Source organism: Amblyomma maculatum, chromosome 1 (assembly GCF_055883805.1).
Source record: "Amblyomma maculatum isolate TAMU_Amacu chromosome 1, ASM5588380v1, whole genome shotgun sequence".
In the NCBI taxonomy this organism is placed as follows: Eukaryota; Metazoa; Arthropoda; class Arachnida; order Ixodida; family Ixodidae; genus Amblyomma; species Amblyomma maculatum.
The window spans coordinates 120998258-121070346 of record NC_139344.1 but is presented as its reverse complement, the minus strand read 5'-3'; positions in this window follow the sequence as shown (position 1 = coordinate 121070346).

Below are 72089 nucleotides of genomic sequence, written 5' to 3'. Positions count from 1 at the left end.
TGAACTTGTTTTATGATAAATATAAAATATGTCCTACCACTAAAGTTACCTTCTGCGACATACAGAAGCTGATCCATTACGGATTCTGATTGACATTCAACGATGTATTTGCATTATTAGTGGAGGCTTTGCCATCATGAAGTTTTTAGGGCATATTTTCACTGTGTTGCGAAGCTTGAGCTAAGTGTGCACCGTTAATATGTACTTTTATATAACATGAACGAGCGCGCAACTGCATGCTGCTCTTATATTTCCCTTTGCAGAATGTGGCCAATAGTTGATTACAAGTGAGACCAAAAATTCATAACGAAATTGTTACATCATGCTCTTATCATTTGTGCCTAAAACTACTTAAAAACATGGGTCAGCATGAACAGTACACGCTAATTGTTCGTGAACGTTGCAAACTGACAACAAAAAGCACATAGAAAAAATTGCACAAAAGGTCTATTGGGTAGAACACTATGAAAATTCTGTTGGCCCTGTAAAGATTGCATTCAGCTGGGGTTGAATGTCTATCGAAATTCAATAAATTCAAAAGGCGGTCAATAGTCCAACAATAGAGTTTCAAAACTCATTTTTGTAAGGGCTCATAGCAATGTTAAATAGAAAGGGAGACAAGACAGAACCTTGTGGCGTTCCCTTGCTACCCAAGGTGATTGTGGGTGATTTGGCGCTTTGAAAGCTCATGGTGACTTCTCTGTTAGTGAGAAAATCTTTGATATAGTTATAGGTTCTGATTCCAACCCCAACTTCTTGGAGACCTTCGAGCACTGCCTTATGCTTGACATTGTCGAAGGCTTTGGTTAGGTCAAGTCCGAGAATAGTCTTTGTATCTGAAGATTCATGTGTTATGATATCGTATCTAAGTCTGAGCATCACGTCCTGTGTGCTCAGCCCCGGCCTGAAGCCCACCATTTCATGAGGCCAGAGGTTTTCTTGCTCCATGTATTTGGCAAGTCTCGTCTGAATAACGCGTTCCATTAGTTTTCGCACGCACGAGGTCAGTGATATGGGTCTTAGGTTTTCTAGTTTTGGCGGCTTCCCCGGTTTGTGTATGAGGACTATACTGGCATTTTTCCATGCCTGCGGTAGTTGTCCAGTCTCCCATACCTTATTCATGTATTCTGTCAGGGCTGTGATTGACTCGTCGTCTAGATTTCTGATAATAGTGTTCGTGATACCGTCAGGTCCTGGGGCTGATCTTGTCTTTAATCCAATAATCTCAGCTCGGACTTCAGCCCTAGTGATAGGGGCATCTAAGACTAGGTTATGTTTCCCCTCATATGCTGGTAACGTTTCGGTTTCCGTTTGTCCGATGTAAATTTCGATTAATTTACTCATCAATTGTTCGTCCGAGCCTTCGAAGGCATGCTTAACTTTAGTTTGATTTACGTTGGCTTGTGCTTTAGATTTTTCCGGATCGAGCATGTGCCGTAGAATGTTCCATGTTTTGGAGAGGCTCATGCTTTGTTCCATTTCATCACATCTGCTACACCAGTTTTGTTCATTTAGTTTGATGGCGTATGTCTCCATCTCTTTATTATGTAGAGCTAGTGCTCTCCTAATATTACGGTTCCATCTTTGTGTTTTTAGGCTTTTCTCTAGGTCCTGTTTCTTGTTCCACATGTTTAAGAGTTTGCTATCGATACTCGGCGGTGCATCTTCGTCTTCTAGAGTGACTGTTGCTTCCTCCACGTGTTTCTTTAGCGTTTGTGACCACTCATCGATATCGTCGATTTTCTCAATTCCCTCGGTCTCTCGTATTTGCATAAATCTTTCCCATTCCGTGATTTTGGGTTGTTTGGGTTTTCTAATTTTGATTCCTTTTCCTAATGTGAGTGCAATAATGAAGTGGTCACTACCTAGGTTTTGCTCGGTGTTTTTCCAGTCCGCTGTACTTACATTCTTGCTTAAGGTCAGGTCGGGGGTGGTGTCCCTGCTGACGCTATTACCCGTGCGTGTGGGTGCATTTGGATCAGTGTGCAGGGTGAGTCCTAGTGTTTGCATGTCTTCCCATAATTGTCTGTCCTTAGGATCCTGCCGATTGTACCCCCATTCCTGATGGGCTGCATTAAAGTCACCGGCTATGATAAGCGGGTTATTTCCTGCGATCTTTAAGGCTTTTCGGAATAGGACTTGAAACCTAACTTTCCTTTGCTTCGGAGTGCTGTATATGTTCAAGAGAAAGATACTCTTTCGGTCTTTTCTTCCAGTGATGATTTCGGTTAAAACTGCTTCTATATCCCGAGATGTGATCTCGTGATTAGTAGCGGCTATGTTTCTCTGGATAAAAGTCGTGACTTTGGATTTTTCGCCCCTATCGCTGCTGTGGCTTTGATATCCAAACAATTTGGTTGGGTTTTTCCCAGTCTCCTGTATCATGATAGCTATGGGTTTGTCGGCAGTTTGTTTTATGTATTGTTGCAATAGCGCTCGCTTTCTCTGGTACCCTCGGCAGTTCCACTGCCAGATCGTGGAGTTGTCTTTCTGATTATGGCTTTTGTCCATGATTGTTACCCATTGTTTCTTCTAGTTGTGCGATTCTGTTACTGGATTCAGAGAAGGCCAGTGATGCTTCCTGCATTTGTTTAGTGAGATTTTGAATCTGCACTTGCATCTGTCCCTGAGCTCCTAGAAGTTGCTGGATTAGCATGTTAATATTCTCGAGTTGCTTATCAAATTTGTCATTACGTTGTTCAAATTTTCTATTAAGGGTTATAAACGGATCGTTCTCTCCCCCTTTACGCTTCTGGGGTGGCGGCCGGGTGAATTCCAAGTTTATACAGTTTGATTCCTCTGAAGTAGAATTAGTAGTAATTGAATTTGTGGTTTTTGGTACGTCATGTGATTGATTTGCAGGCGGGCTGTTAGCCCTGGGCTTTTCGGTGAATTTAGATTTAAGTTCCTGAATTTCGCGACTCATTTGTTTGATCATCTCTCTAAGTTCTGCGTTTTCCCCTCTGAGTTTTTCCATCTCTCTATTTTCAGTCTGGGAGGTTTTGCTAACGAAGCTTACCGTCTTGTTGTCTGCTGACTTGAGTTAGCCAAATGGATTCTTGGGATCTCTGGGAGGCAGGCCAGGTCCTCGTCCCTGGCTCGTGTCCCGGGATTTCGAGGTCTCTCTGGTTCTCGAGCTTGATCTTGATCTCAATCGGGTCCCCGACCGTGGGTCCGTGTTTGCCCGGTTCCTTCCTCGGGGTTTTCGTCCCCGGTGCTCTTGTTCCGAAGAGTAGAGGATGGATCCCTGGCTTCCTGAAGTTGATTGCAGTTGTTATTTTTCTAGCCTTTTCTCCCACATTTTCTTCTTTGAGAGGTAGGGCATCCTGTATATTTCGTGGCATTTGTTGTCTCCTAGGACACGGTCTTTACCTCAGAGTTGACACTTAGGTTCACATGTGTGTCCAGCGCCTGGATGTTCCAAGCCACAGCTGCGACACTTCACGTTGGTCGGGTCTGGGCATACATCGGCTCTGTGTCCCAGCCTGCCGCATGTTGTGCAGACTTCGTACTTCTTCTTATACAAGTATAGCACCTCATGTTGATTCCCTGGAAATTGAGGCATTTCGGCACAAACCAGTCTTCGAAAAGTATCAGAATAGTTTTGGATCCCGCTCCCAGTCTTCTAATACCGGAGATTTGCGGATTAGTCCCACTCCATTCTATCATTTCTTTAATTTCCTCCGCTGAATATTCGAGTGGTACGTCGTGAACGACGCCTTTACCTCCGTCTTCCGGCATGGCAATGTATGACACGATATATGACTTGGCTTCAATTATGTTGGGTCCAATCTTCAGAGCTTGAATTGCTGCGTACTTGTAAGTATTCTCTCGGTATCCGTGGTAGCGACCAGTATTGATTGCTGAGTAGAGTTTGGGGAGATGATGCCACCCTTCGTGGTCGTCAGATCCAGGCCGGCGGCTTGGATGATAACTCGAGACAAGTTCAATCTTCCTACAATGTTGATAATACTGTTAATTCCGCCTCTGGGGCGAATGATGATCTTGTTAGCGGTGCTGGGAATTCGCTCCTGCTGTCGCTCAATCGATTTTTCGGCCAGCTTCCTCCCTTGAGGGGGCTTGAACTTGGGTAGGCTCAGCGTTCCAACGTGGTCGGCTTGGGCGTTGTTGACTGCCACGTTTCGGTTTCTCTTTCTGATGAACCATTGTCCGTTCAAAATATCGCTGGCGGAAGCGTCTCTTCCCTCCACGGTTTCCATCATCTTGCTCTTCTCAAGTCGCGACGCTCTGGGGCCGCTCCCAGCCTCTTCGGGTAACGCCTAGCGCGCAGCGAGGCTTCGGAGTCGAGCTAGGCCTAGGCCTCGGTCAGAAATTTTTAGACTCATAAAATCCAGAAAATTGGGCCTACCGTCGAAAGTCCGGTGTCACCGTGGTGTTTCAAGGTTCAGGTGTCTGTTGGTAACACAGGATAGGAGGTGAGAAGTCAAATACCGCATTCGCAGATTGAACTTTTGCGGAGCGAAACAAAGCGGCGTCCGTCTCAGAAAGCGAACGCATGCCTGGAGGAAGGAAAGAACTTAGGAGAGGCCCTGATGTCACTTTTTCGAAGCCAGCGCGGCCGCGCATGACCTCCGAGATCACCCCCGCGCGCGTTTCTCTCCGGTCGTTCCAATCGGCGCGCGCCCCAGCCAAATGTTGTAAGTTCGTCGATTCTTCCAGGCGCCACCAGGCGGCAGTGCGCACCTATGCGTCGATGCATCGTCCAGCCCGCTCGCGGCGTATCTCCGCTGATGCGGTTCTCTCGTTTTTTGCGCGTATACATTGACGAAAACTTTGTTACGAACGTGTCATGCAGGCCTTCAATTTTAGCTGGTTTTCCAGCAAAGATTGACCGCAAGGTATGTCCGAATTGTTTAACAATTTGGGTGTTGTGTTTACTATCGAAGCGGAGTTTTGATGGTCTTGCCGTGTTTACAAAATGCGCTCCGTTCTACTTAGAATTTACGCATTGTGCTCGTGTAGATAGTTCTCTTTGCTTGTGAAACAGTTATTCGTCAAGACTACCTCGTGTAGGTAGTCTTTGAGTGCCTAACGGTTACTCGTGAAGCCGGCGATCAATCAGAGTCACGAGTGTATGCTCGAGTGGTCAGATGCATGCATATTTCTTAGCTACAAGGTCTTGTTGCAGTTTGGTGAACTGTGACATTCGTTTTTCATCCCATTTTTATTCCTGAGACTTCTGTGCTTGCTTGCTAATATAACAAATTTCAGTGGAGCATACATCGCTACATTCTACTGTACCGTACATGTCGCTAGCTTATGTTGCCTTACTTCGAAAGGTGCTCTTTTCTAGCTTGCGCAGCAAGGAAGGACCACGGCACTGACACAGCGAATATAATCATAGAAAAGTTGCTTAGGCCACAATTTGTCAATGCAGGAAAAATATTAATTGATCAAGCAGCTTACCAGAAAAAAAAAAAAAACTGCTGAGCAAGATAGGAGCTGCGTGTTTAGTCGGGCGAGTTTTACCTTTGCGAATGGAAAACTACGCAAGTAGTCATCATGTAGTGATTCAACTTTGCAGATAACGAAATGTTTGTGTGTACTTCTTGATTGTGCTTGCCCATATTGTTTTTCTCTTTGTTCACCTCATAAGTTTTTTAAATAAACATGTCTTTTTTAAATTGCTCATGGTGTTTGCCTCGTAATTTAGTTCAGAAAGTTGCTAGTATCATTCCAACCGGCGGAAGTTTAGTGCCAAAAATGTTTTTATAAGTTAATGAAAAATTGCTAACTAGTATGGCAGGCGTGTATGATAGTCGTATTCACCGCCCTGTGCCATTATAATATAGTCTAATCATAATTCGTTTGAATTAACCCTCTCGCTCGGCTTGGCCCTCTGCGTGTATGGGTACAGGAGTGAAAATTAAAAATAAAAGCACTGCACCCAGTCTGTAGCATATGCAAACAAGTGAAAAGAAGAAATAAGCTATAAATCCGTGATAATTGCGCAAAATTTATGTTATGATGGGCCGCGTAGTTTACAAACGAGGTAATAGCTTCTCCTCACTTTCTATCGTGTAAGCTGATGCGTTTTTAACGGGATCACTTCCTAAAACCTCGCATATGCTCATATGACGGCAGAGGTGCCTGTACGTGCCATGATTACCCTTTACCTTTATCGAACTTGCGTGCTTACGATCTTCTAAGGCTGCTTTAAAACCGTGCGAGAAAAAAATATAGCTATTGTCAGTTCAGTTCAGTCGTTCAGTCATGTCCGACTCTTCGTGACCCTATGGACCATGTCACGCCACGCTTTCCGGTCTCTCACTATCTTCCTAACATCACATAACTTCATCTGCAGTGCCTCGAGGATGCCATCTAACCATCGCGTTCGCTGCCTACCCCTTCTCCGGCGACCCTCAACCTTTCCCAACATCAAATCTTTCTCCAGCGACTCCTCTCTTCTCATCAGATGACCAAAGTAGCTGAGCTTTAACTTTAGAATTTGACCCTCCAATGAGCAGTCAGGGTTTATGGTCGACAATATCGACTGATTTGATCTTCTGGCAGTCCAAGGAACTCTCAAGAGTCTTCGCCAGCACCACAATTCAAACGCGTCAATTCTTCGGCGGTCAGCCCTTTTCACAGTCCAACTCTCGCATCCATACATCACAACTGGAAAGACCATAACTCGAGTTATACGGATTTTGGTTGGCAGACTAATGCATCCAAGTCACATGCATCCAAGTCAGCAATAATCTTGTGGCTAGTGGCGGAACCATTTATAGAATTGCATTCATGCTATGGATGTCGCTACCACACTCGTAAATACTGTGTTTAGCGAGTTGATGAACTGGCAAATGCAAGGCGTGTATATACACATTGACAAAAAAAAAAAAAAAAAAAAAAGACGCGGAACCGCTGCAGAGAGCGCTAGAACAGGCATTCATGCTTCGGCCAGCCATGCAACTTCGGGTAGTCGCGCTTAACTTTGCGCATGTGGGCCTCATATTATTACTACGTTAACAATCGCGAAATTGTTGGCTACCGTCTTGCCCGTGGCATTTTAAAGCTGGCAGTTCGACTGTGTTTCGAGCGCAAGCTGAGGAAACTCGTGTTTTATAGTTTGCGCCAAGCACCACGGAACACTTGATGCATAGGTGGCGAGCGTCGCGGTGCGGCGAAAGACGCTGCCACGCCTCTTTTCGAACTTACGCTCTCTCCGGCCGATTGGAAAGCCCGGAGAGAAACGTGCGCGCGGAGGTGATCTCGGAGGCCATGGGCGGCGCCGCGACCGGACGCTGCAACGTCTCTCCTTCTCTTTTGCCCTCCGAATTTTCTTTCTCCGCGACGTTCACCTACCTCGGGCCCCTAGCAACGCTGTTTTTAGTGGCCCGAATTTTCATATCAACAGCGATGCGGTTGCTAATGGCGCGACTTCGCTAACCATAAATTTTGGCGTCACTTCCACCACACTTACTCCAATGCATTGGGAATGGAAAGGGCCTCTCCTTAGCTGTTTCCTTCCTCCATGTTGCCGTCTTTCTTTCTTTGTTTCCACTGGCCAGTGTGAGAGCAGAGGCAGACTTTGGCAGCACTGTGACTTCGTGCACTATCTTTTCAGATCCATCCGCACCGATATCGCGACGTGTCAAGCAAGGCAACCTTCAAGTGCACTTTCGACCAGGACTGGACGAATCCGAAACATTGCGAGTTTGCAGCCTGGGGCTATATTTTCGACACACATGACCGCCGTTCGGCGCCATGTATTTTCTCTGATTGGTTGTTAGAAAAGTCTCATGTTTCAAATTTGTGACGCGAAATTGCGGTCTGTCGAAACGACTTTTTGCGGTGGCGTAAAAATGACGTAAACGTGAAAACTGATTTTAGCAGCGCTATTCATCATGTCTGGATAGTATTTATAAGTAATTGTGGAGGGAAAACAAAGGTATATATGATAGAAAGAGAAGCACTTACGCTTGTATTACGAATGGGCGGAAATGAACTGCCCACTGTCAAGAGCCGACTCCTGAAATCTGATTGGCTGACGTTGTGTGCCGAGAAATACGTAATGCGTAAACATTTAATGATGGCGTCAAAATTGTGGTAGACGTAGCCGGTATTACAAGCAAAACTGTTTATTTATACATCAGGTAATGGCGCCCGTTTTCGCTCTGCTTGGCGCGGTCGCCAATGCCCAGGTCTCCCGGCGGTCCGCCTGGTTAGCTTGCCGCTTGGGGCGCTGTCGTCAGTGAAGCCCACAACACCCCCCTTTCTTGAAAGGTTTGATCTCACAGGTCCAGGCGTTCTGGTCGCTTACAAACACGTCCACTTCTTGTGGTAATCGTGTCCTGCAACGGTTGCAGGTGTCTTGCTGTACGTCTTGCTTGTCCTCTGTCGGTTTGTACCATGTAGGACCTTGGTGCTGATGTTGGCTGTGTTACCACGCCGTGTGATGCTGCTCCAGCGAGGATGCGCACCGCTGTGCCTGGTGGTAAGCGCTCTCGGCTCCACACCTTGTGCCGGCCGGGTGTCGTATGATCGTTTTGCATGAGCTCTGTAGGCTTCATTATTTTGTCTGAATACGCTGTCGTCCCACTTCGGGGCTAGCAGCTTCGAAGTGGTTGGTACTGTGGTGTTCAGACGACGACCCATTAAGAGTTCTCCTGGTGAAAACCCTTCCACGCTGGGTGTGGCCCTGTAGGCAAGCGGCGCTTCGTGTATGTTGGAAGACATTCTCAAAAGCTGCTTTGCTGTCTGCACAGCCCTCTCAGCCATACCGTTGCTCTGCAGGTAGTAAGGGCTTGAGGTTGTGTGTGAGGCTCCCCAGTGATGCACTAGTTCTTTGAACTCTGTGGAAGTGAACTGCGGCCCGTTGTCTGTGCGTATTGTCCGTGGAACACCGTACCGTGCAAACATTGGCTCCAAGACAAGGGCTATGTTTTTTGTAGCTGTCCTCGGCAGCTGTTCTAGCTCGAAAAATCGGGAGTTGTAGTCTACTACTACAACATACTCTTTGCCCTCCAGCGTGAAGAGATCCATGCTGACTGTCTCCCAAGGGTGTGCTGGCAATGGGGTTAGAAGCAGGGGTTCTGTTTCTGGCTTTCTGTGCTCCCTGCAAGTTGGACACTTTTCCGCGTAGTCTTCAATGTGCTTGCATATGCCTGGCCACCATATGCATTCTCTTGCCCTCGCTCGGCACCTCGTTGTGCCCAAGTGGCCTGCATGGAGTTTTTCCGGAACCTCTACTCTGATGTCTGGCGGGATGATTATTCTGTCGCCTTTGAATAGCAGACCATCAACGAGCGAAATCTCACTAGCCACCTCAACGTACCTTTTCAGGTCAGGTGACAGCCCATGCACAGTTGGCCACGATGTAGTGCCGAAGATAGCCACCCTGGAAAGTGTTTCGTCTGACTGGATGCTTGCCCTGATTCTGTCCAGCATTTGGTTTGAAGCAGGGAGCTGTTCAAGTGCTAATTTTTCAAATTCGCGCACTGCACTCTCGAGAGTTCTTTCTCTGTCTGCTGGTTTCCCAGATGGCTTCCGGGACAGAAGGTCAGCTGTGTACAGCTTTTTGCCGGGAGTGTGGGACATGGTGTAGTCGTACTCCAAAATGCGCATCCTGAAATGTTGAAGGCGAGGACTCAGCTCGTCAAGTCGTTTAGTCGTCAGCAGCGGTATTAACGGCTTGTGGTCCGTTTCCACGTGAAAGGTTGATCCCAGCAGGTATTTGCGGAAATGTTCGCAAGCCCATGTGATTGCCAGTGCCTCCGTTTCGATTTGGGCATATCTTTGTTCTGTATCCGTAAGGGAGCGTGATGCATATGCCACAGGTAGGAGCTTTTCGTGCGACTGCTGTAGAAGTACAGCCCCAGGACCGTATGAGGAAGCATCCACAGACACTGTGTGAGGCGACTGAGCATCGTAGTGAGTGAGAATCGGCGTCCTGCTTAAAGCTTGCTTGAGTTTGTAAAAGCTCTGCTGCTGAACTGGACTCCAGTGCCAGTCAGCGTCTTAGCGGAGCAAGTCTCTGAGAGGCTTTGTAAAGTCTGCTAGCTCTGGAAGAAATTTCGCTAGGTGGTTTGCAGAGCCCAACAAAGACCTGACTTCTGACACATCACATGGTGGGTCGAGCTGGACTATAGCCCTGACCTTTTCCGGGTCGGCGCTGACTCCTGTTGAGTTTACGACTTGTCCTAAGAATGTTACTTCTGTTTGTCGAAAGGAGCACTTGTCGATGTTGAGGGTAACACCTGCATCTTCCAGCTTCCTCAGCACCAGCAGTAGGTTGGTGTCGTGTTCCTCAGTTGTCTTCCCTGAGACAATGATGTCATCTTGTAGACAACTCACACCATCTAGTTCTTCGAGCACACGGAGCATTTCTCGTTGGTAGAACTCTGGCGCTGTGGAGATTCCGAAGGGAAGCCTCAGGAACTGGAACCTGCCAACTGGTGCGATGAAGGTTGTGTATTCGCGAGAGTCCTTAGACAGTGGCACCTGCCAGTACCCTGCTCGTGCATCTAGGCGGCTGAAAACTGTTGCACCTGCTAATTTTGCAAGACACTCGTCCACCGTAGGCATGAGCACACGTTCGCGTATTATTTGTTGGTTGAGTTGACCATAGTCCACGCAGATGCGCTCATTGTTCTTTTTTCGTGCGACAACCATTGGAAAACACCACTCGGTTGCTCGCTCGATCTTCTGGATGACTCCCAAGTCTTCCATCCTTTCTAGTTCTTTCTTCACAAGTGGAAGCAGTGGAAGAGGCACGCGTCTAGGATAACTGACTGCGTATGGCTCAGCATTCTTTTTGACTTTGATGCGGTACTCAGTCTTCATGACTCCAAGCCCAGACGTTAGCTTTGGGTATGACGCCAAGAAGTTGGGGACATCAGTTGATTGTGCGAGGGTTTCGTCTAGCTCAAAAGGGCGCTGTAAAATCCCAAGTAATTCTATAGCTGGTCGACTGAGCAGCGGTTCTTTTAATCCTTTGATAATGAAGACAGCTTCTTGGAATTCAGTGTTGCGCCAGGTGACTGTTGCATCGATGTAGCCAACAGTGGCTATCGCTGTCTGGCCTGGGCCTATCAACAGCTGTTGCGTTGACTTGATGGGTCCCATGACGGTTCTGTCTGGTCGTGTGCGATTGCAATCACATCCGCGCCGGTGTCGACCTTGAAGGTAAAAGGCAAGTTGTTCACGGTAGCAGTAATCCTCCACGGCGTGTTCACTCCCACTTTGATTTCGCCTAGATATAGCTCTCCGAGATCTTTCGGTCGTTGTCGGATACTTGAGGTCTCGTCTTTCGGCTTAGACATGCAGACGCGGGCGTAGTGGCCTTTTTTCCCACACTGGTTGCACGTCTTGTCTATCGCGGGACACTGTGTCTTCGTGTGGTCACGCACACTACAACACGACTTGCAGCGTTCGTCTCCCGTCTTGTGTGTACGATGAGGGCGCGACTTGAAAGGCACCTTCGCTTCGTTCCGGCGAGTTTTGACGTTTGTCTGGCCGCGCACTTCTCCCACGTCGAGAGCTAGCTGTTCGATGGAGCGAATTTCCTTGTGTTGAAGTTTCACGCTCTCTGAATTGCGGACAGCTGTGATTGCTTTTTAGAGAGTGAGTTCTGCGTCAAGCTGCAGGCTCTCGCTGAGTTTTACGTCTCGCAAGCCGACCACGAGCCTGTCCCGAATCAGTTCGTCTTTGAGAGTTCCGTAATCGCATCTTTCGGCCATCTTGAACAGTTCAGTCGCAAATGCGTCGACGTTTTCATGCTGCTCTCGTTTCCGAGAGTTAAATAGCGCTCTCTCATATTGACATTCTTTCGAGGTAGGAAATGCTTTTCAAAAGCATTCACCACGGCGGAGTATGATGCCATCTGTTCGTCTGTCAGTTTCAAAGCAGCGAGCACGTCCTCCGCTCCTTCGCCCATGGCGTAGAGTAATGTGTTGATTTGCGTCGTCTCGTCCTGTCCCGTCAGACCGGAGATGAGTCGGTAGCGTTCCCACCTGCGGTGCCATCGTGTCCAATCTTCGGGCTTGCGGAAATCGAGCTTTGTCGACAGTTTCGCTGCGAGCGGGTTGAACGCAATTCTCGGAGTGCCGCTTGCGCGCTCTTTGTTCGCGCCGCGAGTGTCTGGCATGACGTTGCGGCCGCTTACGTTGGGCTCGCTGTCCTTCTGGGTGTCACGCTGCGTTGGTTATCCCGCCGCTGCCACCATGTGGTAGACGTAGCCGGTATAACAAGAAAAACTGTTTATTTATACATCAGGTAATTGCGCCCGTTTTCGTTCTGCTTGGAGCGGTCGCCCATGCCGGGGTCTCCCGGCGGTCCGCCTGGTTAGCTTGCCGCTTGGGGCGCTGTCGTCAGTGGCGCCCACAACAAAAATGACCTTTCATTGCGTAAAGGATGTTCTGCAATTGCCGTAAATGACCAAAGTTGGGCGCCGCATTTCGAACCACTTGAGGCGGCCGCGAAAACAATAATGCGAATTCGACGAGCAGTGGAGGCGGCTGTTAGTGCACCGCAGTTTGGTAGTTTTGTGGATGGTGAAGTAAGCTGACGCATCTTGCTGTAATTGCAGAAAGCACTGAAACGACGTCGTAAGGGAACTTTTCAGTTGCGTCCTTTTTTAGAGGATTAATATGAAGACGCAGATTTACAGCCGCACGAGGGTCGTTGCTGCCTTCCCGTTGTAAATGCTTTGTTCTCATAGAGATCATTGATCCGCGCCGTCGTTGCCAAGCGCAGCAATGCGGCTCGTAACTCAATGGGTACCTGCGCGAGACGAGGCATTTCAGAGAGCAATAGAAAGGAATGTTGGGCGAGTTGTAGGTTGTTTATGATGGTTTCGTGGGCGCTCTTTAAAACAGAGACAAAGAAGAGAAATCAAGGCGCCAGTCCCGTGTTTTCTTTTCTTTGTCTCTGTGTTAAACAGCACTCGCCAAACCCTCATGGATTTCAGAGAGCACCGCGATGTTTTCTAATTATCTGTCCGATCGGTTGCCTCATATTACCTGAGGGGTAATATGATTCGATGGCTGTGCAAAACCTTCGCGCCACAGGCAGCGAGGGATCACCAAAGACTGTCTTAAACGTCGGCCCTAAACACTGCCTTTTTTGCCTTGCACTATGCACCGACTGCAATGTTAATGAATTGAACAGCCTTTCCACTACGGTAAAAGCAAGCAAAGTACTCACTGCTTCTATTTTAATAAAGGAATGTATGTTCCATTTACATGGCACATGCTTGCTTGCCACATGTGATGTGTTTCATATATAAAGTTTTGTTTTAATATGCATGAGGGCTCACCATTTGCTTATTCATTTAGAAAAAAATAAGTACTCTGGAGCACGTTATGACGGTACGCTCTAATCACATAATGTAGTTCAGTGACATTTTATGTTGTTTGTTTTTTTAATACAGCCGCAAAAAATATTCTCCCTTTATTGATTTGCATTTTACCTTTTCGACAGTAAGGAATACGCGTGTGCGGCACCGCCCTAGCTTCATACCACGATTTCCTCAGTCATCTTTCGCTTTCTTTCCTCATTGTCCGTTTATCCCCTTCTGCACGTGTATTAGGCTGGGCATCTCCTAATTAACCTTCCTGCTAGTCCGTTCTTCTGTTTCTTTCTCTATCTCGTACATCTTTTGCGTTTCGCAAGAGCTTTTCACACGCCAGCGCATGGAAATTTAACCGACTATAGTGTAAGGCCCAGCGTATGCCTTCCACTTCGTGTGTGTGTGTGTGTGTGTGTGTGTGTGTGTGTGTGTGTGTGTGTGTGTGTGTGTGTGTGTGTGTGTGTGTGTGTGTGTGTGTGTGTGTGTGTGTGTGTGTGTGTGTGTGTGTGTGTGTGCGTGTGCGTGTGCGTGTGCGTGTGCGTGTGCGTGTGTGTGCGCGTGTGCGTGTGCTTGTGTGTGTGCGTGCGTGTGTGTGTGGGGGGGGGAAGACTGTCTCTCCCTCCATCTCTCTCTCTTCGCTGCTTTCCTCGCTCTACACAACTCAAGCCGACACAATAAAAAAGAAACCTAAGCTAACTTAGTGACCTGACGGTAGCGGGTCATAACGGGGCTTTTTGAAAACGGTGGGTGGCACAGCCAGTACCTAACAGTAATTTATACTTTGAGACTGCGAGCTTTGTCTTCCGACATGGACCATGCCGGCTGCGCCGGGGCCTCTTCGTTAGTGCTGGAGTTACTTTGGAAATCTTTCGATTCCTTCTGGTTACGACGAAGTCCTTAAACGTTTTACTTCCTGCATTTAAATCCGCTGCTAAGTGAACGTGAGAGGTCATCGGCGCTTATGAACAGCAATGCTACTTTCCGCTCCCATTTTGCATCAACCCACTGCAATTATGCCGTCGCCGTTCTTGCTCTTCAGCTGAAACTCGCGCAACCTTTCCTTGCGTAGCTGAAACCAAATGTTCGACCCGAAGTATGTCATGACACACTGATACCGCAATGCCACAACATGCTTCACTCGCCTCACTGCAATCCGAGGATTCCGAATCACGTACGGAATGCACCGCAGCGTATCGGTTCCTGCAGGAACATCGCCGTTTTTCGTACTTGGCGCCAATATATAGTAGCAGACGACAGCGCGCTTTTTTCTGTCACTTAACGTTTTTTTTCTTCAGAATGCGTAACCCGATTGTGCGCTTACGTAACCTGGCACAGTCCTACTGCACACGTTGCGTACGCCACAATTTGAACAAAATGGCGAATTGTCGAAAATAGGACCCCTTGATTAGGCCCGTCGAAAGCTGTGATGGCTAAATTGCCTGTGCCGGAACTTGGGATGCGGGTTGCGTGGGGATCCGGGAACCATCGACCTCTTCACAATTTTGCCTGCTCGTGTCGCCTTTTGTCCGAAAACCGGATACGAAGAAGGGTCGCTGAACAACACGCTGGAATGCGGGGACGACGTGCTAATGACGACTACACATGCGCTGTTTCGAGGATGGGGAGGGTTTCTGGAACGGGAAGAAATAATCCGAGGTCACAAGGAAAGCAGCAGAAGGACGGTGGGGCAGGGAGGAACGAGAGACGCGCTAGAGCAGGTCGACCCAGCTTCGTCTCCTGAGGGACGACTGCCTGGAAATACGAAGAACGCTCGCTGGTCCTGGCGGCGCGTATATTGAGCTCGCCGTGTAAACCGTCATCATCAGCTCTGCCTGCAACTATGGCCATCATCTCCCACATCAAGCACCGGATCATCGCAGTGGCATCCAGACGCAACCTCAAGACCGCCGGGTGAGCGGAGGCATCCAGCTCTGATTAAATCTGTTACTGGCCCTATTTCGTGTGTAATTCCTGTTCTCCACCCCGAAAAGAGCCCTGTAACCGGGACATCACAATGATGGCAACGTTATGTTCGGGTCTGGCTTTGCTCTTAATCAGATCCCTTTGCCACGGAGAGTAGGAGCTAGGAATACACGGAATCCGGCCAACTGGCTTGACTGTCATTGAAGTGAACGCGAAAGTTGAAGATGCGGTCATGACGCATGGGTCGAATGTACTAGCGTTTAGACATTTAATCCCTATGTTTGATGGTACCGAACTTGTTAGCGAATTTTTGAATACCGTAGAGCAAGTTGTCAGCATCGCTTCTTGCGCCGATAGTCATGTGCTGTCTCTCTGTTAATGTAAGATGGCAGGCGCTGTCAAAGAGTTTGTGTGGCATGATGCAGCGGCCAGGGAGGCGACAACATTTTACAAGTTCAAAGAGGTCATGATCGCGAGGTTTGACACGGAGCCGTTGAGATTGCGCATGCAGCGGTTTATGGGTGCCCGACAGGTGCCTAGCGAAGACGTCCGATCTTTCGCAACGCGAGTACAGAAGCTATAGCGCAGGCAACAACGGCCGATGAACTTGAAGCAAAGGACGAGAAAAGCAAACTCAAGAAAGAATTGCTGCATGATCAAATGCGATCGCAGTTTGTGAATGGGCTGAGGGACAGTAAGCGGCGGTTTGTCAGGTCACGTGATTCGTCGACGTTTGACGATGCTGTCGCCTGCGCTGTCAACGAGGAAGCGAATGAACTTCTCAGCGGCGGCATGTCTGAGATATTAGTCGTCGACAGGGAAGAAAACTCGTCTCGCAAAGAGATAGAGGAAATTAAACAACGATTAGAGAACATTGAGAGGCTGCTCAGTGCACCACAGTCGTCTAGTGCTCCATATGGGCGGCGTTATTCAGTTAGGGCATGCTTCGTGTGCTGCCGGACTAGTCACTTTTCTTGTAACTGTGCTGAGCACGTACATACACTCCAAGAAACAGTCCATTCCAAAAAACGAGTAGGTCGCCCCTCTGACTGCGGGTTGGAAGGGGCTAAAGAAAAGAAACGGGCGGTTTCGGTCAGTAGATCCGCTGTAGACGGGAAGACAGAGAGTGTACAAAACAAGGGTACAGCGGTCTTTGGAGATCCTGTTACAGTATAGTACGATATTCGGAGGAAATTAGTCCGGTAGTACAGTGCCGCATAAACGGGAGTGCAACTGAAATGTGTCTTGACACGGGCTTTCGCATTTAGCTCATTTCTGAAAGGGCTTCAAGAGGTTGCAAGAGCGATGTCCTGACAAAATTACTAGCGCGGTAAGCTCGCATGGGCGCTTGGGCATCCACGGTGGTTTCTCTCTGCAAAAGTTCTTAGGAAACAGAACTTTTTTCATGACTGTTTTGTGATTGCGGATAGCCTGCAATCCCCGTAGACGGAATAATTAGACATGACATCATACCGGCCCAGAAATTTAATATTTTAACAACTGAAAAGATCTTCGATCTACAGAGTGCCAAATTCCTATTAAAAACTGGCGAGCTGAAACCATGAGAGAGGTCCCTCAAGCGCTAGCTGTCTTAGATGATGCGCCCGAACGCATATCCGTGAGGCTGACGTGCCCTTGCACTGTACCGGCCTTGTCGCAAATTGTTTGCTGGGCAAAGCTGGCGAAACCCGTGCGCGTAGGCCAGGTTGGCGTCGTCGAGGTTGATGCTGTTTTGGCACATGAATTGATAGTGTCCGCGACTCTAGTGAAGCCAAACAAAAGATTCCGCGATCCCGTCCGCCTTGCAAACTTCACAACAAAAAAAATAAATAATTTTGCCCCGAAATAAGAATATTGCTACATATCTATGCGCTGTGGAAGAAGCAGAAGACGAAAAAGTGCTTGCGGTCACAAATTATTGCCAGGCATTGACAGATGATGAGATAACGTCTCTCTTTGATGTGTCTCACATACCTGAGGAGGACTTGGCCCAACTGAGGAAGGTAATCAAGGCATACACTGAAATGTTTTCTCGAGGCAACTTTGACCGCGGGCAAAGTGGGGCAATCAAACACCACATAGACACACGGGGCAGCTCTTCTGTGTATAAGAGTGCCTACCGCATTTCGTGTGCGCAGCGCGAAGAGTGGCCAAGCAAGGGCAGATGCTGAAAGCCGGAATCATAGAGCATTTCAAGTCCCTGTGGGGTTCGCCTGCATATTGGTTGAAAAGCCAGATGGGTCCTGTCGTTTTGTATTTGACTACAGGAAGCTAAACAGTGTCACCAGAGTTTACCCGTATCCGCTGCCAGATATCCAAGAGACCTTGTCACAGTTGGGATCGGCCAAGTACATCTCGGTTGTGGACTTGGTCTCTGGCTTCTGGCAAATCGAGATGGATCCTTCTGATAAGGAAAAAACGGCGTTTAACACGACTAGTGGTCATTATTAATGGACGAGAATGCACATGGGATTAGTAAACAGTCCTGCTGTCTGGCAGCGAACCACCGATGTTGTGCTCGAGGGGTTGACTGGCCACATATGTTACGTGTACATGGATGACATAATCATCGATAGCTCCACGGTCGAGCAGCACATGATAGATATTGAGGCAATGCTGAGGAGACTGAAAGGCACCGGGCTGAAGTTGAAGCCGAGAAAGCGCCAATTTTTGAAGGCAAAAGTAATGTACCTCGGATATGTGATGTCTTCCAACGGCGTGCAACCAGATGAAGAGAAAGTTGAGACGGTTCTTCGCTTTCCCAACCCAAGCGGTGTCAGACAGGTGCGAGAGTGTCTGGGCTTAGTAGGGTATTATCGGCGTCACATGGAAAACTTTGCACAAATGACTAAGCCACTGACATTGCTAACAGCAAAGCACACACATTTCGAATGGATGGCTGAGGCACAAGCTGTTTTCGAGAATCTGAAAAGAAAGCTCGTTGAAGCGGCTATACCCAACTACCCCTACATAAGGAAGGAGTTTATCCTTCAAACCGATGCGTTACAGAGCACAGTTGAAGCAGTCCTGTCGCAAAGGTTAGACCAAAATGAACATCCGGTGGCTTTCGCAAGTCGTCAGCTAAATAAGGCAGCACAAAATTATAGCGAGACAAAAAAAGAATGCTTGGCTGTTGTACTGGCGTCCTTTCGCTGTTACTTGCATGGTCGCAGGTTTAAAATAGTGACAGACTGCTAACTTCTTAAGTGGCTTATGAACATGAGGGATCCTAGCTCGCGACTGGCATGCTGGAACATTCAGCTTCAAGGCTATGACTTTGAAATAGAGCATAAAGCGGGAAAACTGCACGCAAACGCGGATGCCTTGAGTCGGGTGCGCTCGGAACCAGTCTGTGAAGTAAAGACCACAGCTTTTATTCCGGTTATTGATGAAGAGAAGCTGAAACAAGAGCAGCAGGAGGACGCGAAATTTCAAGAAATGAGGGATAAACTAGCTGACGAAGGGAATACGCATTGAGCGCATCTGGACTGCTCTTAAAGGTGTGTCGGTACCCAACGCAAAGGCCAGGCGCGGCTACCAGAGAAAGATACACTGTACCGCGCAGCCTGGTTAGAGATGTGCTACGTGCATACCATGACGCACCATACCCGGTCATTTCGGGGCCAAGAAAATGAGACAGAAAATTGAATGTAAGTATTTCTGGCCAGAAATGAGAAAGTCGATTGCCGAGTACTGCGTTCAGTGCGAATCCTGCCAGTTACGAAAAACAGGAAACGCGCTCCGCTTAAGGAGTTTGGAGAGTTGTGCGCAACTTTTGAGTGAACGGCCATAGATGTTATCGGACCCTTACCGACAACCAGTAATGGAAAAAAGTACGTGCTAGTGTTCTCCGATCATCTGTCCTAATTCGTGGAAGTCATTCCAATGATTGACCAGAAGGCGCCAACAGTGGCGAGGAGCTTGGTTCAGAGAGTCGTTTTGCGCCACGATGTGCCCAAACAGCTGCTTACTGACCAAGGCAGCAATATCACTTCCAAGGCTATGACAGAAGTGTGTCAGCTGCAAAAGCTGAAAACAACAGCATACCACCCAGAATTTAATGGGGCAGTAGAGCGGCTGAACCACTAAGCAGCTGCTCTCGCATGTTGTGACACGCGACCAGAGAGACTGGAATTTGTGGATCCTATATCTAATTTTCGCATACAACACCGCCGTATACGAGAGTACCCATGAGACGCCGTTTTTCCTAATGTATGACCGAGACCCAGACATGCCGCAAGAGGCATTTGAGGAAGGGGGGGGGGGGGGGGGGGGTTCCCAAGTACTCCGTCATGGACGATTATCGGGCAGAGCTGGCGTTGCGACTGCAGCTATCTCACAAGATAGCGAAGAAAGATTTCGCTTCCTCCTCCATGCTCCGGAAAGCGAGACATGACATTAAAGCCGCGGAAGCAGAGCTCATGTCAGCAGATCGGGTCTTGCTAAAGTTGAGCACAGTGAAAGGGGGCTGACACATAAACTGGTGCCAAAATGGAAAGGCCCCTACCGCCAGGGGCGTTGCCGAGGGGGGGGGGGGCTTCAGGGGCTTACGGGCTTATGGTGCTTATTGGGCTTCATTCCCCCCCCCCCCCCTTCCTCCCCCGAAATGTTTTCGTGCTGTCATGCACCTCCGAACAAAACAACCACTGACGCTGGAAAGTATACTGGATTTTGTCCACGATATCATTTTCCAGTTCGAAAAGACATTTCGGCACGAACATAAGAAACTTGGGTTACATTTCGTAGCAACGCCCATGCAGCTTAAGTCACATAAAGCAAGGAGCCACTTTGGAGCACAGTTTCAAGGGTGTTTGGATGGCGAGCGGACTCGTCGTGTCAACTCGCGGCGGCCGCAGAGGGGGATGGACGAAACAAGACAGCGTCGAAGTCAGGTTTCCATTCCCCTTCAGTGTTTCAAAAGCGGTATTTCTGTCGCCTTCGACTACCCGTTTGCTCAAAATCCCTGTGTATCTCTTTTGGGGCTTTCTTTTTTCTCGTGCCTTCTGCGGATCCTCAGTGGTCTGAAGAAGCTCTTTATGGTACTCCCTCGACCTTCTCCCCGTATACTAAGCTCTCTCCGTGGTTGCGCGTTTTGTTTGTGGTTGTTTTTCTGTTTTCGCTGTAGTTCCTACGCGCAGAAGAGAAGGAGCCGTACGCTGGTCCAGGGGCGTTTTGGTTATTTTATTGCACCTCATTTTTCCCCTAGGCTGCTGCGCAGGAAAGACAGGGTTCTCTACGCGCAGCTCCGTTTCGGTTCCAGCTGAGGTTTGCGCAGATTCTCCAGCAGTTGAAAACAGAAACGGACCTAGCGGACGGACGCGATCAAAGGCATCGGAGCGGAGCCGATGGCGGCGGAATGACCCTTTGTCCCCTGCTACGGCGCCCAATCCTCCCCCCCTCCCCTCTTCCCCTGCCCTTGTGGGACGGAGACGAGCTGCCCTTTCAGACCTTCATCCCCCTTGGCGCCCACGGCCGCGATAACGGGAACCTGATCTTTTGTTGAAAGATTCAAAGGCGCGTCACGGATCAGCACTGACCTTGCTCGCCGACTTCTCGAGGCAGGCGGTTGACCTTCTGAGAAGTAAGGCCGGGGAAATGACCTCTACCAACGGACGACTGCTCCGACTGCTTCGCCTTGGTGAAGGATTTCTACCACCAGCATGCACAAGATTGCCATCGACATCAGAGAAGGCAGCCGTCGCCACCGAAAGATGTGCGAGGAGGCTCAAGCACCACCCTCTGCAGTGGGCTGCATCTCAAGTTCTTGCTTGTGCCCTGCTGATTGGACTGTACAGATTAAACTTTATTTCCCAGCTAGGGAAGTGGGGATAACCGACCATATTTGAACGGCGGACATTGTCTCTACCGAGAGCTCCTTTTTCGACCTTCAACTTGTACATATTTCATCATGTAAATAGTTGTATAAAGCATTTCTTCGCCTCTACTCCCTGGCTGCTCCTACTCCTTCTCCTTCGTCTCGGCTCCTCATTGTTCTACTGCGGTGAAGTCTAGGCCCGTGAACTCCGATCACATCATCTACTCCACATCGAAGCCCATCTCTTCTCATTGTGACTCCGCAGCAGCAGCCTTCCGAGACAGGACCCGGGAACCTCGGCTTGGCGAGAGACATCAAAGGCGAACCAACGGCGCCCTCCTTTAACAGCTCGCAGCGAGGTCGAATGAGACGAGGCGCCGTGGTCATTCACTTCTGCCATGTCACAGAAAAGAATATCAACATTTTTTTTCACCTATACTAAAGCGTCCATGTCAAGACACTGAAGCCAGCAAAGGTAACTGCGTTCTTATTTATTTTTTCTACTTCTACTTCTATGCGAGAGGACACATTGAGACCTCTTCTCAATTTTCTTGTTCTCGCTACCCGAGGGCTGGCAATGCCAGCCAGAGCGCATGCGTTTCTCTTATGTTGCCCCGACCATTGCGCGGCGCATTTCGGTGCGCGTTCGTTTTCTCTGGCCCAGTGCATTCTGCCTGGCAGCCTTTGGAATGCTTTCTGGCTATGGCCGTTCACGTTAAAGCAAGTGGCAGCACAAAGGTAGCGGCTTATGCGTCCAAGCTTGCTCACTCGTGCTTTTCACAGCGAGTGTCCGGCTTTCGTAGAATGAGATGTGTCCGTGCGCGCATGCTGTCATGCTTGTTGAGTTAGATCTCCAATGTGTTGCTATCGTATTAATTGCTTCGCCTTACCGATGAAATTGTGAGTTTTTTTCTAAGCTTGCCTCACTGCTCTTGAAACCTTACCATTTGGCCATTAAGTCATTTATTTTAGAGATATAGGAAAATCATCTCTATACCTACTGGTTTTAGTTATCCTAAAAAAAAAAAAAGACTGACAGCTCTAGAACTCTAAATACCCCGCATGACTGGCTGGCAGTTTCTTGTCTTTGCGTTCGAATAACCGGTGTTTTAAAAACAACTAGGGGTGCGAATGTTGTGATAGAGTACATAAATATTTTCTAGTGCTGAGCTCCAGTAATACATTTGTCCTACAAAAATGTTCTATACTTCACCATAACTTATCTGTTTCGTATTGTTTTAAAGTTGTTTTTTGATGGTTATCACTTTTTTTAAACTTTGCGCTTGTTGCTGAATTTTGACTGTATGCTTAGCTCTTGCGATCCGAAAATGTTACTCCTTTTTTACCAACGCTCGTCGAATCGTCTCTTTCTGTGCGTAAAGCTTACTATCTGTGATTGCGCAACATGTTTATTTGCTTGCTTGACGTATTATATAAAGTGACTTTGCTTAGTTGCATAGATTTTTTGGAGACTTATACGTATATTTAAATATAGTGTTAGGAGGTTTTTTGCATACATATAGTGGAGTTTGCTTCCAGTGGTAAATTTTGCCCTTAAGAAGCTCTATCTTCTCATTTGTAATATTCTATTGTATCTTCACATTTCTATATATCTGTTTCGGAACTCCTGCTTTTTATGAGCGCTCTCTGCTGCGACTCTAATTTCGGTACAATTACTCACAATACAAGACCGGTGACAGCTGTTCCTGTGCAATAAATTGAAAGAACACATGTACAAAATATAAACAAGGGTCTTGGATGACAAACATTCAATAAAGTATGTCACAAGCTGCCTCACCTATACAGCGGAAGTTGCGGGACCATCTACCTCAGATATAGAGCGAAACTCACGGGATTTCGCTGCTCCTCTGAGCAGGCTTCAACGCGCCGATGGGGCAGCGACCGCGCGTCCTTGACGCGTACAATGCGTAGACAGCCGAGAGCATACAAACGCGTACAGCAGCACGCCCGCGCCAGTGCGCTCTGGGAAGATTCAGTCTTCAGGGCCTCTCTCGCGGCCGCTCCGAGAAAGCGTATTGTGTTTCATCGGGCCCGCGATCGACGCATCGTTCTCCTCACCTGTACGGCCGCCGCTACCGAACAACATCCCCCTCTTCACAATTCCCCGCCTCAACAAGAACCTCATTGTGTGTGTGAGCCTCCGACGCCACAGCTAAAAGAAAACCGTGATTCGCCACGGACTGTTGTTCAGCCGAACATTATTTTCGCCTTTGTTTAACCTTTAGCCTGACTTAGTAATATGTTTACGCTTTGTTTTCTATTTAACCCTTGCCCATACTTACTATATCTGGAATAGGTGCTTTGTTATCTTTAAAGTCTGCTTTTTATCGCAGCGTTTTGTTCATTGTCTGGTTTTCCTCTTGTCATTTAACTAGTCGTCTTTTATTAATGTCTTGTCGTGGGGTTTTATTTTTTTTTATTGTACTCTATTTTTATGCAGTGTAATTTGGACTACTATATGTAAACATTCAATTGTTTGTAAAAGAACGTGACCTATTTGAACTTATTCCTCAATCGTACACCGACACACGTACATCACGGGCTGAACGGCCTAACTTTTAAATGTGTTCTCAAACCTCATAGAGGGACGACGGGTAGCCGTAAAGGGGATCCCATGCCTCTGTTGACCGTAAAGGCGGGGGTTTGTGACATAATTGGCGCCCGCGAACCGGACTGGTCAACCAAGTTTCGATGAGAGAGAGAGGAGCAAGCGCAATTTTTTTTTTTTTTTTTTTTTAGTGTTGTGTTCTAGCACTGCATAACGCTTCACCCCTAAGATGGCTGATGCAGAGTTAGAACAACTTGTTGAGTATTGGCGAACTTTTGGCTTTGAGGGTCAATAGCTGTTCAAATTGGTAAACCATCAGGAGCGAGCTCGTCGCAGAGAAGAACGCAATGAGGAACGTGCACGGCGGAAAGAGGAGGAAGGACTAGAGTCGCAGAAGGCCCAACTCCGGATAGCGGAGATGGAGAAAGAAAAGGAGTTACTGATGCTCCGACGAGACCTACCGACTAATCCGGCAACTGACGCGAATAGCACCGGAGAGACAAGGTCAGAAACGAGGGAGGGTCAAGTTGCTCGGGCCGAACGCATAAGCCCGCACAAGCTGATGCCGGTTTTTAATAAGGGCAGGGACGACCTTGACGCTTATCTCATGCGTTTCGAGCGTGTCGCTGGGAGTCAGAATTGGCCTCGCGATCAGTGGGCTACAGCCCTTAGTCTGTGTTTAGGTGGCGAAGCGCTCAGCGTTTTTAGTCGCATGTCTGCGTCCGAGTGCTTGGACTGCAACAAGCTCCTGAGGCACTCATGATTCGCTTCCGTATGACAGATGAAGGGTTCAGAGAAAAATTCAGGTCTGCTAGTCCCCGGAACGAGGAAACGTGTTCACAGTTCGTGACGCGCCTACAGAACTTCCTAGACAGATGGATAGAGCTGTCGGACACAAACAAAGAGTACGTAGGTGTCTTTGACCTGATTCTAAAGCAACAGTTCCTTTCTAACTGCGCCACTCCGCTACAATTGTTTTTGAAAGAAAAGAAGGACACATCATTCGTGGAAACAGTAGCAAGGGCAGAAAAGTATGTGGAGGCCCATGGCAGGTCGAACTTCGGAAAGCGAAGCACCCCGAAGAATAGGCAGAAAACGCCGTCTCCAAGACTACCGAAAGAAAGGAAAATTTGCTTCAATCATCGGATGCGAAGAGCAGCGATGAAAAGAAATGTTTTATTTTTTTTTGTGCACGGGACACTGCCTCCAAATTTGCCGGACCACCACTTCCGACGGGTCGGGACCGCCCAAGAAATGCCACAAATGCGGCAAGCCAGGTTATCCAAGCCGGAGATGCTGGGCAAATGGGGCACCAAAACAGATAGAGGAAGATAGGGAGTCCGCTGCAGTATGCGTTGAGAACAGATACCTCGAACTTAAGGACGGAGGGGAGATTCCCGTCATCAACGCTGGTTTCACCACTAAAGAATGCGCAGTCAGGGAATGCTTACCTGTCGTAGCCGGCAGACTCGCCGGGGTGGTGCAGTGGTAAGACGCACGACTACTGTCCGGAGTTCCCGGGTTCGAACCCGACCACGGCGGCTGCGTTTCGATGGAGGCGAAACGAAGTGGCGTCCGTGTGCTGTGCGATGTCAGCGCACGTTAAAGATCCCGCAGGTGGTCGAAATTACTTCGTAGCCATCCACTACGGCTCCCATTTCTCTCTTTCCACTTTCACTCCCACCCTCATCCCTTCCCTTACGGCGCGGCTCAGGTGTCCATAGAGCAAGTGTGACAGATACTGCGCCTTTCCCTTCCTGTGAACCAATTATTATTATTATTCTATGCGCAGTACATGGGCCCCTTGCTTTTAGCCTCTGTGTACAGTACAGTGACAACCACAGCCGGAGTCGAAACTGTGTTCTTGGGATCAGTAGTTCAGCACCCTAGCCACAGCGAGGCAAAAGTAGACAGCCTGCTTACAAATGGTCTCATGTTTTGAGGATGCTTCACTGCACGGACAGTGAGCAGTGCGTGACCAGCGCAGTTCCAACATACTGGGAGAAGCAAATCGGACTCAGGCGTAGCTATTTATTAGCCGGTATGATTGGGGGCCAGACAGTCCGAGTCCTGAGAGACACAGGCTGCAACACGGTGGTGGTAAGGAAGGACTTAGTACGGAAGGAAGATATCACCGATACGTAGTCTCCAGTTTACCTACTTGACCGTTCAGTCCTAATGCTCCCAGAAGCTTGGGTCGATGTCGACATCCCGTATTTTAAGGAACGACTTCTCGCTAAGTGCTTGGAGAATCCCTTGTATGCTTTGGTGCTGGAAAATGTGGAAGGTGCTAGGCCAGCAGACGATCCCGATGTAAACTGGCACAAGACAACAGAAAGCGAGACTACGAAGTCCACTGAAGTAAAAGTTGAAGAGTTAGCGCCTGACATCGAGAGCACCGCACCCATTTCGGATACCCTGACGCTTGTGCGGTAGTGACTAGAGCGCAAGCATGCAAGGATAAAACGCTGAAAAAGCTTAAAGTCCTGCAAGGCCTCCCTAGTGTATGCCGCGAAGAGTTGGTTCAAGAGCAAAGGAATGACGCGACCTTACGCTCGCGCTTCGATCGCGTAGGCCCGCCACAAGATAAGAAGGGAAAGGGTAGCCACCATTTTTTCATTGCTAACGGCGTCCTTCAGAGAAAATATGTCTCCGAGTCCGGCGGGGTGTACACTCAAGTTGTTGTGCCCCAAAATTACAGATAAGGTATTCTCAAGCTGGTACATGATGGGTTGATGGGAGGCCACCAAGGCGCGAAGAAAACCCTACTGAAGCTTCAGACAGAATTATTCTGGCCCGCAATGCAGGCTGACGCTAAGCGGTTCATTGCCTCTTGCGATCTATGCCAGCGCACAACTTCGAAGGGTCACACCATACGAGCGAGCGCCTTTGGTTCGAGTGCCCCTCATCGAGACCCCGTTTCAGAGGGTGGCGATCGGCATTGTTAACCCACTCAACCCGAAGTCCGCTCAAGGCAATCAGTACATCCTGACCATGGTGGACTATGCCACTCGGTACCCTAATACAGTCGCACTTCCTAGCATCGCAACTGAAAAGGTAGCCGAAACTTTTGTCGAACTGTTTTCCTGTATAGGAGTGCCCAGAGCGGTCCTCAGTGACAGGGGCACTAATTTTACGTCCGGAGTAATGAAGGAGGTTAGCCGTCTGTTGTTAGTAAAACAGCTGCATACCTCTCCCTACCACCCGATAGCGAATGGCCTAGTCGAAAGGTTTATCGGCATGCTTAAACAAATGCTCATGTGTCAGGAGAGACCAACCGATTGGGATTATCTCCACTCCTGTTCGTATACAGGGAAGCACCCCAAGGAAGCCTCGGCTTTTCCCCATTCGAACTCTTATATGGGCGAAATGTGCGTGGACCTCTGGAGAGAGCTTTGGACTAAAGCAACCATTCCTGACGAGTTGCGAACTACGTACGAGTACTTCTGCTCTACGGGACAGACTGGAGAATACCTGCAAACTTGCCCACGAAGAGCTGGAGTGCGCAGGAGAGCGTTACTACCGCTACTACGACATCAAGAGCCACAAACGCACACTTAAACCGGGAGAGCAGGTTCTTATTCTTCTTCCCACAGAGCACAATAAGCTGCTCATGCAATGGAAGGGTCTTTTCTCTATCATCAGCAGCAGGGGCGATGCCGACTATGAAGTGGATTTGGGCCATGCCGCAAAAATAATCCATATTAACATGCTAAAGAAATACCAGCAAAGGAAAGGCGACACCATCGTGGCAGCTGTCGGTGCAGTAATATCGGTAGAAGAAGACACAGACGCTGGAGCGATAGAGCTTCCTAAGCCCCCCCAGATGCAGTCTATAAGGAATGTACACATTTCCGACAGTCTGACCAACGTAGAGCAGAATGAAGCCAAGAAACTTCTGCAACAGTGCGAAGGTATATTTTTGGACCTTTCGGGAAAGACCACGCTAATCGAGTGCCAACTGAAGTTACAGAGCGACAGGCCGATAAATGTAAAACAATATCCCCTACCGTACGCTTTGAGACCGGCAATTGCATCAGAAGTGGACGACTTGCTCCTTTTAGACATCATTGAGCCATCGGAGTCGCCCTACAACTCTCCTGTGATCGCCGTACGCAAGCCTGACGGGATGCATTGGCTATGCATTGACTTTCGGAAGCTAAACGAAGTCATCGCAGACGACGCCGAGCCCTTACCACGCGTGGACGACCTTATCGCCTCGGTAGGCCACAAGAAGTTTTTTTCCAAGCTGGACTTATCTAAGGGATATTGGCAGGTACCGTTGTCACCCGATTCAAAGGCAACGTCTGCTTTCACGGTTGGCACGGGGCGCTCTCAGTTCCGATATATGCTCTTCGGTATTAAGACGGCGCCAGCCATTTTTACGAAGCTGATGCGGAGCATCTTGGCAGATATTCCCGACGTGGCGTACTACTTCGACGATGTGCTCATTGCAAGTGCGACATGGAAACAGCATCGCCAAACATTGTACGAGGTCTTTGCTCGAATTATGGTCTCACCATCAGACCGTTCAAATGCGAGATCGGAATGGAAACCGTCGCATTCCTGGACCACCAGATTGCATCCGGATAATTGTTGCCCCTCACCAAGACCCTACAGAAGATACAAGAAGCTTCACGGCCGACAACAAAGAAGCAAGTCCGTTCCGTCTCGGGACTCACGGGTTACTACCGTGATTTTATTCCGAACTATGCTGACCTAACCGGTCCTCTGTCAGATCTAACACGGCAGGGTCAACCTTCAATCGTGAGCTGGGGCCCCGAGAAAGAACGGGCTTTCAAGAACTTGCGGAAAAAACTGACAGAGGCACCGATTCCGAAACTTCCAGGGTTTGACAAGGCATTCGTCCTACGAACGGATGCTTTTGATAGAGGTGTTGAGGCCGTTCTGCTTCAATCGCATGACGAAATCCTGTACCCAGTTGCCTATGCGAACCGCAAGTTGCTTCCTCGAGAGATAGCCTATTCAACCACTGAGAAAGAGGCTTTAGCACTCGTTTGGGGAATCGGGAAATTTCAAGTCTTCCTTTACGGAAGAAGGTTTCTCGTTCAAACGGACCACCAACCTTTGAAGTTCATAACAGAAACAAAATCTGCGAACAGCCGCGTTCTTCGCTGGGGTATTAAGCTTCACGAATACAACTTCCGTGTCGAGTATATTAAAGGCAGCGAGAATGTGGGAGCAGATTAGATGAGCCGGCTGGAAAAGCTGTTCAGCTTGCACTAAAACCTAGCTGCATTGTGTTGATTGCGTAATGAAAATCGTACATGATGTACTTATTTGTGCTTGCTTGATTGTTATCACTGATCCGTGACTTAAGACATGTGCTCAAGACATGACTGACGAACTAGAGTGTTGTGGCGCTCTGCGGGTTCTGATCAGTGCGTATATGGTGCGCGTCATGAACCGTAGTGAGTGACGAACGATCTTCAGTGCATCGAACGGACCCAATCTACTGCACCCCTCTGCGGGGCGTAATAACGTTGTTCTTGGCGCTTGTGGATGTCAAAATATTCCGAGGCAATATTCTTCAGTGGGGTGCAGTGTCACAAGCTGCCTCACCTATACAGCGGAAGTTGCGGGACCTTTTACCTCAGATATAGAGCGAAACGCACGGGACCTCGCTGCTCCTCTGAGCAGGCTTCAACGTGCTGATGGGGCAGCGAATGCGCGTCTTTGACACGGACACTGCGTAGACAGCTTAGAGCATAAAAACGCATACAGCAGCACGCCCGCGCCAGTGCCCTCTGGGAAGATTCAGTCTTCCGGGCCTCTCTCACGGCCGCTCCGGGAAGGCGTATTGTTTCATCGAGCCCGCGATCGACGCATCGTTCTCACCTGTACGGCCGCCGCTACCGAGCAACCCAGCCTTCGACGCCACAGCTAAGGAAGCCGTGAGAATCCCATTTCGCCACAGACTGTTGTTTAATCGAACATTATTTTCGCCTTTGTTTAACCTTTAACCTTACTTAGTAATATTTTTACGCTGTGTTTTCTATGTAACCCTTGCCCATACTTATTATATCTGGAATAGTTGCTTTGTAAGCTTTATAGTCTTCTTTTTATCGCAGCGTTTTGTTCGTTGTCGGGTTTCCCTCTTATCATTAAACTTGTCGTCTTTTATCAATATCTTGTCGTGTCGTTTTATTTTTTTATTGCACTCTATTTTTATGCTGTGTAATTTGGACTACTACTTAAAAGCATTCAATTGTTTGTAAAAGAAAGTGACCTATTTGAACTTATTCCTCAATCGCACACCGACACAGGTACTTCACGGGTTGACCGGACTAATTTAAACTCCTCAAACCTCATAGAGGGACGACGGGTAACCGTAAAGGGGATCCCGCGCCTCGGTTGAACGTAAAGGCGAGGGGTTGTGACAAAGTATTTGCCGTCAAAGTGTTCATTTCATAGCCTTTACGTTTTCATATCAGCGACATGCACTGCTTTGATGGTTTCGAAGTGATATATTTCTAAAGTTCGTTTAATATTTTCTGTACTTATTAAATAGACAGATTCACGGAAGCATTGATAACAGTTATTTCTGCCACAATATTTCGCACATACATATATGTTCTTTCATAATAAAATGAATATTTCATTTGTCTTGACAGTGCGTAGCATTCAAGAATTCGTTTGCAGCACCTAATACACAATGGCCACTGGCCATGACAGTGCGGGTATTAATCAGATATTTGATCCCTCGATAAATTCTATATGGAGGAAGCCGCGCTGCAACAAGAGGCCCCCTCCGAACAAAATTTTGGCTACGCCACTGTCGCATACGACTGTCACCAATATGAACTGCGCATGGCCCCTGAGATCAGCTCCGGCTGCGCCGATCGCGGAGGCCAAGAACTGCACATGCGCAGCTAGAGTTGATGGTTGCGTGCTGCCGTTCCCCGAAAACTCCAGCAACGGAAGTGCCGGGTACGTCACTAAAAATAAAACAACAAAAAGCAAGTCAATAAAGCTTCGAGCATAGAGCGCCGTACGCACACTGAAATTCGCTATCAATAGAATATTTTTTGTATTAAAATTACTTACAGTAGAGAGCTGAATACATCGGTTGCGTCCGTCGCGCCATCTCTGCTACGTTTAAAAAATTAGGCTCGGTTTAGCTCTGACTAAGCGTGGTCGAGTCGCGAAAGCAACAGCTGCATGGCTACGCTTGTGATTATAGCTTGTGGTTAGTTGATGTTTCATAGTGGCCGCTATGGCTATATCAAGAAGGCGAAGCATGGTTGAAGTTGTTTCCGAAGTGGTTCGTGAACCGGTGGTGGAACTCTCAGGCGGCCGACTCGTGCTCGCCCACTGTTTATGAAAAGTCAGCTCGTCTACGATCTTTGACGTCTGCAGACTCGACGATTGAACCGGCAGCTGCCAAAGACCGCTTCCTTCTTTTCTCTAGACGTGCAGCCTGCTCTTAATTCGTTTCTTCGGCACGCTGTCTCCTGAGGTTTTCCTTGCGCCTAGGTCTGGCTTCCTCTGTCGCACCATCAGCTCGTTTAGCTGCAGCGTCGGCCCGCCGTTTCTCGAGCCTAGCACATTCTTCCTCCGTTTCCTCGGCACATCGTTTGCGTTCGCCTCATTCCGACGTTCTTGGGAACTCAACCCAGAATTTTCCGTAGTCGTCGTAGAGTCACTCTGGGAAGTAGAACGACTTCTTCTAGCTGCATCTTCGTTTCGACGCTTCTCGAGTCGTGCAGCGCGTCCTCTTTCTAGCTTCGTTCTGTCGTTGTTGCCTCTCTTTAGCGCTCTCCAGAACGACAAGATTCCACCGAGACGAAGCGCGCATGCATGTATCCGCGAAGCGTCACATCTCCTCTACCCGTGGAGCACACATTTGAAGGGAGCGAGCGGCCGCGGCGCGGAGCCGACTGCGGCGCCATCTGGCGGAGCTCGGCTATGCGGTTCCTAGGCGCGGCTGTTAAAGGTCTGTAAGCTAATCAACTGTCTGTAAGCTTCATGTCGGAGTCTGGCGCCCTCAATCTCATCTAAACCACCCCCCCTTCCCCTCTAGGCCTCAGGTCATCCTCATGAATAAAGGTTTATGAATTAATGTTCAAGGTCATTCGTGGCCGCCGCCACAGCATACGCGATGAAGTGAAACCTGGCTTAATGTTGCTTTCGCAACAATAAGTTGACGTGGGTATTGGGGCGGCATATTTCCGTTTTCTCAAAGGTAGTGTCCCGCAATTTCTTTCTCTTGAGTGGTTGTCTCTCAGCGAGTTAAACGGCGGTTGCTGATGATGCAGCTAGCACAGAACCGGGTTAAGTGGAGAAATATGGGAGAGGCCTTCGCCCTGCAGTGGGTATAGTCAGGCTGATGATGATGATGCTGCTGCTGCTGATGATGATGATGTTGATGAGAGGTGTCTCTGAACGCAACCTAAAGGTAACATAAACTCACTGAAGGCAGGAATTCATTACGGCGAAGGTAATTGCATAGTGTAACCATGTCATACCGTCACCTTCTGACTGTATTCACGTGGTTTTGCGGCTGTTGAGAATAAAAAACATAGTAACCTAAACGGGAACACACCCCAGGAAAGATGTTAGTCATTTACTTGATTGTTGTGAATTCTAAAAACAAAATAAATAAAAAATAGCACTAACAGGATTCGAACACATATTTTAGTGCAGATATAAGTAGTATTAATCCATTACGGCACAGAAGCGACGGGAATTGCGGGATCTTAAATGTGCTCTTATTCGTTCTGATAATGTACTTAAGATGGCATGACGAACGCAATTTTCATGATCAGCGGATTACTGCAAGCAATTTTAATCTAGCAACTATTTTATTCCCTAAGCATTTTAGTTTATGTACTGTATACTCAACTAAACATGTGGTTTTATTGACTTCCGTTTTGTTGTGTTTTATTTTTCAGTAACGCACCCAGCATTTCCGTTGCCGCAGTTTTCAGGGAATGGCCATATGCCTGGTGTTTTGTTTTCAACAGGGGAAGGGCACGAAGGCGCAGAGCGGCCGTGTGAAAAAGGCGAATTAGGAAAATGTCCGGGAGGTGGCTGTCAGCAAATTGTGTTGGCAAGGTAGCGGGACAAATGGCCTGGAGTTCGCGACGGACGATACGGGTCACGTTTTCTGTCGATGTCGTGTTGGGGCTGCAAATCTTTGCACGAAGTTGTCGGAGCAGTATTAGGGACGCGGGCAAATGGCGCTGCGTGCGACGGCTTTTGGTGTGTTCAAAACGACGGCATTCTTTTAAGATGGTATCGACTGTGCAGCAGTCTCTGTGCACAAGCAAATTGAATGCATCGTCTACGATGCCCTTCAAGACGTGATCATCTATATCGGATTCCAAAATTTTGTCAACCACTTTGTGGTAAAGGGTGAGCATACCCTGAATGTAAGTTACGCATGATTCGGTAGATTTCTTTGTACGGGCCGCGAAGGTTCTCTTTGCGGTAAGCTCTCGACCAAAGGGCTTTCCAAAGTGGTCGCGGAGCTTCTCTTCCCAACTTGTCAACTGCTCCTCGTGAGTCTCGTACCAGGCTAGCGCCGTGCCCTCGAGGTAGTAAACACCATTGGCTAGCATGAATATGGGGTCCCAGCGATTATATGTGTTGTGGTGATAACCAGCGCCGCCAAGGTGTTGTGTCGGTAACCAGCGGCGCTGAGGTGAGGGAACTTGCGTATCCATTCTTCCACGTATGCAGTGTCCGTACCAGTAAAACAGCCAGGATCGCGTGGGTGAGTGAGAATGACCGATGGCAAGGCCCCCGTTGGGGCGGGGAAGGTATCATGATGTTGTTGTTGTTGTTGTTGTTGTTGTTGTTGTTGAAAACTTTTATTGTCCAACAGAGAAGGACCACACCGCCTGGGCCGCTCTGTCTCACCCCCCTTTAAGGGGGAGGGGACTTAGCGGCCCAGCCGCACGGGATGGTCGCATTAGATGCTGGCCGGTTTGGTTTCGCCGGCGGCCTCTGCTGTCAGTTGGACGGCGGTGAGTTGGAGCTCAGGGTCCGAGCTTCGCAATAAGGTTTCCCAGGCTTCCCTACTGCTAACATTTTGCGCCCTGCCTGGGGAGTAAGCGCACTCCCAAATTATATGGTCGAGGGTTCCTGTGGCGCTGCGAAATTTTGTCGTGTTGACGCCGGGATCAACCAACTGGTTCTAGTAACGTTGGGGATCAGCGGCCGCACCTGTACCAAGAGGTTACGTGAATACCTAATGTATTGAAAGAATATTTACAACACAGCCGCACCTGACATAGTTGCGGGTAGCACCACGAAACAGTTGCACTTCGCCATCATCTGCCTTTGTCTCTTCCGCGAGGCAAGGGCGGAACACTTCGTTTTTATCTTCTTGTTACGATATGTATAGCGGTCCTGTAACGGAACGGTTTTACTGACCCGTTATCCGATCTATGCTGGAGAGGGGGGGGGGGGGGGGTTGAATGGGCTATAGCTCAAGTAAATTTAGTGGCTTCCATCTTGGCTATGACGTCCCACCGAGAGCGACCATCTTGGATGTCGGAAACCGAAACTATGACGCCATTTCGTCCCCAGACGTTATAATCACGTGTTTCTACTCTATCCGCCATATTCGACGGTGGCGTCATCATTGGCACTCAAATGTGGCCGCCATCTTTGATTTATGATTAGGAAACTATGTCGCCATCTTTGAATATGACGCCATAATCACATGGGTTCACTTCAATCCACCATATTGGATCATAACATCATCATTTGAACCTGAATTTGGCCGCCATCTTGGATTATGACGTCATGGTCACGTGGCAGCTTAAATTTCCAACCATGTTGGAATAAATAAGGACCTCATCAATTATATACCACTATTTGCCGACATATTAGATTTTTAAGTGACATCGCCAATCAATCACCAATTGAAAATATCAGTAATGTAACAAATCGAACACCAATTGGGTTGCTTTGATTTACTATGAGGGCCGCCACCTTGGATTTATCGGTAACGTCATCAATTGGCGGCCATCTTCGATATACCAGATACTTCACCAATCAATCATCAATTGGATAACTAATGACGTCGCCAACCAATCACCAATTGGGTTGCTATATCGATTTACTATGGAGTCCGCCGTCTTGAATTATTTCACGCCGAACGGAGGTGGTAGCAGACCCCAAGAAATCCAGAAACGTGATGAGTAAGAGCTAACGGTCTTAAAAAAAGAAAAGTTCAAAGAGCGAGACTGAAAACATAACGATTTTTCAGGACGTTGTAGATTGGTTCCTGTGAGGGTTATTTGGACAGCAGAATTATTTTATTTCATTTTTGTACCCAGGCGAAATATGTTTACATTTTTGTGGTCGAAATATGGAACTTTTTAAAATACCTCTGCCATTGTTCTTAAACACAGTCATGATAGCCAAGATTCCATAAAGCGAAGAACAGACGAGAAAGAGAAAAAAACTTGCAATAAATATTTCTATAGCTCATATCACAATCTTTAACGCTTTGAGTGTTTTACCGAATCTGGTTATATTAGCTAATCTAATCGACTCATCAAATTCTAATATTACATCACTACCTGATACATAGCTAATTGATTAACCCTTTAAATTTTCCCTCACTTTCTGAATTAAAAGTTTTTCGCACTGACCAAGGCAAGGCAGATCCTTATGGCGTCCTTATCGCCGTGTGGCGTCCTTATCGCCACGCAGGCTTACTTGAATTGCTACCGCGTTTATATTCCTACCTCAGTAGAAATTATGTTCACATGTGTAGGGCTGTCCACCCTAATAATATCGTTGATACGTGCATGGCCGGGCGTCGTCGCCGCCGCTCGAGTTCGCCCGAGTACGTGTGCTGCCGTCCATCAGTGTGTGACAGATAATTCATACCGTTACATCATCATGCACTCCACTCTGTTAATTTCTGTATCATGCCCCTGTCACATTCGGTGCTTTCAGCTTTACGAGCATTACTTGGTCTGACCTCACCCTCATGACGCCGAAGCACAGTAAAGAACGCAATTTTATTTAACACATGCCTAACACATTCGCGCTGTCTAAAAAGAGGTTAAGTAGGCAATTGGGCAAGCAAGCCATTCAGATAACCTGCTTGACCTTGTTCTGACAATCGACCACGATAATGAGGCGACGATACCGTCCCCTCGTTGTCAGGCTTAGATGAAGTCGGTTATTACAAAGTTATATAACATGGCTCATTCTCCTGTAAACTAATCCGCGTGGACAAAAACATGAAATACACTAAGGTTATAGACAAAGGCAATTATCACAGCTTTGACAAAAAAATTATATTTAAGTTATGGGAAACTTTCTCTGAGGATTTAAATACAGGCTCTGGAGAGCTAAGTACGTCAGTGTGTAAGTCGAAAACGCATGAGCTTGTCGACACTTTCATTCCATAACTACCGACGAGCGAAGCGTGGCACGTTGGTTGAAACCCGCACTAAAATGTAGGAACAAAAGGAAACGGCAGTTTCATTCTGCGAAAATTACTAACAGCTACTAGCGGAATATCGCATTGCGGTCAAGTTATTAGGATCTGAGACTGATAAGCGCAGCTTTATTTCTTCGAAATCATTCTTCCTAATTACAATATATTTTGTTCTAATCCGGAACAGTAAGAAGCATCGATATTATTACCAAATCAAACAGAGCGGCCCGTCCCCGTTGATGAGGTTGCGGAGGCATTTATTTCAGTGTTCTCTTTTACTTTCCCTAAAGATCCTCACGATTATCTCCCCTCTTTCTCCCATATAACTATCGCATACGAGCAAAATCACCATTTCTCCTCACAGAATTCTAGACTTCGAATCATTAAAACTGATGTCATCTTCAGGCACCGATGGTGTCAATTCCAAAGTCCTTAAAAACAGCTGACATTGCCAAAGTTATCTTGTCATTCGTTTTCCAACTGACAGTCTTATCTGTGGTAGTGCCTGAAGACTGGGAAAGTGTGTAAGATTGTCTTAATCCCCAATCAACTTTTTACTGAACAGCGTTCGCTATGCTTAACCAGTTTCTGTTCCAAAGTTATGGAACGCATTGCTTATTCGTACGTTGTAAATTTTCTTAAATCCGCAAACATTTCCACCTTGACATCCAACTTGCATCATTTCTTTATGACCTTAACATGATCGTTGACTCATTTTATTAAGTTTGCGAATAAATGTCTAATTTCCCCAAATGCGACCGCTTGTTAAACGTTAGCTACTGAACTTTAACCCATTCGTTTTCCTTTGAATAGAATACTTCCTTACTAATCGTCAACAATTCGTAGACGCCATCAATCAATCTTCCTGTGTTTCTAAATTTACGTTTTGGCTTGCCAGATTGCACAAGAAGGCATTTCGATCATGTGACATCCAACTTGCATCATTTCTCCATGACCTTAACATGCTCGTTGACTCCTTTTATTAAGATTGCGAATAAATGTCTAAGTTCCTCAAATGCAGCCGCTTTTTAAACGTTCGCTACTGAACTGCGGATCCCAATTTTCTTCAAGCTGATTTATTAAAGCAGGGTGAGTGATGTCAAGAAAGGTCGGTGATCCTTCCTCTTCTTCCTTGCACGTAAAAATTGCCTGACTATTAATTATCTTCTAAATGGATCAATTGCGTCATACCTCCGTTGCGTTAAGCATTTTGGTATGAACATTTCAGAATACCTAACTTAGTCAACTCATGTCACGAAGATAATCGACAACGCTGGGTTCCCGCGGCTACTTTCCGCGCAATTTAAATCTAGGTCCTCCCTCAAGTAAAACTATTAGCTCATAAGCACTAATCCGATTGAAGTTAGGATATACATCTGCCGTGTAAGATTCCGCTCAGCTCGACCCAATATTAAACTCATTCTAAACAGTGCTGTTCGTTCTAGGCAGTCGGGTACTTCACCAGTGTTATTTTTAAGAATAATGCAGGAATGCCTAACCTTCAGAAGCGCCGTAAAATCGCAGGACTGTGTCTCTGCCCCTTGTTGAACCAACTCATCGTTGCTCAGTAAGTGCAGGCCAGATTAAGGCCGTGTATCCACCTCGGGCTCACACCACGGCCCATTCTCACGCATTTGGTTTTGCCAAAATAGTCCAGGACTGGAACAGTACAAGCGTCTTATTCACAAATCCTGTTCAAGAAAGACAATGAGCGGTTTTCCTAATGACACCATGCTCTAAATCCGCCACCTATGGAAAGCCCTTCACCTAAAAACCCCTCAGGTTATGTCAGATAAATAATACCTGGAAAAGTGCTTGTATAATAAATCGCTTTAGCATACGCATAGTAGCGCGAAAACACAAACAACAAACGAAGAAAAAGAAACGAAGCTACGAAACGTGCAAAGTTTTATCCTTCCTTCGCTGTGTATTTCCCGTCACGGTGATATGCGTAACTTGAACTCCGCATCGCCCAGACACCGCTTGACATTCGCCGAAGCGCGATTGTTTTCTGTGTATGCGCGAAGGTATGCAGTGCAACTCCCGGGTCTCGCATTCTGGCTCGTTTGCAAGCCTTAAATGCGGAGATGTATGCTCCCAGGGAACTCATAGTGCGACCCAAATATAACGTGCAGCCCGATGGAATGTATGGTCTGGTTTGGTTTGGTTTTGGGGTTTAACGTCCCAAAGCTACTCAGGCTATGAGAAACGCCGTAGTGGAGGACTTCGGAAATTTCGACCACCTGAGGTTCTTTAACGTGCACTGACATCGCACAGCACACGAGCGCCTAGCTTTTCGCCTCCGTCGAAAAGCGACCGCCGAGGCCAAGATTCGATCCCGCGTCTTTGGACACAGTAGTCGAGCGCCTTAACCACTGCGCCACCTCGGCGGTGCATGGAATGTATGATTTGGCTGTAAGAAATTGTTACTTGAAGGTGTTAAAAAAAATGTGAGGAATTGATTTTGAAGTTGTGCCTCGAAAGCTAACCTAATAGAAAACACAGTCCCAGATGCACGTAAATAATTTTCGTGGTGTTAGCCCTTGGTAACAAAAACAAAAAAAATAGAGGGGGGGGGGGGGGGGGGGCGGGCGGGGGCGAAAAAAAGTATATCCAAAAAGCAGATTCGGACTGCTGTCTTGCGCGTTAGAAAACAGTGTTCATCTATTGCGCTTTATTAGTCACGAGCTGAGACGCTGAAAGGAATCACATCGAAGCAATAGAATGGGGAGGGGTATTATACACAGACATGAATCATATCAAAACAGCGTTTTTTGAACATTACCAGGCGCTCTTCGCATCACACCCGGTTGATGTTACTACATAGTAAGGATGAGTTTCTAGCTGAGCTACTGCTTTTCGACGACGAAACAAAAGACAGATTAGAACCGGACATAACAGAAACGGAGGTGGAGCACGTAATTGATAAAAAAAACCCGGGTAAATCCCCTGAACCGGGCGGGTACAGTGCGACTTTTTATAAAGTACTTAAACACGAAATAGCCCCTGTCCTAACTGTAATCTTTACCGAAGCCTTCAAAGAAAAGGCTCTTACTCCGTCATATGGGTCGTGCCACACTGTGCTCATTCCGAAAACAAATGCAATAAGTAAGTTAAGACTGGTTACTGCATATCGGCCAATAGCGCTCACAAACGTGGAGTACAACATTTTTATGAAGGTTCTAGGGCGTAGGTTGCAGACCGTGATTAGAGACATAGTTGGGCCTCATCAGACGTGTGGGATCAAAGGGCGCTCCATTTTCACCAATATCCATAAAGCGCGCAGTGTATTAGAATACTGTGATGATAGTAATAGTCGGGTGGCCTTTCTCCAGATTGACTTAGCAAAGGCATTTGAATGTATCTCTCACGAACTGTTGCTTGCCATTTTAGACCATGTGAACGTCGGTTCTGTTGTTCGTGAGGGCTTGGCTTTGGCGTACCGGAGCTGCACGACGAGATTGATTGTTAACAAATGTTTAGGGGACCCCATCAGTGTACAGCGTTCCGTACGCCAGCGCTGTCCTCTCAGCCCTCTTTTATTTTGCATCTATATAGAGGCCCTTTGTTTGAAAATACTCAAGAATAATAGCATTCAGGGATTCAATGTACAAGCAGCCGAAGTAAAGCTGTTAGCGTATGCAGACGACATCGCTGTTTTTACCGATAATGAGGGGGGCATATGCCAAGCTGTGAAGTGCTTGCGCGAATTCAGTCGTGTCACCGGTAGTGGAATTAACTTGTCGAAATGCCTCGGTATTTGGCATGGAAGCTGGCCATCTACGCCTGAACGGTTTGCCAGTGTGCCTTGGACGACGACACCAGATAGGTACTTGGGAGTTCCGCTTATGGCTTACCGTGACAGTGAACAGTATTCGGAGAGGGCAGGCTAAAGAGATAAAGGATAAAGCTGAAAAGTGGAGAGGGACCAACCTATCAATTTTTGCAAGGGCCACAGTTTGCAATTTGTTCTTTATCAGTAGGCTCTGGTATGTCATGCAGGCGTTGCACTGTTCTCGGTTAAATATTGAGAAACTGCACAGGAATTTCGCTGTATTTGCCTGGGCATCTGAATGGGAGCGCTGTAGCCGGACTAACTTGTTCAGACGAGTAAAAGATGTTGGGCTAGGATTGGGCCACCTGTTTTTGTGACAGCTGGTCAGTCGTTTTTGCTTTTTAGAGACACGGCCGACACGTTCTTACGCACCGTATGCAAGTCAGACTGAGGAGGCTGCTACCGGAGTACGTTGTTTCAACGGAAAAATTTTCCGCAGGAATTAAGGGCTTTTATAGAGAAGTCGTAGTAAGTGTTCGGTTCTTTTCAGCGCGGTTCTCAAGGGATTATTTGTCTACAGTAAAACGAAAGAAATTGTATCGTGCATTGTGTGACATTATGTTCCCTGTGCCTTTGTACAGGGCCTTGTACGATGGAGGCGCAGGTGCAGATGTTTTAAAAAGGGTAAAAAGAATGCAGGTGACTCCCGGAGCAAAAACCTTCTTTTTTAAATTGCACACCGCGGAACCTTGCCGGTGAAAACATTTTTGGAGAAAAAAGGGAATATTCATACCCTGGGGATCATACTGTTTAATATGCAGGAAGCCAGAAACCATAGACCATGTTTTTTTACACTGTAGGGAAGGAATATATTTTTGGGACGTATTGCAAAGAACGCTAATGAAAGATTTTCCGCTAGACCCGCATGGCATTCGGTACTTATGCGTAGAAAGTGAGGATGGGGTACCATTTGATTTAATTATGCTCATGGGCCTCCACTGTATATGGCGCTCAAGAATGGCGGTTACCATTGCGATAAAGATGCACGGCCTGCTAGAATTTATTTTCGGGAAAGCGGGGACAGGTATTTGGCAATCTAGAAAGCTACAGCAGAACCTCCCGAGTGGCTCTCAAGGCTAGAGCCTTTGTTGTGTATGCGTGAATTTTAGCGTGTCATATGTAAACAGCGTCTGTAAATAGCATTTGAGTGATTTTTGTACATTTTGTGCTCGTGTCAAGACCAGGCAAAAAATAAAAAAAAAATTGTCACGAGCTGAGATGCTAGATATACCCCCACCCGGTAATTCTCCTACACGTTAAATCCGTTTGTAACCGCCTTATACACATATTTGTTTGTTACCGTTTGTTTATTATAAAGTAGGGTTTCTTTGTTGCTCTGTGCGTCATCGTCAGTCGCCTTCACGTCTGCTACTCGTCCTCACCCAAATAGACATACACCGAGGTGAAGAACCGAAATTTTGCTGGTGCGCTCGCTTATGTTCTTTTTTTTTTTCCTTTTTAGAGCGCAGCGCTTTGGCTCCCGGTCCTGCGTTTCGCGTCGCCATCGCCGTCGGCGTTGTCCCTCGTAACCAGCTCCGCAGCCGAAGCAGCGCGCACCCCCCCCCCCCCCCTCTTTCTCTTTTGCCGCGACCGCGCGTGTTCTCCGATTGCTGCGCGCGCTCCTTCCACCACATTTTGTCGCTGTGTGAACTCCCCCCCCCCCCCCCCCTTTCCTGCGTGGCGGCGGCGGTGTTCTCCAGATGCCGAAGCGCCGGCTCGCTATTAGCGGATCACGGTGCGTGCATCATAAAGCCGAAACAAAGAACCGCATTGACTTAACTCGCTGGCGGCGTCAGCGGCATTAGTCAGTCGCTGCTATCTCTTCGCTGCGCAACGTTCCTAAGGGCCCACGCGCTGCCTCCCTTAAAATTCCGATAACTTAATTGCTCTCTTCATTTCTCCGACCCCAAAGATTCCTTCATGACAGTCAAGATCTGTTAGTGGAGTATTTCATGAAGGAATATCTGTGAAAAATAAAAATGTTGCCTGTAATTGTACATATATGTCTTGCTCGAAATCTTTTCCTCAATCTACCCAAAAGGTGAAACAGCTGATGAGCTGAGCTCAAATTTCGCATTAGGAAGTGACGTAGTCATCGGCAATTTTTTAATTTATTTACACGCATGCCAATCAGTTGTTGCTCACCTCTTTTCCACGTCCTGTTCCTTTTTCATCGTTGTTTGAAGTGAGGAGGAGTGTGAAAACAGCGCAGTAACGCCTGCGGATTGACGCATCATTTATACCCGGCGATGGAGCGAGCTGTGCATCTTTCGTTGTCCACCACCGTGTGCTTTCCACTTTAAAAAGAAAAAGCTGTGCTCTTACTTTCTCTTTTGAAGGTTAACTTGTTCATCAATCGCTGATGTGTCAGACTCTGTTACGTTTACCGCACCGTCGAAAGAACAGGAGTCATGCCTGCATGCATCTCTGTAGCTCAGGAAACAGAAATTGCTTCGACTTTTGAGCGAGGTACGAGAAAGTTATGCATTTCTGCGAAAAAACTTATATTTATCAGTTATTTTAGTTCACCGTTTTCGGACTGTCAGCATTTTATGAGCTTGATAGTGGAACCAGTGCGCTCACAGCGCGTCACTGTTTTTTCAGTGCAGCCAGAGATGAATGAACGAGAAGAACAATTTAATGGATCGTAATTGTTGACAATGAGTAATGGAATAAAAAACTAAGATTTCATGAGAATTTATGCAGCTTTTTATTGCATGGTAATCGATGAGGAAGCTCAGTTAGTATGCTTTTGTGATGACCTTCGAGTGTGTAGCGAGGAATGCATAAACGCGGCACCAGATATGCAGCGCTAAAATGCAGCGTTAATTTTTATTACTCTTTTTTTATAGAAAATAGTGTGCACAATGTGAAGCCAAATGATTCTGACGCAAGGTGACTTGTGTGAGAGTGGTTATGAAGAAGGTGGATGAACGTGAGTACTATATTGTATGCCGTGATGAATTATGCAATGAGAGGAACCGATTATTTAGCGGAACAATAGCTTTATTAGACTATAGCTGAAATATAGAAAGCGAGCACAAACACTCACACACATACACGCTGACAGAGATAAAGCGCGTGTACGAAAGAACGCATCCTGACCTTGCGCGGTTTGGTTCGAGAGAGTCACGAAGTTGAAAGCACAAACTCGCGAGGCACTGATACTACCCGACCGAACACCTAGGAAACGTAGGGATCGAAGACAATCTGTGCTAAGAGCGCGTTGCGTGCATTCTCAAGCAGCTGACTTACGTTGCGTGCGCGAATAGGCACACACACACACACACACAAACGAGCAAGCGCACGGAAATGTCTTCGTAGGGCAAAAACAACTACTCTTTCGAGCACATAGCTATAACATGTAAAATTACGCAAGACAGTCTTCTCTCTCAAATGTCTCGCTGGTGTTATACCGGCCCGCTTTGTGCTGAGCTGGTGTCGTTTTCAAACCGCACTGCTTGTCCATTGCGATCACATCACAGCAACGTGACATGCGCCTTCTAGTCAAACTAGACGATGTGGGAGATGCCAAGAATAATGGCCCCTTGAAAAGAAAGAAGACCGCGGAACATTGCGAGTGTTGGGTAACAAACGAGGCTTGTGAGTGCAACAAAATATTTTGCCACCCTAAAGTCGCCTCTGAAATGTCCTTGCCGAACTTGAGCTGTGAAGCTGGGTGGAAAGGGCCTTTTGACACGTCGCGTTGCCAGAAAATCGGCTCACTAGCTGTTACAGCTGTGAATAGCGCGCCAGCCTCACGTGCGTCCGCACTACAGCGTGGTCATACTTCGCAGTCAAGGCGTTGGTCCTTAGGCCCCAGCGGAGGCAGAACCTCTTTCGTGGATGAGGCTTTGCCGCTTTCTCAATGGCCAGGTTAGGCTACATCGAGGGTCTGTGACGGTCGTTGCTTTCACAAGCATCGTACTGCCGCCAGCCAGTTGGCCAAGCAGCTAGTTGCGTGTTGTTACCACAGCCTGCTCAGAGCCGCAAAATGTTTTGCTATCATGTTCCGTTCGAAAGCGCATTTCTGAAATGACCTCTTGCTGTACCGCTGTTTCTTCTTCTTTTTTTTTTATTTTTGCTATTAGAAGCATCAATCTATCTCTCAAATGGCAATGTTCGAGACCTGTGAAGTGACCGCAACCGACAGCGTTTCAGCTTAGTCGAGTGTGCATGACCACGCTGCTACCAAAAATGTACGCTACAGCCACTCAAACATCTCTCCGCGTTCACTCGTATGACACATATTCACGATGACATCGACCACGGGGTTCGCCAGTTCTCCTTGGTATATCTACGATGCCGCTTCCACAATTCTACGGGTATACAGCCAGGCGTACTTAGAGTCTACGTAAGAAGAGGATATAACGGAGTAACGCTGCGGATAGCTCTGCAGAGACAACAGACGTGGTTTTCTTTGCTGCAGGCGCAGGACCGGCAAGTACACCTCCACGGCTACACGGACAAGAAAGCTTCTATCATGAGACATCGCTTCTTTTCGGGCTGCAATAGCGTATTATCGCACACGAGGAAACAAAAAAGAGCGAGGAGGTGTTAAGAATGAAGGAAGGCCAATCGCGAGTTCACTTCCCTTGTCTATAACACTCTCGCAGATTGTGCGTCGGTTTGAAGTCTACCCAGTTCCGACGCCCAGTCTTCCTAAGAAGAGAAACTTTCTTCTTTAATTTCACTTTATTCATTTGTTCGGTCCTAATGGATGCTGATCAGACATCATAAGAATGTGAGGTGAAAAAAAAAAGGAAGAAATTTGGTTTATTTGGTTATTTGCTCGACAATGACGGCTTGGCACGTTTGTGCTGCTCGGGTAAAAGACACAGGAGATGTGAACTCGTCGACAAAAACTTCCGCTCTTTGCAAAAACAACCGTCGCTGCGAGCACTGTCAGCGTGGAAGACGTAAACAGTTCTTTCTCCTTTCTTTAATCCTTTTTTATTTTTTTGGCTCCCTTCTCAGGCGAGAACGAGAGCGTTTATAACGGCACTTCGGGCGACGCGCGCATCACGGAGTCCACTACACGGAGGCGCACATTAGAAAGTAGTCCCATGGGACGCACCACACGGTCCGCCGCCGGCCGATCGGTGCCCTCTTGTGTCACAGTCTGGGCGTCGCCGCCGGAGATTCATCGAAGCACTGCGCCGACCACTGTCGTCTCAACGCCGCCAGCCGAGCACAGCGTTCCCTCGTTTAGTCATGGCAATTTCTGAGACAAGCTTTTGACTCACGTGATCGTGGCCTTCTCTATATCGGGGTTTCCACACGGCGCATTAAGCACTGTGTGCAGACTCCGACTTCAACGCACGTTTCTGACATTTGTATATGCTGGAAATGACTGCAACTTCATTCACTCTCTGCACGTGCTTGAGATGCAAGTCCTGCAACACAAAACTGGATTGTCGGAACAGATGCGCTGTTCTGCGTTTGACTTGTCTGCAGACTTCTTTAAATATATATACTTGAACTAACGAAAAGAAAGCGAGCAGAGAACAAATAAAGACGAAACCAAGTACTGTGACGGTGTGCAAAGCGACGAGCTGCGCACAACAGTAGATGACTATTGTGGGTGATCGTGTGCGCGGCAATGATCTGCCAGGTCACAGTTTTTTTGCCTGAAAATCCCGAGAGTAACATCTAAATGTCAGACCCGTGGAGCGAATTCCGGCAAACGGATTGCCTGGCTAATCCCACAACTACCTCAACTTGCTCGTCTATATACGCCCACCTCAAAAGCGCTTCCTTCGAACAGTATGGATATACGTTCCATTGACGTGCACGAACTAGCTCAGGTTCTTGGAAACTGCAATATTATGAGTTGCTGCGTCGAATACAAATCGCTAGGTATAAAATGCATTCGCACTGTGCTCCACGAGGCTCGGTTATGGCGCAGTTTTTGAACATGTTCAGTTTGACGTCCGGAAAAAAAAAAAGAAAAAAAAAACTAAAGAAAGGGAAACGCTGTGCCTTATGTGCTGGGTTGTGAACTCCGTCCGAACATCCGGTATTGAGACGATCAGCAAAGCAGGAGAGTCGGAGGCAGACTCCCACGGTATCGCTGAAATCGATTGAAAACCTACCGAACTCCACTAAAGCCTATCTGCCCCGTTACTTGATTGCGCGCCGGGACCACATCGGGCATCCGCTCATCTTGAAGTAGACAACTTTCTTCTCCTGGTGAAGCCGAACCTGGAGGGCGCAGTGCAAATACCGCGGCATAGCGACAAGTGACAGCATATATCACGAAACGTGGCTTTTTGCAGACCTCGGTTAGATCTACCGAAAAAGACAAAAGAGGGAGTGTGGCGGCTGCGAGGCCTATGGCGGACGATGAAACCTGGCATAAACCTGGCGCGCGCATAGGCAACAAAGCGTGCACCAGGCAGGTCGCATCCCATCAGCCACCATAGGTCTTCCCACGGGTGCCGCACTCCGAGCGCCCACTGCCGCGACTCTACGTTTGGAGCTCGGCGCGTGCAGGAGAGGAGCGCTCCGATCACTGGCGCCAGCGGCGGTCCTCCAGCACGGGCATGGCGTGGGGCCAGCGGCGGCGGTGTCTCCTCAGCCTGCGCTCGTGCAGCGCCGGCGAGGGTGCGAACGGCTGGCACCGGGGCACGGCGGCTGACCACCGGCCCTTAGCCACGCACTGGATCATGGGACTCCCACGCAGCTGGAAGCCCTCGGGACACTCGAACGACACCGTCTCGTTGATGCGGTAGAAGTAGCTCACCCGCGACGAGATGCGCGCCCCGTCACGTACGCTCGGGTACTGGCACGCCGGCACGCCTGCGCGCCAGGAATGCGTCCGTCAGCAGTGATCAGGCACGCACGCACAGAGCGCGTCTGCGCCATGTTAGCAGTTACGTCATTGTTTGATGCAGGAACAGAATGTAGTAGAATAAAACGCGCGGCCTCTTTATGCGAGGGAAAGGCGCACACGCGCCAGACTCTTCGTGCTATATAAGCGCATATGCTGACATGCGTGGCATATGGACTCGAAGGAAAGCGCAGCTTCCATGTGTACTGCAGATGAAGCGGACGATGCAATGCCAGAGTTTGCTCCGGCTTTCAGGCCTTTCAAGTGTAACAATTATGGTGCAAGCGATCTTCTTCTGAGCACGAGGTCACTGGTTCGATTCCATCCACGGGGACTGCGTTCGTACCTATATATGCGCTGAGCATTCGCTGCAAGACAAAAAAATAAAAAATAGCGAGTGGAAAATATTCTGGAGTTTACTCAATGACGAGCATACCTACAGTGTAGCCTCGAGCACAGTATACCTGCAGCTCTTTGCATTATGACCGTCTATTTACCTGCATATTCTCTTCGCCTTTCTGCAATCCTCCGTCCTATGGGCTACTTGGTGCATTGCAGCTGAAAAAGGTACGACCGCCAGACTACGCACGGCAAAATTACTTTCGAAAAAGAATTAAATTACATTATCAGATACTGCTTTTGAAACGTAATATTACATTACAATTACTTGCGAAGAGTAATCAATTACACTTAAATAACTTTTTTTTTTTTTTTTTCACGCATACAAAACCTATAAAAGAGTAAAATGAACAACCTCTCTCCCGACGCGATGCGCACATTCTTTTGTATTTCTGGTGAAATCCGTCCCAGACAAATATTATGGCCATTTTATTTCTACGCGCCATGAAGTAGTTAAAACAACGGGCACAAAACAACTAAAACCAAACACTTGTCACTTTTGTTTGAAGCGCCGCAGGTTATTTACTGCCTCCGTAGTATCAGGCATCGGCCTCGGCAGCTTGTGTTCATTAATGTTCGCGCCATGGGCGTTTCCGTGTTTCCCCCCTCGAACCATGGCGACGAGTGTAACCAGGCACCATTGTGCACTTAGCCGACGCAACTTAAGGGGTGCCGCTGCGCGCTCCTGAATGGTTGCCCATTCGACAGCCCCTCGGCGACTTAATTCTTGCTGTTTGGAAATTGGTCGCGACCGCCGTGGTCGCGACTTAGGCATTTCCGCCTACCAACCGGATACCCACAGATGGCTAACCGGCTACAGGGGAATCTCAGACGCTCAGTTCTACTTATCTGCCTCCTCTTGCCGACCCTTTACTAGCACCCAGACTTTCGGCGCGTTATTACAGGTTGCGAGGCGCCCTTCCGGGAGGACAAATGTGCAAAGCGCTGTGGTGCATTTTAATGAAAGTAATTTCGAAATTAATTACTTCTGGTATAGAATCATTGCCCTAAAGTAATTCATTACGTTACTAAATTAGTAGACCGGAAAAGTGATTCGTTACACTACAAATGACCAGAAAAAGTAATTTAATTGCAGTGAATCCGTAATTACTGCCATGTCTGCGTTAGACGACGGCTTGTGGCTTGTGCGTGGCGAGCCTCGCCCTTCTGGCTTCCGCTTTACTGTAGCAAGTAACAGCGCAAAAAAGGAGGTGAGAGACAAGCTCCCCTCTCCGCCTTCTCCGTCATTATATTGCCTTCTGTCTTCCCTTCATTGTCTTGACACGCATAAATCGGTGAAATATAGTTTCAAAGCGATAAGGTGAGCGTTAAGGAAGGACGCTGTAGAGCAGAGAAATCCGGATGCATTCCGACCACCTGGGCGTACTTTATTGTGTGTGGCACGGTAGCGAATCCTCGACTTCATGCTCTTCATTGCCAAACTTCATTGCTAGAATCCTGGTGTTGCCAACGCTCGGGTCGGGCGCGCTACAAATAAATGTGAAGTCGTATTTCAATCTGAGCGGTTGCTAGCGAACACACGCCGCCTCCTTACCACCACCGACCGGGCGACGCCACTCCCGACAAAGGTGGCGTCAGATTCAGCACGAGGCGTTTGGGAGTGAAAACGCGCTCTAAAGTGGGGTTTTGCATGGCGCAAAGAAGACGGCCTCTTCGGTGTGTGCGCAGCTGCCCACGAAGGAGCTGAAGGCTGCCAGTGTAATAAACTACGCCGCATAAATACGCAGTAAAATATTCCGCTTAACTGTCCGAGACTGCCTATTGAGTTGCCATTCCTGCCAGTATACCGCACGAAGCAAAACCTTTCGTTACGCGCACGACAGTCATTCAGCGCAAGGCGCGCCTGGATATCGAATACGCGGCGATTGGGTAACATTTACAAAAAGGCGTCTCGTGGTGGCGTGCGCTGCAGGGAACTGCGTTGAGGTGCTTTCGAAACACGGGCGTCGCTGAAGAAATATCTTCGGAAAGCCCAAACGTCGAGCACAGCGATCCGAAGTCCGGTAATCTGCGCGGTCTCCGCGGTTTGACAATAATGCGCGACGACAGCGCGTGCATGACTCTCCAACCTTTCTTTTTTTTTTCCTTCGACGCTATCTAGTGCGCCACTGAACGAGCGACAAAACTCATTTCGTGGGTCAGTGGCGCTTGTGTCAGCAGTGCCAGGCTTGAGTACTGAGATAAATGTGTGACAAGTCGCTCCAGTAGAAAGCGCTCATTTACAGCAGAGAGAGAGAGAGAGAGAGATGCTAAAACTGCACGTGCTGCTGCCGCCGTTTCAGTCTGATCGGGGCTTGCGTTTGACACTCGTTGAATGTATACGTGTTTCCAGCTACCGAACGCAATTCAAAACAGTTGGCGATGAGCTAACTGCGACTGGAATTAAAGCGAGGGCTCTTTTTGTGGCACGCGATTTTCGCTGCGGCTAGCCAGTTTTTCTGCTAGCCCTACACGGCTGTTTGCAGAAAGGAGGAAAGCGGGTGTGTGCCAGCAGTACGTCAAAACTATATAAATAAATAAATAAATAAATAAACACACACACACACTCACACACACACACACACACGCACGCACGCACGCACGCACGCACGCACGCACACACACACACACACACACACACACACACACACACACACACACACACACACACACACACACACACACACACACACACACACACACACACACACACACACACACACACACACACACACACACACACACACACACACACACACACACACACACACACACACACACACACACACACACACACACACACACACACACACATACACACACACACACACACACACACACACACACACACACACACACACATAGTCACGGCAAGAAACACTTTAATACTGACGTTTCGGCCGGGGTCCGGCCTTCGGAGTGAACAAATCTCAAGTTGGGAAGAGGCTTTTAAGCCAGCATCTATCAAGAAATATGACTAGCTCTCTCTCTCTCTCTCTCTCTCTCTATATATATATATATATATATATATATATATATATATATATATATATAAAACCACCACCATCACCACCAAGCCGCTGTGTTAGCTTGTGCACGGTGAACACTTATAACTGCTTTATAGCAAAAAGAGTCCAGCATTAAAGGATCCATGAAAGGCTATATACTAAAACTAGAAAACGCGCGCGAGCAATGGGTATCCCATCAAGTCATCGCAATGCAAATTTTCTTGAATCGATACCAATCTAAAATTAGTCTTATCTTCTCCTCCTCAACTCAGCCCACGCCGGCGTGCAAGAAAAAACAGTTAGCAAGTCGCGACAGCGCCTCATCCCGCCCGCGTAACTATAATTGGGAGTGTCGAATGAGCTGGCGCTCCCATGTGACGATGTGTACGTCGCTTCAATCGGAGCGAGCGGTCGCCAGGAGCACTTTTTAAATATTATTTGTCAGTTATAGGCTCCATGTAAAGCTTTCAAATTTGACTCGAATGCTCATAAGGATCACCTCTATGGAGTTCTTGCATTGGAGCACTATTGCAAGTATTATTTCAAGGGCCCTTTAATAATTTCAAGTGGTGGGCCTGTATTCCGAGTTTGCGTCGTTATCGAAAGTGTCGCTATCTCACCTGACCTCGAGTCATCTGATTGGTAGAAACGCCCAAATAGAAAGTGATAGTGGCATCCAGTTGTGATGCGTACACCAGTCAGATGACTCGAGGTCGGGGAGACAGCGACACTTCGATAACGACGCAAACTCGCAATACGGGCCTTGCTCAGCTACATTACGTGCCGCCTTCCTGGAAGCGGTAAACACAGGTTTGGCAGTAGTTGAATTGAAAGTGTAATTGAGGAAGCGCGGGACTACCAGGAGCTCGTTGCATGCCATATGCCAATATGCATTTAGTTGTGAGTCCCCTAAAAAGGAGTGACTACGTAGCACAAGCTTGGAAGCTACTCTCATGGTTATACAGAAACTTCCAGCGCGAGTCGCCAGTTTCCTAATGCGTGTAGATATGCAGCATGGTTGTTTAGTCGGTGTGTGAGAACGGCAAACCTTTGGAGGTTATCGCCTCACACTCAATGCGGAATCACTGAATAGCTTTCATGCATTACAACTGCATTAGCGAACGTGTCAGTCACGTGACACAACGGCTATGCATAGCTGGCGGAAGAGCGTACATTTGGGCACGGTGCCACTCCAGCGGTCGTTGTCCAAGCACTCGAGCACGACCGAGCCGAGCATCATATGGTCCGGCCGGCAGGCGAACTGTATCCGCTGGCCGCCGCGGTACTGCGGCTTCCTTTCGCCCTCCACGTAGCCGCTCTCGGGTGCCGGCAGCGCCGCGCACACCACCTCTGGCCACCGGTAGAGAGAGAGAAAGAAAATAACAGCAGCCACCAATAAAAGGGAGTTCCTGTGTGCACAAAGAACTTAGCACAAACTGCAAGAAATGCCCTTCGCTTTGAAAGAAAGATGCATCCAGCACGACGCACCACGAAGAGACTAATGACACAACACTCGTTAATGGTAAATAATTTTTTATGCTCCGAAACGACACAGTGGTCGATGAGGCATCGTAATAAAATGCCTCGGATTACTCTCGTTTACTCGTTTTTTTTTTTTTTTTTTTTAAATGCACCCTGACGTATTTCAGCACGCCGGCGATTATGACTCACTTCCACAGAAATGCTTTCGCTGAGGGATTCGGTATAGCGGATTACGGTAACGCTCGGCTAAAGCTTTATAGACGGCCTCGCGCTGACGGCACCATCCAGCATTTCTGCAAAATAGGTTCAGCGCTTCAGGTTCTTACCTTCGCAGCGCGGTAGCGAGCCGGACCACTGGCCGGTGTCGAGGCACTCGACGGAATCCTGTCCGCGCAGGGCGTAGCCGAGAGAGAGGACAGGAAAAGCGCGCACGGGAGCCGACCGCCCGCTGTTCAGCCTTCACCACGACCAGACCGTCCGAGGCCCCGCTGATGTCGTGGCACTCTGCCACTGTAAAAGAAGAAGCCGGCGGTCGCGTTCAAACGTGTACAGCATAAATCCCGAGCGCGAACCAGAGCACGCTGGACTAGAAAAGCAACACTGCATGGTGTCTAGAAGTCTAGACGAAAGGAGCGACAAGATGCGAAAATAATGTCCAGCGAGGCTGTTTCTTGGGCTAGTTGATGGAGTTTGCTCCTGTTGGTGAAGCATAAAGCGCGAAAAGGACAGGGACGTGAGGGAGACGCAGGACTCGTTCCTGTCCTTTTTGCGCTTCAGGCTTCGCCAACAGGAAGCGAAAGTTTCTAAATAGCTACTGAAGCACCTGAGCGAACTGAATAATAATAATAACCTTTAAATTCTTGTTCTATTAAATGGAATGATCACTGTAGAAATGGCTTGGTAAGCCAGGAACGTCTGGTCTAGAAGATTAAGAAGGTCAGTGAGACAGACTGGGCAGCTTTATGAGACAGAATGAAAAAATAAATCTGATGAAACGATCTAAAATGCACTTTCATATTATCTGTTAACCATACAGTTTCCCAATTAGAGCAGTACAAGGATTGAGATTTTTCTGCACTTTTTGCAGGGCAGGCCTCATAATATTTACACTAAAAATGACAGAAAAACCAAAACTCACATAGTGAGGTGTAATGGCTAGAGTAAGGAGAATCTCCAAACCAGTACTCTCGACAGCAAACTACTGGTTTGAAAGTGTATGGAGGTATATGGATTCAGCTTGCTATCACGTATGACTCACAACTGATAGTGTGAACTTTGGACACCATAAATAAACATTGGGGAGTAATTTCATGGCATAAGAGCAGTGTTTAATCTGGCATATGCCTTGGGGGGCATTAACTTACACTTCATAAGTATGATAAGCGTTTATATTGATATTCGACACAGGCATCGGTGAGCAGAAGCTTGTCAAACAGGTAAGATGGAGCAAGTGGACTCGGACTGAATTTGCTAAGAAATCGACTGCTGTATCCCACTAAATACCACAATGCCTGGTTCCACCACAGTTCTTTCCCATGCGCTAGAATGAAAAACTGAAGGCTCACAGAAAATAGCATCTCACAAGCTTCTGGACTCTCAAGAGAGGCAGTTTGCATATGCAAGCACTTCAGACATCGCGCGAAATTGTGTTAGCAGCCAATTCAGTGGCAAGAAATTTAGCTACGTATATTATCATATAATATAAGCTTCCCTCTTCATGTCTTGTGGATACCCGACAATAAAACAATTGCCTATCAAAATGGCCACAGCATGTACTACTTGTCATTTACCACAGATTTCATGCCCCCACTGATGCCTTTTTCTGTTGTGCAGTTTTACTTCTTGATGTTTTTATGCTTGAAATACCTGCAAGTATAATTTACCTCTGAGAACCCACGATGCATAATTACCTCTCCTAATGCTGAAATTAACTTTGATATGTGCAGCAAGTCGCATTCATTCCTTTCTTATAGTGACCATGCACGCATGGTATTGTCTCTGCAATGTAGCCAGCACCAATGTTTATTGCTGTTTGTGTACGCACAATGCTTGAGAACAGCCGTGTATATGACGTGATCTCACTAGAAACTGTTTTGAATGCATGAAATTATCTTAGCTGCTTGGCCATCTGTTCTCTGACGCGACTACAGAAATGTCGCTAACACTCAGCGGCGTCATTCTTCATAAAGCATATTTCTTGTGATGATAACTCTTTATCGGTGTTTTGGCAACGTGTTCTCTGTGGTGCACCTTATTCTGATTAATTGTTGTGTTATAGGTGCTGGCATTACAATGGTACGGTGATGACACTTGTTATTTTTCTGGTCTCTGGAAATTGCGCATATCCACGATGAGGTATTTCGAGCTGCCAAAAACAAGAAGTGTGATCCTTGTCCCAACCGATCAAAATACCACCAAATGAACAGTTGAGGAAGATGGGAAGGTCTGTTATAATACTACTGTAATGTAATGAAAATTTTAGGTACAGAATTTAAAAAAAACGTATTACAGTCTGAACGGGTCAAGTAGGCTAAACATTCACCCGGTTGTAACGATACAACTATGGATGGGTACTTGGACACCAAAGCAGAGCCCCTGATCACACTAAGTCAAGGGACGGCGAGCTCAAATAGTGAGCCGTAACCGAGTAAGGTTAATTTCCAAACAAGTCCCCTTGAGTGCAAACTTCGAAGGTTCGACCAGTGTGACATCGGTGTGAACGCTGTACGATAATTTGAGTGAAATCCCGTCGCATTATCGCATTACTTTTCAGTGCCTTGAGCTGCGTGAACAAATGCTTCATTAAATGCTGCTGCTAAGTGTAGCGAGAAGGGGTTCACGATTTTGTAATTGAAGATAATTATGATGTTCGAAACAGGCCTTTGTTAACAAGGCAATAATTGCAATGATGGAACGGGCCTATTAATATGGCCGAGTCTGCTAAAAAGCCAAACACTGCAAATCACTAAATGTGATAATGCTCTGAAAACCAGCGATGTAGCACTCCTTTTACATGCAGTGCAACGAAAAAGAAGGAACCTGCAGAAAACACAATCTCTCATCATTGTGAACACTTAGTGCAAAGAGTATGCGTGTGTGTGTATTCAATGGCATTGCATGGAATCCTATGAAGTGCCAATCCAGTGGAAAGAAATTTTGCTGTAAACATTGGCATATGAATTCAATTTCCCCTCAATTTCTTGCAGGCAGGTGATACAAAAAGCGCCCATTGAAAATAGACTGCATAGCTACCTATTATTTACCTCAAATTGCATACCCTCACTTGATGGATGCATGGTTCAGGTGTACATATTTTTCTTTAAACTGATCATTTGTCCTACTGTTTGATGTTCAAAGGCCTTTCATTTTGCAAGTGATGCTTCTAGTATTATTGACAGCTGTTTTTTCTTTTTTGCAAGTTTCTATTTAATCTTTGATATGCTATCTGTGTCTATATTTGTTTTCATTGTGTAGTTTATGTATTACTTAATATTCTATAGAGGAGCCATCTGTTTATATCAGCTACATTAGTTTGTTTTATTGAGAACGGTAATTTTTGTATGTTGGTCATGAGTATTTGGGCACCACTGAAATAAACAAGATTACCTCAAACAGGCAACAGAGTCCACACTGGCCCCTCCAAAATTACCAGTGCAGCAGCATGCACAGCATCCAGATAACAGCAAAATGGCCGAAGACTCATTGAAATACACGTATTAGTTCATTCAGTGGTATGCTCAAGCCATTTTTAAGGTTAACAGCAATGCATATTAACAGTTGATGTCATTCCTGCACTGCCACAATTCACTTCTTCAACCTCGCACTGTTGCTCCCTGCTACTCAGAAAAGACAAGCTCGACAAGACAGACTGCCACCAGCTTGCCCCCCCCCCCCCCCTATTTAATTGTTTTGATTTTTATTTATTTTTTTTTTTTTGCTTTTTTTGGAAGGCGTTGAAGGCTGTCAGACATTTTCAGTAGTCTGTATACTGAATTTTTGAATGCAGGTATAATTTAATAAATGACAGCAGCTTTATCATAAAATAACTGTCCAGTGCACTCGACCGATTGAGGTGGCCGTGGATCGCTTCGGATACCTCCGCGGGCAACCTTTCTCTGCGAACGTTGTTTGTTACCGCAGTGACGTTAGCTCTGACTCGACGTATTTATATTGGTTTGCTGCAGCTTTGATGAAGCATGAGGTGCTTTTAGCTCCCTCCCCTTGAGGTGACGTCGAGCCGAGTTTTCCGCGGAATGTACATGTAGGTCCGCACCCCCTAAATTTGGACCTCTGCGAAGATGAAATGAACGGCGGCGCAACAAGGAAACTAACAAGGCAAAACACATGCGTGCATGCATGTGGCGTCCTTTTCAATTGTTAGTGTCCTAATTGTTGCGCCGCCGTACATCTCATCATGCACCAACTCGCCCCTCAGGCCGTTATTCTTGGACCTCTGCGTCCCCAAAATTTTACCTCTTCCGAATTTGACCAGAATTGGTGTTCACCCTAATTTGAGCATGGCGAATTCAGCGGCGACCTCCAAATTGAGGGGGCCAGCAGCAAAATTTGGTCATCTGGGCCCGCAAAATTAAGCGCTCCCTAATTTGACCAAAATTGGTTTCTAACCCAATTTGACCACAGAATATGCTACGCAGCAGAATACAGTTTGAAGACCACTCTGTGCCCTTTGTATGTGCGATATTGGGCAAACCCGACCACGGCGGCCGTGTTTCCAAACGCAAAGGCGTCCTTGGCTGTGAAATGCAGTGCATGTTAAAGATTCCCCAGGAGGTCGAAATTATTCTGCAGCCCTCCACTGCGGCGCCTCTTCTTTCACTCCCGCCTTCCTTTCTTCCCTTATGGCGCGGTTCAGGTGTCCACAGAGAAAATATGACCAATGCGGCGCCTTTCCTTTCCTGTAAACTAATTTACATTTTAGGCATACCGCGCTCGACGGCGTCTCATTTCTGCTTCAGCCCGCCTCCCCTCTTAAGGCACGTTTAGCACTACCGAGAACGAGACAGCTTAGCGCCTTTTCAGTTCTGCGTCGCGGAATACATTTCAGTGACTCGAAGTCTGCGATCTACATCTACGCGGTTGGACGGTGGCATCCCGGCCATCGGTATTTTGCATCATCGTCCACACGCTTCCTTTCATCACTCAGTACCCGTGGAAACGGTTGGTCGTCTAGAAGCCTGTTGAATCTAGACCTTATTATGGTCCTCTTATATCTCTGAGTTGCAAACTGGTGAAGCTGTATTTATTGTATATTGATTTCTTCTGCATAGGCACCAGGGCTAATTCGCTCTAGATCTTATGGCCCAATGAAAGTACAGCTCATGAAAGCGATGCCTCTTCAGGAATGCATGCCGAGGCTTCAGTATAGCCAATTAAATTATTTGCGAGCGTGTCTATAATTCTCCTTATCTAGAGTAAAGATATGCCGGAGTACGCTGAGGGAAATACAGAAATAAAAACATTAAAAAGTAAAAATATTCGTAACAAAATAACATTTTAAAAAGTAAAAATTACAAAAAAAATGAAATAGAAATAGAAATAAAAACAAAAATAAAGCATTACGATGCGTAACCGCAACAGCAGGAGCAGCAACGCTCCTGCTTTCACATTTCTCCAGTGCGGGTTCTACAATGCTCGCAAATTTTATTGATGTCGTGAGCACCAGACACTAACGGTAGATCAGTTTTATTTATGTATTCATATACCTACATCATTCGTGGGGCATTATTGTAGGGAGATTACAGACATTGTATCTCATAAATATAAAAAGTCATGGACAAAAAAAAAAGAACACACAACAAGAACAATAACAAAACAATGCATCCAATATACAATGAAGTTCATAATAAACAATGAAAAATGTAAAGAAACTCATAAAAACGCACTTCAATCACGGCTGATGAATAGATGGTGGATATGGGACATTGATTACACTTCTGGGCAGTCGATTCCATTCGTGTACCGTGATAGGGAAAAATGAATAAGCAAAAATATTCGTGCGGCAAGAAATCTCTCCAATAGATGATCATTTCTAGCGGAAACATCGTGGAGAGTTCAGGTAAATACTTTGTCTATCCCAGTGTCACCATTAAATATTTTTTAATTGGTTCACAGGAAGGGAAAGGCGCACTTGCTATGTGGACACCTGAACCGCGCCGTAAGGGAAGGGATGCAGGTGGGAGTGAAAGTGGAAAGAAAGGGGAGTCGTAGTGCAGGGCTACGGAGCATGCATGGCAAAATTACTTTTGAAAAGGAATTAAATTACATTACTAATTACTTTGCTGAAAATCGCAGAAAAGTAATTAAATTACATTACTCATTACTGCTTCCCAAAAGTAATGAAATTACATTACAAATACTTCTACTGAGTAATTCAATTACTTTGAAATTACTTTCTAGTTTCCATAAATGCAAAAACTAAGTAAAGCTATTAAAGAAAACGACAACTTGTTCTCCAGGGTATTCTAGTTGACTATAGTTCTGCTCAATTCTGTCTCCTTTTGCCAATCTGTTACGCTGGCTTCGGATTGCAGCACGTCGTTCCTGCTTTTGCGCACTCTACTTTGTTGTCTATTGAAGGAGTGATGGCGCACTTTAGTAAAAGTAATTTCGAGAGGAATTAATTACTTTGCTGCGAAATTACTACCAAAAAGTAATTCACTACACTACTAAATTACCAAACAAAAAGTAATTCATTACATTACAAATTACCGAACAAAGTAATTAAATTACAGTAATTTCATTACTGTAATTCAATTACTGCCATGTCTGCTACGGAGTAATTTCGACCTCCTGAGGATCTTTAACGTGCGCTGGCATCGCATAGCACACGGACGCCACTTCGAAATACACTGGAAAATTTTCCATCTCGGGAATTTTCCCCTTTGGTACAGGGCTCGGTTTTAATGTTTCTTATGCTGGAGCCAAAGTTATAATCGTTGGTAACGAAACGTGCGGCGCGGTCCTGAATACATTGTAGTGGGTTAATCAGGTTATGCGTATGTGAGTCCCAGACTGGGCATGCATATTCTAAAATAGGGAATATATTAGTATATAGAATGTTTCCTTGAGGCTAAGAGGTGCAGTTTTGAAGTTTTGCCTAAAGAACTAGCTTTGTTAGCCAAGTAGTCGTTCACTTCAGGGCTCTCTCCATTTTTGCGAATGCAGATCCTGTGCCACAAGAAGCACCAGTATACTGCCACATGTCTGAAGGCGGTCGCTCTCGAGATCATATTTGTTTCGTTCTTTGAAGGGATATAAATATTACGTTCTACGAGTACGCCTATAGCTTTTCTAACGAGTCCCCGTCGGTGTAAATGTTTTGGAAATTAGTATAGGGACGGTGAAAACGCCTCAACTCTGGCGACCACTTTTGTCTTCTGCTCAACCCATTGCTGCACTGCTCAAAATAAAAAATTAAATGCAGTTACCCATGCCCTGACGCTTACTAGCTTAACAACTGCTGTAATATTCACAAAATATGTGACCTATAAGACCTACAAAGGAAACGGGAATTTATTTGCACTCTTTTCTCCGCAATGTCACAGTGATGTTAGATCGTCTTCGACACGTTGAGGAAGTATTGAGGCAGACAACTTGATGAGTGGGAGAAGGGGATGAGATTATATTTACACTGAGTATATACTCTGGATAACTGATTTTACACTAGGTGGCCTCACACAGAGCTGCCACCGCCCTAGAAAAAGGGTACATCTCATGCACAAAACATCTCAAACAGAGAACCGCTTATCTCACACAGTGGAAAGCTTACGTGCCGAGCACGGAGTCGCCAATTGTGCTCGGCTGGGCACAACTACTCAACCGGGTCTGATGGTCGCTTTTTCATGGCAACGACAGACAAAGAAATGAGGGCGGTCGCTTCACATGATCCACCTCAAAATTACGCAGCCAGTCAAACCTGCTGATTAATAAGACCCGACCCCGATGGGTTGGCCATAATCCCGGACCAAGGTCCTTAAATATTTAAAATAAAAATGCACCATGCATACATGCTGCACGCTCTCCCCACTCAAGGGTTCAACCTCTCCCCACCGACGCTCGTCCTCCTTTCTCTATCTCATGGTCCACATGGGGAAACAGCCATACCTCTGCCGCGTCTCCCGAAGAAGCGCCGCGGGCGGTTTAAGACGAGGACGCTATTCCGTTAGTCACAGGGGACCAGGGTGACAATACAGTCAGTGGCCATTAGCGGGAAGGGCTCGTCGTCGTCGCTGATACCCGAACCGGGAGAGGCACCGCGGGTGGTTAATGTCAGATCGCGCTTTCGTTCAGGAAAAAACTCTAAACTGCTCTAAAAACAGCACCATTCCGCGCACCCAATTTTCGGACTGAATAGAGTGTAGCTGGGTGTGTCGAACAGCTCCACCAACAGCCCCGTTACTTCGTTAGCGGTGCCACGTGGGGCACCGCCGAGGAAAGCGTGTTTCTGGAAAACAGGCCCTCCCAGGCAGAGGGGAGCGCAGTCCCAAAAGTCTTCCAATGCTTGGGAGGTGACAAAAACGAAAAGTTATCTCATTCCAAGTGTGCTCGGGAGCGGCCGGCACCGGAGGAAAGACGCGAAAAAACAAACAGACAAAACGCTTCAATCCTGGCTCCGAGGAGCGGGGTCTGGCTGCCCTTTCGACGCGGCGCGGGGCTACGCGTGTAAGAAAAAAATTTACGACCGATTTGCATAGGTAATCAAATGCGAAGTAGGTGCGTAGCACTGCTTAACCATTGTACTTCAGCACGTCAAGCACAGCGAACCTGCACCGCAATGCCTGACGGCCCTGCTTCATCCATTGCGACGCGAAGCAAACGCGCGGCGCTGCCGCGTCCTCAGCTTTCCTTACACCATCTTCAGAAATTAACGAAAACAGGCACAATGTACCTCTTTACAATGCACTGCTTGCGGCCGAAAGGTCTGGGGCAGGAGCATAGGGAGAGAGAGAGAGAGAGAGAGAGAGAGAGAGAGAGAGAGAGAGAGAGAGAGAGAGAGAGAGAGAGAGAGAGGGGGGCGCGCTTGAGGGCGAGGCGCGGAGGTAAGCACAAGCAGCTTCACGACGCGGCGAGCGGCTCGGAGCCGAGGTCCAGGGAGCAGCGCACGTGCACGTCTCCTTTCAGTGAAGGCTGAGGAGTGACTGATGTGAGGAGGAGAGATGCCGAAGTTGAGGACGCACGAGCGACACACAACTTCTGACTTCGAAGTAACACACGCTTGTGAAACGCTGCCCAGTGACGGCCGCCACTTCTGCAACTGACACGCCCCTCTCTCACTGGGTGCATCTATGACCGCTCCACCCTTTCAGTGTTAAGTCGCGTGATGCTGGCGTGCCACTTTCCCTTCCTCCCCTTCAAGTTCACGGAGAGACGGATAGAAGAGAGAGAGAGAGAGGCTTCTGCTGCAGCTATGATATGGTGGCTAGCTATGAGACCGTTCCGCCTCCTCAATGCTGAGCTGCGCGACGCGCGCATCGCCCCTCTCTCTTTCTCCACTTCAAGTTAACGAAGAGAGAGTCAGCAGCTTCGGACAGACATCGGCGAAATCCGTTATTGCGGCTAGTAGTGCTACGCACTAAAAAAGAGCTGCCATTTATCGCGGCCTTACAGTCACATTCGATCAGAACCATTATAAATGAGAAGTCTTAGACCAAATAAACGAGACAGCTTTGTTTTATGCAGTTTTGTTTACAGGAAGATTTCCATCAAAAAAGTGCAAATAAATTCCCGTTTCCTGTGTAGCTCATATAGGTTACATATTATGTGAATGTTATGGAGTTGCTAAGGTAGTAAGCATCAGGGCATAGGTAACTGCCTTTTTGCATTTTATTTTGAGCAATGCAGCAATGGGTTGAGCATAAGACAAAAGTGGTCGCCGAGGCGCTTTCACCATCCCTATACTGTAATTTTCCAAACATCTACACCGACGGGGTCCCGTTAGAAAAGCTAGGTGTACTCGTAGAACGTAATGTTTCTATCCCTTCAAAAAACTAAATAAATGTGATCTCGAGAGTGACAGCACTTTACCCCTTCAGGCATGTGGCATATACTAGTGCCTCTTGTGGCAGATGATCTGCATGTGCCAAAATGTAGAGAGCTCTCAAGTGAAGCTAAAGGAAATATAAAATAAGTTCGCGAAACATGTAACAGGGGGTGTGTGTGTGTGGGGGGGGGGGGGGAGACGCAAAGCTTAGGAAGGCATCGCGAATGGAATCGCTTGCGCGCTGTACTGCATATTTTATTTCAGAGCGCAAAGCTAGCTCACGACGTTTTTTTTTTATTTTCGTGGCTAAAAGGCGCGAGAGCTCTTTTAGGCGGCTTCAGTGTTGTTAATCAAAGGCGGCAGTGAAGGTAAAAAATATGTGCGCCTTATCTTTGCGCCGCCCTTAGAGATATAGCACATCGTTACCGTGTTTTGGTTATAGTTTATCGTGTTACCGAACAGCGAACTTTCCGGTTGGCGTTGCAAAAGAAACGCCTGACAAGAATGACACCGTACTTTGAATCGGTGGTAGCGCCCTCGCTCAGAATTGGCTCGATGGAGGCGATGGCCGGAACGCCACACTCACTTGCGAAGCCAGCGAGATTTTCCCTCCCTCGTGTCCTCGAGAGTAAGAGAGACCTAACGCCCTCACTTTCTTTACTCTCGCAGCGAACGCGCTCGAGTAGCTCGAGCACGGCCGGTCTCGAGAGAGAGCGCGCGGCACCTTCCGGCACCGCAGCCGCTCCGCCGCTCTTCGTAGTGGCACGGCCGCTCGATGGAAGCGCACTAGGTGCGGCCTGCTACGTCGCCCGAAACCGGCGGGAGCACGGCCGGTCTCGAGGGAGAGAGAGCGCGTACAGAAACGCGCTCTCCTTCGAGACCGGCCGTGGCGGGAGGCGCCTATTTCCCGTCGCCACCGCCCCGGCGCCACCGTTCGGGGACAGCCGCGCGCGGAGAGCTGCGCCTGGCTGCGCTTTGAGGGAGGCGTCGGCGTGGTAGAAGCCTTTTATTTTAAGGATATAAGAGGTCCGCTTCACACAATTTGGCAACACGAATTAGTACATACTGTCATGTCTAGTGTGACGATGTCAGCACTTAGCGCTTGCTCGGCAAGGATATATACTGGAGTGTATACCGAAAAACCTAATGTGTCAGTGGCTCAAGGCCACTCGATTGGAGAGCTCGCATTACCGTGATGTTGCATTCGGATCAAGTTGTTTGTCACATGAAAATGTCACCCGGCTATGAACAATTCGAAGCTGTTTAGCTGCCATGGTAGCCTAATGTATAACCACTTAATAACCTATGTCGCTAATTCCGTGTGTCAGTTTCATACCATTTACTTATTCCTGCATAAAGCTTCATACACAAATTGATGTCAACCTATTCTAAGCTGCCAGCGCTATCCAATAAAAAAAATGTCCTACTATGAGAAACCTCTGTGAAAATGCGACATGTAACCAACTTTTCTATCTCATTCTGACAAATGTTATGGTGGAAATATGAAGATGTTTATTAGGTTAAATCTAGATGATAACCTGGGATCTTCGACTCAGTTGGAGACCTTAAACTTTGTACACCGGAACGCTATCCGTCATGGCTTCCCGCATATTGCATGACCGGACAAACTAAGCGCGCTTCATAGAGCCGGTCTGCCTCAAGGTGCTACGTATATGCTCCGCAAGGTTTTATTGCTATTTTTATTGGCTGCTCGCAAAGCAATAAAATTTCGCTGGTTTGCTATTTTCAATGGAAGAACGCGAATCGACTATTCCTGCTGTGAAACTGTTAGCTGCGATCGCAAGAATGTTCACGATTCAGAGCGCAACTGCAGCTGAGATTAAGCGAGCAACCGAGTGCGCTAATTAAATGGCCACACAAAAAAAGGAAGAAAAATACAAATCGCAGACGGAAAACCTTTCTGGAGAGAGGTTTATGCCATAGCCATAAACGTCGCTTCACTGTTGAGTTGACATTTCCAACACAGCTCACTATCAATGGGTGCAGCAACTTAACGATATCTTGCATAGCGTCTCAGCATGGGCACGATCATTGTTTTCATAGATTAGCTGCAATTACTGAGTACAGTGAGAAAACAGTTTATGAAATCAAAAGTTTACATAGCTTGCTACTTCGCCGGACCTCTTTAGACTTCATCATACTGTTAATGAAGGTGCTCGTAAGCTGACAAAGCTTGATTACTTCCTTTGCGGGGTAAATCAAGCCTCCTTTGTCCTTGGTTTTTATTAACTGGTAAGTGGTCCAGTTGACTCATATTTCATGCAACAGGCTCCGGCACGACTGAGATGTCGCCTCAAAACCATTACCAAATATTGCATAAATTAAGCAACAACCTGATAGTGATAAACAAACTTGGGGTTCTTAAATCTCCTTGCAGAGCCTCGTTAGGGTACCCGCACTTTGCTCCCTGCTTATTCACCGTATCCCGTAATTGCTGCCTCTGTCGCATGTCATTAGAAGGCAGCCTTAAGCCAACGCATTATATGAAATAGCACCCTACACATAGCTATATAAAGCCCTCTTTACCGAAGCCGTACGTGCCCTATAAGAGTATTTGTGTCTGACTTGGGATCTAAGGGTCCCACGTTCAATAATTCCCTTTTCACCCTTACATTTTATTGACTCTCTCTGGTTTGGCAGCTCCTGCCACATTAAACATGTCATGTGTTCTCATTGCGTCAAAGGTGTCTGGCCATAACATCAACTAATGTGCCTCTTACCAGAGAGGTATTTTTCCAACTTTCCGCCGACAAGCGGACGCCGGATTTTCTGTGGAACGTGGCTTTTTAGTTTATTGCATCGGCTCAAACAGTCTCAAGAGTATAAACAAATGTTGTATGCACAGGCTCCTTTGCTTGCAAGGCGCGGCAAAATTTAGAACAAATTGTATGCTTATATATAAAAAGAAAACGTTCGTACCTTTTTCTGATATGTCCTCGCAACATAACCTGCGAGAAAAGCTTCTGGTGCTACCTCATCGTGTTGATCTGCTTCACAACACATCGTTAAAAATCATAGTTCACTGGCCAGCTCCCTTATAACTAAATAGGTTAAACAACCTGACGGAATCACAGAAAGAGAGGACGACACAACTAGCGCGGTTGTGCCGTCTTCTTCTCCTATGTTCCTGTCACGTTGTTTGCACTGTTAACCTATAATTAATCACCAACAAGTCCAATCTGCTGTCCCTTGTAGCAAATTCAATGGCAGCTGATAGGGCATTATGCTTCAGCATCTGGAATTTTTAACCTCAGCGCCGCTTTCATTTCAGAGAAAGCGAGTGCATTTCCACTCCTCGCTGCTGCCTTTGCCTGAAGCGTGCTCAGCAGATAAAATTAGAGGGCCTCTTAGATGTCTCTTAAGCGGAGGACGGCGAAAGCCTACCCTTCTGCTATCATTTGCCTCTCATCGTTTGCCACAGTTCGTCATTTCAAGTCGTCGTTTGATATATTGGTCTTTCCGAGTCATGATGAGTCTGCCTGCGTAGTTATTGTAGCCCTTACAACTTAATAACTAAGCAGGTTACTCATTTAGAATCAGCAGTGGTCATTACATGTCATCGTTTCACATATTGGTAATTTCGTAGTCATCAGCAGTAATAGTGAGTCATGCTACTATAGTCATTACCACACATCGCTAAGCACGTTTACTCATTTCTAATCAATTGCGGTCATTACATGTCATAGTTTGATATACTGGTCATTATAAATCATTTTAGTCATTATTAACCATTTTAGTCATTAGCATTAGTCATTACCTCTATCAATGTTTATTTATAACTTTTATTGATTACCTATCACCATCAGCCATTTTCATTCGTAATCTCCCTCCTTTTACGCCCGCTTTTGCGCCTGACACACCAGTGCACAGATGCGACGTACAGATTACAGGCACAGCTTCTGCGCACAGATTTTCGCTCCATGAGCCTAGAACGGCTTTCGCCTTAAAACAAGCGCATCCCGTCTCATCGTTAACTTGCTTGCACATGCGCACACAAAAAGTTTGCGTTTACCAGGCAGACGCGAGGCGAACGAGTCTAGAAAGGAAGCAAACCACGCGCTCAGAGCCGGCGACCCCGGCGGCGACGTGTCCCCGAACAGTGGCGCCCTCAGCAGAAATAGCGGGCGCAACTGTAAACTCCCCAAGAACGCGCTTGCCCATTGACGGCGGCGCGACGCAGCAGGCAGCACCCAGTGCGCTTCCATCGAGCGGCCGTGGTAGTGGGCTGTATGTTTTTGACAAAGGCTGTATATTTTTGACATGATGTTCGCTTTGCTGTAAAACACACCTGAAGAGACCACACAGGCGTATCTATCGTAGTTTATAAAGTACAGTTCGTAAAGGCTTTAAGAAATCACCCGGTATTCGCTGTGAGCAAGCCACATCTCAAAATCTAAGGAGACATCATTTATTGATGGCTATGTCCCAAGAGGGGTTTACCAGAATAACAATGGAAGAAGAAGGCGGGAGGTAGGCTCATTCCACAAGAGCTTCCAAAAAATGGCGGCGACGCGTGCAACCCTTCTCCGCCATGCGCTAGCAATCATATATATTCGTGAAATTATACACGTTTCCTGCTCTCACAAGGCGAGAAAACCAAAGACAGTTAAAAATTTCAATAATATTGTTACGTGGTGACATGACAAGCGATGGAACACGGCGACACAACAGAAACAGAACGACGTGATGACATGACTATGAAATATGATTTAAAGGGCAACTCCGGTGGTTTTTTCATCATTTTGTGTTTTAGATGAATTACATTCCTTAGCATGTCCTTAGTCCAACACAAAAAAACCGTTTTTCGAAATTCCAATTAGAAGTATTTTTTAAAAAGAAAAACAGCAAATCGAAACCGAAACTGCTTTCACGGCCAGAAATGACGTCCCAGTTGGCGAAATGGTGAAGTCACACTCAGTATTAGAAAAACACTCGTACGTGCGTTGGATGGTGAAAATAAAGTATGGAAATCATGACGCACTGCATAAAATGTCTGAGGCAGTTCAATATAAGCCTCACAATTTCACAATCACGCGGGAAGTGGACAGTAACGCCGGTATAGGGTATACTGTTTGTGATGTCAGAAAATCAGTGTTGCCCGCAGAAATGGCATATTTTAAAGCCGTGTTGCGCGTGAACGGATTACCGTACGGCGCCCAAATTTTGTAGAATGCGTCAGGACGGAGAGGAGAACCTATGGTAAAATGTTTACTAGAATATTCGAATGTCAAAAAACCTCCGGAGTTGCCCTTTAATGGCCAGCGGGCCTGGCGCGAGCGCTCCGCCCCGCGCCACTGCCCGCTTCGTAATCTTCGTAGCACTACCCGAGGCCACCAAGCGATCGTCCCGATCGATTGCTAGAAATCCATTGCATGAAGTGACGATGAACACCGACACAGGATTAGGACATGAAACGCTGGACATCACAATGAATGCGAAGATGGGATGAATGCTTGCCCCGGAGCATCAGGTCCAATCTTCACCGTTTGCCGAAGGTCAAGACTCATGGACACGCCAAACGGTTTGGGCGGGGGTGCTGTCTTTGCTCGAGTGGTCGTGAAGTCGCTTCGTCGTAGGGTCGGTCGGGTCAGCTTTGGGCTCTTCCTGGTCGTCATGTGTTGTGGTCAAGGCTGGGTACGGGGCTGGGGAGAGCAGCTGGTCAGGTCTGAGCACAAAGGGCTGGGGAAAAGCTGGGCGGCGATCTCCACGAGCTCTCGGCCGATGGACCCGGCGTACGGTTGGCTTCGACGGGGCAAGGCGAGAATGGGGATGAACCGCACCTCCAACCAAATGATACGTGGTGACGTGACAAGCGATGGAACACGGCAGCACAACAGAAACAGAACGACGTGATGGCGTGACTATGAAATATTCTTTTATGGCCAGCGGGCCTGGCGCGAGCGCTCCGCCCCGCGCCACTGTCCGCTTCGTCATCTTCGTAGCAATATTAGGCGAGCGCTGCATATTCCTGAATTGTGCGAGAGGGCCGCGCGTTGTTGCTGTGAGATATGGACACTTGGTTTTGTTGGTACACTGATATATCAAAGAACAAATTGGCAGAGTAAAATAAACTTGCGAACGACATGTCTTCCTTGCAGAAATAATTGCAGACAAAATGGCATGGCTAGGGGCTGTTAGATGTGGCTATCTTTTAGATGTTGTGGCTATCTCGGAGATGTTGTGGCCATCTCGGAGATGTTGTGGCGATCTCGGAGATGTTATGGCTACTTGCAGTCACGGGCAGCAATTCAGACTTGGCGCCGGCTGGGCGCATCGGATTCACAGTTCCAGGCCTTGACCGTGAGAATACGAGTCCGGAAGAACACCATCTTGGCTGGCGACAAAGCACGAGTGCAATTACTTGACAGGACGTCGAGACTGTTCTCACCGCACAACCCGCGCAATCTTCGCTGAGCTGATCCCGACATACGTGTTAATCATCAGTCTCCGGCCTTGATCCAAGCCGTGAGCTGCCGCCGCCGTTGCCGCCTCGTCTACTCTGGAGTTGAACGCCCAGCCGCGTGGAAGGGAGCTGAACCTTCGATCTTAACAGGGCAGTCTATTTATGAGCAGGGGATTATCGAAAGCAAGGATAGAAGGATTAATACCCCGGCTAAACGAGCAAGTTTATACCCCAGTCACACGGCAAGTTTAGTGACACTTTCACGAAGTGCACTTCTCGCTGTCACACGGCAAAATCAAGTATCATTTTGAAATGACGGCAGTGCCGATGCGGATGCTGCAGCCCTATGTGGAAAGTAATTAGTTTTCACGAAAATACCTTAATTAGTAATTAGTTTTCACGAAAACTAAAATACCTTAAAATTCAATTTTATTGCAAGCAGAATTACCCCAAGCTAATATTCAGTTTATTTGTGCATTTGAGTAGATGGTTTTCACTAAAAAAGCATTGCGATGTCGCACGCGCTTTTCGCTAACAAGCATGGTTACTGCTGTTTGCATGCAAAACCAACCTCGCTTATAATATATAGTTACGTTACTAACTGCGGTTATTGTGAACGTAGCTTTGCGACTTTGATTTGCATCGTTAACCGAGAAAATGCCGGTAGCGCCTACGTATGCATGGACCGGTGTTCGAGTGCGAACAGTGCACGAGTTGTATGATTCAGAGCAGCGTGCATATTTCCTACGAAATCATGTCCGACGGCGCTTCTATTCAGCCTAAATTGTCCAGCTGCGCAGCACCCACGCACGGCAGCATCGTCACGTCTTCACAGCGTTTGCTTGGCGTGTATATAGTTGTAACATAGCGTCGAAAAATGTCCAGTTTCCGCAGCATCACGAAAGTAGGCGAGAAGTTCGCAGCATTCACAGCACCGGATGCTACTAGCTTTCCGCTGTAATGCCGCCCGTGAGCGCCCATGAACGGCAGAGCGCGCGGGGCAAGTAGCGCTTGGCCGTGCGCTCCTCCGTGGTCGTCGCTAGGCCTATAGTTTTTTCGCATCGAAGTATCAGTGGGCGGCGCTTTCGTATGGCCAGCTTAATAGGATATATGGCTCACTTGTGCACTTTCTTGAGGGAAACGAGAATAATGTGAGAAATGTGCAATTCAAATCGACGACTCCTTAGGAGCGTAGCTAGCGTACACGTGTACTGCAAGGGTGAGCTGCGCCGCGCCGCCGGCGACGATGGCTATGAAGTTGTGAGCAGAAATTTGCTTGTGTCGCAGCAATTACATCTACTAGAGACTCGGTATAGGTCAAAGATCCCCAAGAAGGATTAATTACTGACAATGCTTTACTCCAGGGTTTATTATTTACGGGAAAAACAAATTCTCGCACACTTTTCCGACGCCGGTGACAGCGGGGCAGGATGCGCCATAAAGGTGCTGGCTTGGCGCTGGCGGCTTGCGGGAGGAAAAGCGGTGGTGTCTCTGGCCGGCGCTTGAGCGAAATGCTGCCTTTCAAGTGACGACTTTCTAGAGACTGGGTTATGTTGTGGGCGCCACTAACGACAGCGCCCCAAGCGGCAAGCTAACCAGGCGGACCGCCGGGAGACCCCGGCATTGGCGACCGCGCCAAGCAGAGCGAAAACGGGCGCCGTTTCCTGATGTATAAATAAACAGTTTTGCTTGTTATACCGGCTACGTCTACCACATGGTGGCAGCGGTGGGATAACCAACGCAGCGTGACACCCAGAAGGACAGCGAGCCCAACGTAAGCGGCCGCAGCGTCATGCCAGACACTCGCGGCGCGAACGAAGAGAGCGCGAGCTGCACTCTGAGAATGATATCCAACCCGCTCGCCGTGGAACTGCCGACAAAGCTCGATTTACGCAAGCTCGAAGATTGGACACAATGGCACCGCAGGTGGGAGCACTACCGACTCATCTCCGGTCTGACAGGACAGGACGAGACGACGCAAATCAACACATTACTCTACGCCATGGGCGAAGAAGCGGAGGACGTGCTCGCTGCATTGAAACTGACAGACGAACAGATGGCATCATACTCCGCCATGGTGAGTGCTTTGAAAAGCATTTCCTACCTCGAAAGAATGTCATCTATGAGAGAGCGCGAATTAACTCTCGGAAACAAGAGCAGCATGAAAACATCGACACATTTGCGGCTGAACTGTACAAGATGGCCGAAAGATGCGATTACGGAACTCTAAAAGACGAACTGATTCGGGACAGGCCCGTGGTCGGCTTGCGAGATGTAAAACTCATCGAGAGCCTGCAGCTTGACGCAGAACTCACTCTCGAAAAAGCAATCACAGCTGCCCGCAATTCAGAGAGCGTGAACAGAATGAAATTCGCTCCATCGAACAGCCAGCTCTCGACATGGTAGAAGTTCGCGGCCAGACAACGTCAAAACTCGCCGCAACGAAGTGAAGGTGCCTTTCAATTAGCGCGCTCAACGTACACACAAGACGGGAGACGAACGCTGCAAGTGGTGTGGTGGTGTGTATGACCACACGAAGACACAGTGTCCCGCGATAGACAAGACGTGCAACCAGTGTGGGAAAAAAGGCCACTACGCCCGAGTCTGCATGTCTAAGCCGAAGGACGAGACCTCGAGTATCCGACGACGACCAAAAGATCTCGGAGATCTATACCTAGGCGAAATCAGAGTGGGAGTGAACACGCCGTGGAGGATTACTGCTACCGTGAACAACTTGCCTTTTATCTTCAAGGTCGACACCGGCGCTGATGTGACTGCAATTGCACACGACCAGTACGACAGAACCGTCATGGGACCCATCAAGTCAACGCAACAGCTGTTGATAGACCGAGGCCAGACAGCGATAGCCACTGTTGGCTACATCGATGCAACAGTCACCTGGCACAACACTGAAGTCCAAGAAGCAGTCTTCATCATCAAAGGATTAAAAGAACCGCTGCTCAGTCGACTAGCCATAGAATCACTTGGGATTCTACAGCGCCCTCTTGAGCTAGACGAAACCCTCGCACAATCAACTGATGTCCCCAACTTCTTGGCGTCATACCCAAAGCTAACGTCTGGGCTTGGAGTCATAAAGACTGAGTACCGCATCAAAGTCAAAAAGGATGCTGAGCCATACGCAGTCAGTTATCCTAGGCGCGTGCCTCTTCCACTGCTTCCACTTGTGAAGAACTAAAAAGGATGGAAGACTTGGCAGTCATCCAGAAGATCGAGCGAGCAACCGAGTGGTGTTTTCCAATGGTTGTTGCACAAAAAAACGAACAATAAGCTGCGCATCTGCGTGGACTATGGTCAAGTCAACAAACAAATAATACGCGAACGTGTGCTCATGCCTACGGTGGACGAGTGTCTTGCAAAATTAGCAGGTGCAACAGTTTTCAGCTGCCTAGATGCACGAGCAGGGTACTGGCAGGTGCCACTGTCCAAGGACTCTCGCGAATACACAACCTTCATCACACCAGTTGGCAGGTTCCAGTTCCTGAGGCTTCCCTTCGGAATCTCCACAGCGCCAGGGTTCTACCAACGATAAATTCTCCGTGTGCTCGAAGGACTAGATGGTGTGAGTTGTTTACAAGATCACATCATTGTCTCAGGGAAGATAACTGAGGAACACGACATCAACCTACTGCTGGTGCTGGGGAAGCTGGAAGATGCAGGTGTTACCCTCAACATTGACAAGTGCTCCTTTCGACAAACAGAAGTAACATTCTTAGGACATGTCGTAAACTCAACAGGAATCAGCGCCGACCCGGAAAGGTCAGGGCCATAGTCCAGCTCGACCCACCATGTGATGTATCAGAAGTCAGGTCTTTGTTGGGCTCTGCAAACCACCTAGCGAAATTTCTTCCAGAGCTAGCAGATTTTACGAAGCCTCTCAGAGACTTGCTCCACCTAGATGCCGACTGGCACTGGGGCCCTGCTCAGCAGCAGAGTTTTGACAAACTCAAGCAAGCTTTAAGCAGGACGCCGATTCTCACTCACTACGATGCTCAGTCGCCTCACACAGTGTGTATGGATGCTTCCTCATACGGTCTTGGGG